The sequence below is a fragment of the Danio rerio genome, chromosome 3 (assembly GCF_049306965.1).
Source record: "Danio rerio strain Tuebingen ecotype United States chromosome 3, GRCz12tu, whole genome shotgun sequence".
Taxonomy (NCBI): domain Eukaryota; kingdom Metazoa; phylum Chordata; class Actinopteri; order Cypriniformes; family Danionidae; genus Danio; species Danio rerio.
In genome coordinates, this window is record NC_133178.1 from 60,077,920 (window position 1) to 60,138,867 (window position 60,948).

Consider the following 60,948-nt stretch of genomic DNA (forward strand, 5'->3'; position numbering starts at 1 on the left):
ATTCAATTCAGCTTTATTTGTATAGCGCTTTTACAATGTAGATCGTGTCAAAGCAGCTTCACATAAATGGTCATAGTAACTGGAACAGTGTAGTTCAGTTTTTAGTGTTTAGGTTCAGTTCAGTTCAGTTTAGCTCAGTTCAGTGTGATTTAAAATCATTACTGAGAGTTCAAACACTGAAGAGCAAATTCATCGATGCGTAGCTCTACCAATCCTGAACCATGCGAGCCAGTGGCGACAGCGGAGAGGGAAAAAAAACTTCACCTGATAGGAGAGTGAAGAAAAAAAACCTTGAGAGAACCAGACTCAGTTGGGCACGACCATTTTAATTTCTCCGCTGGCCAAAAGTCTTGTGCAGAGCTTCAGTCGCCGCGGTGGAGGCTGGAAGCTGGCCTCAGCGAAGACTCGTGTCTGTTTTGGGAAAGGTATGAGCTTTTGCAAGTGAGCTATAGTGTTGTGCTAAACTGTAACAAACTGTTTTGCCAAATGATCTTAGAATTTTGAGAATGTAATTTCTGTTTCAAGAAACCAATTAAGAGTCAAACCAATGGAGAAAAACTGTAAAAAAAAAAAAAAATCAAGAGTCAAACCAATGGAGAAAAACTGTAAAAAAAAAATCAAGAGTCAAACCAATGGAGAAAAACTGTAAAAAAAAAAAATCAAGAGTCAAACCAATGGAGAAAAACTGTAAAAAAAAAAAAAAAAAAAAAATCAAGAGTCAAACCAATGGAGAAAAACTGTAAAAAAATTTAAAAAAAATCAAGAGTCAAACCAATGGAGAAAAACTGTAAAAAAAAAAAATCAAGAGTCAAACCAATGGAGAAAAACTGTAAAAAAAAAAAAATAATAATAAAAAAATCAAGAGTCAAACCAATGGAGAAAAACTGTAAAAAAAAAAAAAAATCAAGAGTCAAACCAATGGAGAAAAACTGTAAAAAAAAAAAAAAAATCAAGAGTCAAACCAATGGAGAAAAACTGTAAAAAAAAAATCAAGAGTCAAACCAATGGAGAAAAACTGTAAAAAAAAAAAAAAAAATCAAGAGTCAAACCAATGGAGAAAAACTGTAAAAAAAAAAAAAAAAAAAAAAAATCAAGAGTCAAACCAATGGAGAAAAACTGTAAAAAAAAAAAAAAAAAAAAAAAAAAACAAGAGTCAAACCAATGGAGAAAAACTGTACAAAAAAAAAATCAAGAGTCAAACCAATGGAGAAAAACTGTAAAAAAAAAAAAAATCAAGAGTCAAACCAATGGAGAAAAACTGTAAAAAAAAAAATCAAGAGTCAAACCAATGGAGAAAAACTGTAAAAAAAAAAAATCAAGAGTCAAACCAATGGAGAAAAACTGTAAAAAAAAAAAAAAAAAAAAAAAAAACAAGAGTCAAACCAATGGAGAAAAACTGTACAAAAAAAAAATCAAGAGTCAAACCAATGGAGAAAAACTGTAAAAAAAAAAAAAAATCAAGAGTCAAACCAATGGAGAAAAACTGTAAAAAAAAAAATCAAGAGTCAAACCAATGGAGAAAAACTGTAAAAAAAAAAAAATCAAGAGTCAAACCAATGGAGAAAAACTGTAAAAAAAAAAAAAAAAAAATCAAGAGTCAAACCAATGGAGAAAAACTGTAAAAAAAAAAAAAAAAAAACCAAAAAGAGTCAAACCAATGGAGAAAAACTGTAAAAAAAAAATCAAGAGTCAAACCAATGGAGAAAAACTGTAAAAAAAAAAAAATCAAGAGTCAAACCAATGGAGAAAAACTGTAAAAAAAAAAAAAAAACAAGAGTCAAACCAATGGAGAAAAACTGTAAAAAAAAATCAAGAGTCAAACCAATGGAGAAAAACTGTAAAAAAAAAAAAAAAAAAACAAGTAATTTTGAAAAATTGTGTTCTTTCTTTCAGATTTTGTATTTTAATAAAAAGACTGAAAATTATACATGGATTGACTTTTGCATAGTACTGTAGGTTTAGGCATAGTTTGTTTGGGTTTTTCTTTATCAGTCACAGTTACATTTTTCCAAAGTTTATTTATTACCAACATAAATTGATGAATTGGTGCTTCTCAGATTTAAAGTTGAACTGCAGCACTCAGCCTGTGGTTAGAAGTAATTGTGTTTTTTTTTTTTTGTTTTTTTTGTTAATACACCCCTCTTCACACTCCCGATGTGAAACAAACGTTTGATTGCATCTCGCAGAGCTGTATTCACAGACTATATTCACAGATAATTACCACCAAGCATTGTCAGTCTGGCGATCAGATCATCGCGATTAATGACACTTTCACTCCGTCTGACAGGAAAGTATGATGAAAATTGCCGAAGGGCACAAACTGTCTAATGAAGGACTGGAGGATGAAAAGCCCACACTGATAAAGCTCGATGTACGAGCATATTGTTGAGCAGCCAATCAGATAATATCTTCACAAATTCATTTTTTAATTACTTTTTCTTGTTTGTATTCAAATATAGCCTAGAGGTTGTTAAATTATGTGTATATTAATAGACAATAATGCCTGCACATTCAAGTAAATAGTAAACATTAAGTGCAGTCTTTTGTAATCATCTATTCATTGGTGCAGGTATGCAAAAATAAGAACCCTGTTCTGCAAAATCTACCGTTTTATATAAAAAAACAGGTCATCTTTGATAATCCTTTGTGGAAATAGCTCATAACAGGTTACTATATGTTAGAATGCCAATAGTATCAGGTTGCCGACATGCACTTGCACAGACATGCAGTCTCAGACACATGCATTCAATAGACATAGTGACGACACTGCGAGGAGTAGGGTTAGGAGTGGGATTAGTATGCATTTAAAGCATGCTGGTCTGCAGCCAGACCCTTCGCCTGAATCCAATCAATATCCATAACAACAGTGAAAATAAGAAGTCCTTGTCCACATGGACTCTTTTTGATCTACTCGGTTGTGATGTTTGTCCATACAAAAACGCAGTGTCAGGGGACAGAAATCGAAACTTTCTGAAAACACTGACCAGGATGAAAATTTTCCAAAACTCTGGGTCCAGTGAGGTCGTTCATTCATTTATTCATTCATTTTCTTTTCGGCTTAGTCCCTTTATTAATCCTGGGTCGCCACAGCGGAATGAACCACCAACTAATCCAGCACGTTTTTACAGCCACAACCCATCAACACTAGAATCTGAGTTTTTGCCTCATGATGTTAACATGTGCCATTTTTTTCTCCTTTCTGACTGGACAACATTGCTGGGTTCACACCAAACACGGAACACGCAAAAATAAGAAAAAAATTTGGCACATTCGCGGCAGATATATTGGATATTTTGCATCATGATCTCTACCCAGGGGAAAAAATATATAACTAATTGCAATTAAAATACACTTAAATGAATTTTGAGAGGAGCACGTGATATGATTGACTGCAGCTGGTCATTCATCAACACTATTTAGCTATTCAATCAGATTCATCCAAACTCACTATAAGTAACCTAGCTAAGATCTACTCCCTTATCTTCGTTTTCCCGAAGAAACCCCCCATCCACCCCTTCTCCTCCTTCCCTCTTTTGCCGAGGGGAGCTCTCGAGAACACCTGACCTCGTACTCCCCTCACATGCTGTATGGACCTGGCGGGAGCCCTGGGCTCAACTATCTCCGAGCTCAGGGTTCTCTCCCGGGACAGCATGCCAAACCTGCTAACTTGCTAACAAGTTTTCAAACAGTATCTAAGTGTGAACTCTTGAAATACCCGCAAATACATTTTTAGTATATTGTTATTTTTTTGTGTTAAATAAAAGTTTGATGGTTTTACACTATAAATATACTAAGTAAAAGTATGTTTATACTTCAGTAGGACTTTAGTACACTTGACAAAAGTGTACTAAATACCAGTAATACTTAAATAATTTTTTAGTGTACTACAATAAAGTACACTACAGAAAAAACATCCAAAAGACTTTTATTAGTGTGTTTTTCAAGAGTGTGCTTTAAATGCTTTAAACATAAGTTGATTTTAGTACACTGTTTACATACTAATCCTAAGTTTAAAATAAGTTAATATATAAAAAATCTATTAATAATGTATTGTAGTAGAAGTACATTTTCCCAAAAATTGTACTTAAGTACACTTAATGTGAATGCAATATTATCACTAACACTTAAATTGTATTTGAGTGTGATAATTTTAAGTGTACATTAAATCGACTTTATTAAAAATCTATTAGTAATGTATTGTAGTAGAAGTACATTTTCCCAAAATACTTTTAATACAGTATTTAGCACACTTTTTTTAACAATTTGTATATTATTTTTATATATTATTATTATGCTTTAAGCTATTCATAAATATATTTATAAATGTTAAAAATTAGGGTTCAAGTGTATTTCTAGTTGTAACTAAATATATTTTTTTAAAATACAGATATAGTATGTTAAAAGCACATTTTAGTTCAATTTCGGGGTGTCTCAAAATAGCACTGTTGAGTACACTTAGATGGTATTAAGTTTATCTTAACATATACTTAATACTATCTTTTAGTACATTAAGTAGAAAATTAGTGTCTGAAAATAGAGCACTTTTAGTACATTACTGAAAAGTGTACTAAGTATATTTAAATAAAGTGCATTTTAGTGCACTTTTTTTTTTACCTGGGTAGGGCCATCTGGGCTAATGATGGTCATGCTGTCCTTAGCGAATGTAAAAACCGAGGTGGGGGGGGTGCTGTTTTCACTGATGAAAGTGTAGAAATGGGGTGTGTGTGGGGTACGTGGTTGTCATGGACAAAAGTAAAGAGTGGGATGGATGGATGCAGATGTCGTGGGCGAAAGCGAAGAGTTAAGGCTGATTTATACTTCTGCGTCAAACGCCGGCGTATGGCGCCGCTGACGTGCACCTCTCAAAAAATGTAACTACGCGTCGCAACGACGCATAGTGCAAGCTCTGTGATTGGTCGGCTTGGTAGCGCTGACGAGTCTGGGTGGGACCGAGAGCCGCGTGAATGGTGCGAGCCTGATGGAGTGATTGTTTACAAGTGTGGAGTCCCGTGAAGGAGCTCCGGATGGAAAGTTTTGTTTTGTGTTTACCTCATAGTTAAAGTTGTTGCTCGTCCGCCGGTTCCTGCCTCAAAATGAGCGAGTTTGAGCCACTTGTACATTCAGGAAGTGTTCAGGAAAAGCAAAACAGCTGCGAAGAAACTCGACACAGAAGAACATAAACACCTCACTGCCAACTAGCGTTTCGGAAGTGTTAATGCAGACCAACAGAGACAGCGCGCAGAAGTATAAATGCACAGCTACGCGCGTTGCATGCGCCGTGGGTTACGCCGATCACTTGACGCAGAAGTATAAACCAGGCTTTAGGTGGAGGGGTAGTGCTAGAGACAGGGAGCCGGGGGTAGGGTTGTTGCGGACAGTAGCTTCAGTAGAGACTCTAGAATAGTCCCTCAGCTCCCTCAAAGCAATTTTCTGTTTAAACAATATCTAATAGATGTCTCAGCTAAAACAAAGCTGAATTTGGTCTGTCTTTGAAAAGTCGCTTTATTTCAAGTTTCAAGAACAGTCTGGTAGTTGTGTTTCTTGGTATGGTTTGGCACAATCACAAACAGTTCTTGGCACAGAATATTGAAAAGGGTTAGACAACCATGCTGGATTGGTAGGGCACATGTGCGTGTGACATCGCCACTCAGTTGGCTGGTTACCACATTATCCATGATTAAGTGCAAGTGTTATATTAATCAGTTTATTTTATGTCATTCAACAAAGTAATTCACCAAAACGGAAATACAGTATCTGATCCTCATCTATATTGCTGCCATACAAAGCAATGACTGGCGCATTTGTATTGCATTCCAGAAAACTCCGTTATGAGCTCCACCATGGAAAATGAAACTGCTTCTGTGCTGACTGGACCAGATCAGCACAGAATGAACCAATTAAGCAATGATTGTGGAAAAGCAGCTTAATAGACCGTCTATCAATAGTTCAATAATAGACGTTGATTAGACACATCTGTAATTATTCAAATATGTCTATGGATGCAGATGTAGTGGTCGAAACTAGGGGCTTGGGAGCGGGGTTGTCGTGGAAGAAACAAAAACAAAAGAGGGAAAGAGGAAAGTTCTGTTTATAAAAAAATGCTTGTGTACATGTGGACATTGTCTAAATTTGAGTAATATATTAGATGTAATGAAATTAAAGGTTTGAATTTGGCTCAATGAGGCATGCATATGTAACACAAACTACTGAAAAGAAATCCCAACCCTCCCAGATAACCATAATTGTAAAATCAAGTTCATCTATGATGGACTCAGATCAGTAAGAGTGAACTTGTGGTCAACTTGAATTTAAAAGGGTGTCCATATTAGATTAGAATTATTTTGGGAGTCTTTTCATGCGTTTGCATCAAAACCACCCACGCCTTGTGTTGATCTTTCCTTACTATGTCTTTTTATGGATATAATCTGCTTCATCTCCACCTGCGGCCCCCCTCATGTGTGTTTGCAGAGCCTCAAAAAGACCCCACTGATACACCACAGGTGCTGTAGCTTTCGACCTTTAACACAGCCTTCCAGTTGCAATAATAAAATTCCTCCATTTACTGGACATGACAACCGTGACGGAAGTCCTACGTGAATGAATTTATTCTCTCAGGCGCAGTGGCAGCTTTTTTTTTCAACTGAATCTAAATATAACCCGCCGTCTATTTTTCTGCTCTTTCTTCACAGTGCGGCAAGGCAGCGGAGAACTTTGACAAATTCTTCACACGCACGCAGCCCATGCTGACCCCACCTGACCAACTGGTCATCGCCAACATCGACCAGAGCGAGTTTGCTGGATTCTCCTTCATAAACCCCGAGTTCATCCACCCAGCGTCTATTCACAGTGTGGTATGAGACGTCCCAGGAGGAGGAGGGGGAAAGCTATCAACCGCATCCACTATATTTATGAACTCAGCAAATCTTTGTAGACAGTTGAACACCCTTTATCTGAGCATATCTGAACTGAGGGGGGGACTGGAGGAGGAGTTTGAATGGCTGAATGGATCTATATATAGATATATAATCATAAAAGCATGTTTCCACATGAAGACTTTGAGGGCAGTATTCAATGCAGATGAGTTAGCATTTGACCAAAGTCTGGTGGGTTTTTACACTCTTAAAAATCGAGGTTCTTTACTGGTTGCACGCAAGGTTATTTGTGTAAACTAAAACTGAATTTTAAAACTATTGGTCAAAACACATCTGGACAAACACATTTTCTTCATTTGCCAAAAAATGTAAACAGGACATGTTTACGTACATACATAATTTTAACAACCCATTCTGATTACATACCTATATATACATTTCTGGAGAACACCAAATACTTCCCAGGAGCTACTTTTTTGCAGTTTGTTTTGTTTTCGCGAATCCACCAGAGGCCGCTGTGTACACTTTGTCAGATGTCAAATTCCTCTGACGACTGCGATTCTGCGATTCGCGCCTGCTCTTCTCACGTAAATCCACCAGAGGCCACTGTCGACTGATTGACTCACTGACCGACCAACCGACAAACCCTCTTCCCTTAACCCAGCCATGTCCAAACTCTGTTCTGGAGGGCCGGTGTCCTGCAAAGTTTAGTTCCAACCCCAATCAGACACACCTGGGCTAGCTAATCAAGCTTTTACTAGGCTTTCTAGAAACATCTTTGCAGATGTGTTGAGGCAAGACAGAGCTAAAGTCTGCAGGACACCGGCCCTCCAGGGCAGAGTTAGGACACTCCTGCCTTAACCCAACTGATCCGCTTGTTATGTGTGACATCACGCGAAGCGCCTTCCGGGTCCAAGCGCTTTATTCAACTGAATGGGGAGACTCACGAAATGGTAATAATAAACGTTAACAAAGCGATTTAATGCTTTCGAAAATCACGATGGCAGTATATAAGTCTAAGCCTAATATCCGATGGCCAGAAAGTGATTAATTAATTACAATTTTTTACAAATTGTAAAATTTTTGGTATTTGTTATGCAGCAAGCCCAGAGATATGTGTACACTATGACTTTATGTAAAATTAACTTTAATGTGTGATAGGAATAAAACGTGATCATAAACGAATGATTTCTCAACTGAAATGAATGGCGGCGTGGACCCGGAAACAGTATTACATACGTCACAAACACGTCACCACTTAACAAGCGGATAATGTTCTAAAAAGCACCAATTGATCAACGCCCATCTTCCCTAAACCCAACCGATAGTGTTTTCAATAGCAGTCCAGAAAAAGAAAAGCCCTCGCGGAAGCCTGATTTTTACCACTTGTTCAGATTTTACTACATTCTCGCCCTGCTATTTGCTTGTTTTGTTTATTTTTTGGCTTTTGTTTTTGTCTTACGTGCTTTCTGAAACCTTTCTTCGCCATACTTGAACTCTGTCGTCACGGTCAACTCTGCTCTGCGTCTCAAATCCTCCGACGTACATGTCGAGACACTAGACAAAATGGTAACAGCAGGAAAGCCGTCCACATGAAGGTAAGCGGTTAGCTGGTAATCGTGAAAAGGATCCCCACAGTATTCGTTTAAAGACAAAATGCAGCCATGTGTTCCTCTGGCTACATAATTCGTGACCTCCTGAAATGTATATAGGGGTATGTTTTTAGAATAGGCCTATGTTGGATTTTAGTATGACAAAGTTTTGATTCTTTAAAATTGACTTTATTCCTGAAAGTTGGATTTATATGGCTTTGACTTTTGTCACATGCACATCTTATCTGTATTAGTCTGTATTAAATACCCCTCATTTTGAAGGGCCGTGAACACCGGGACGCCTTTTGCTCACGTTTTCCGTCCACGTTTAATACCTCGTGACTAAATAAAGGGCGCCAATGTGATCGTGCACACCAATGCGCAAAACAGCAGGTGCAAAATCATCATTATTAAAGAAACGCATCGTGCTCGTTTTTTTTGTTTTGTCGCATCAAAACCTTTTCCACCAATCAGATTGGCACTATTGATCACATGCATGGAACTTACATGAAGTTACAGTAAACAGCACTTGGAGGCGCTCAAGCGCAAAACTGTCAATGCGAGCGCACATTGAAGGTGCCCAGAGGACTGTGAACAAAGATAATTTCTTCATCGCTAGAGCTGGAGCTGCTCCTTGAACCATCCATGCTTGTTCGAATCGCCAGTAACTTTAACAAGCGTGTCAACTTTCTCTCTTCTTCTTCTGTGTTACAAACGAATGTCAGAAACTGAAATTTGTGTAGCGCCATCTAATGTCAAGGAGTGATTTTGCATTCTCCTCTGCTCGACGCCAGTGAAAATCTCTTAGGTTTGAATTCGGAAAAACGTCTGACGATAAACACAAACGAAAAGCGTCCCTAATGTGTACGAGCCCTAATGTTGAATTAGAGTGAGATACAATTAAAGTAGCAAAATATTTATGACGACAACCATTCTACAATAGACAAGTTAAACGTGATAGTAATTCCCAGTGAGGCAAACTCTTTTGTTTCTTAAATTTTGCCGTATTAATTGAAAATATAGTTTCGTTTATGTGACTCTTGCATTTCTTTACTGGATTTGACGAACAGAAAAGAAATCTCTTGCGTTTCCAAAATATTAGGCATACAATTAAGACTATTGTGTTTTTTAAACTGCCTGACCTCTATTTTACTCTATTATTTAACTATTTTACGTTTTGTCAGTTTAGTGGGCAATTTATATGAATTAATACTTAAGTTTAGACGTGCGATTATTATATTTTTTTTATAGGAGGTGTAGCACCAAACCCCACCTCTAAACTCAATCGTCATTGGAGATTAACAAATTATACTAAATTGTATGAATGAGATTAGCCATTGAATCAAAAACTTACAAATTGCCATAAGATAGCATTGGTTTTAAATATTTAATAAACTATTATAAAAGTTAAATATTAAAAAGTTTAAAAACTAAGCCAGATTCACTGCACAAACGAGTCATTATAGTGGTTTTAAAAGTTATTATTAATTAGGTTGTATTATAACTGGAAAGACGAATATAGTTTGATTTTGTTTAGTTTTTTTTACCACTGCTGCAAAACCTTTTGGAACCTTCATTTTTACGAGTGTTGACTCTGCAGATGATAATTTCATGATCTTCAGTCTCGTTTAGGATGCTGCTTTTTAATTTTACACACAATTTTACCCTGTAGATGATTATTTTATAAACCTCAACCTTATTTATGACGCTGCATTTGTAGGCAATAGACAGAAATACTGCCCTCTAGGATTTAAAACAAAGTCTGTCCTCGTGGTAATGATACTATATGTAATGCCAGTGTGCAGATTAATGTCCGGTGAGGCTCAGTATGTTTTACAGATGGTGCAGATATTTTTTTTTGATGGTAAAGATGGGTGAACGATCTCTTTTTCCAGTCCTCAGATTCTGTGTGTGTGAAGCATGCTGACATAAAACAGGTTTTTGTGTCCTATTCCTTATAACCTCTACTGCCATTTCTAATGTTCCTGAATTATATATTTGTAAATCTAAAATATATATATATATATATATATATCTTGTTATAGGAGTGCCAAAATATAGCTGCATCAAAAGGTTTTATATATGCATTTGATTTCCTACTAGGTCTATTATTAGTGTCCCTTATCTTGGGCTGAAACTTGAACCCTTTTTTGCTCCTGGAGTTTTAGCATGACATCTTCCAATCCCGTCACTGCCTGCTCGCCTGGTTCCCACATATTCAACATATACACCATTTTGATGTACGAATAGTGAGCAATTTATCCTTAGCAATCCCGCAAACCCACAAAACTCTGCAGATCTACTCCTCTCTGCATGTTCATTTTCATACAGTCATATTTCACCATCTTTAAAATACTAACCTCTTTAATGTTCCCTCATAATCAGCGCCAGCCTGATCTCACGAGAAAACGTAAATATTTTTCGTTTTGCCAGTTTTGTGGCTAATTCGTACGAATTCGTACGAGTTTAGTCGTACTAAATTGTACGATTTTGAAAAGGAGGCATGGCACCTAACCCCACCCCTAAACCCAAATGTCATTGGGGGATGAGCAAGTCGTACTAAATTGTACGAATTAGATTGTACGAATTCATACAAATTAGCCACTAAATCAAAAAGTTACGAATTTCCGTGAGATTGTGTCGCAAAAACAGATGCAGAGTCCGATAATGTGTAGATAAAGTTAGAAATGGTCTTTGGTTTGAATCCTGCTTACAGTCAAAAATGTATATTTGTTGTTTGTCCAAACTACTTATTTAAAATGAGCTAAAACAACACAATTCTTGAGATTTTTTAAAATGTTTTAGTAACTAGTTTACTTAATTCCTCCATGTTGTCCTACTCCAAATCAATTGTGTGGAACCCAACATTTTTTTCACAATGTATAACAATAGAAAACTTCCACGGCTAAGCTAAGTCAAGCAAATTAGTAATGCGTCAAGCTGCTGATGCTGTTTGTGGCGTTGTTTAATGATCCTTTGCTGAGATTTTGAAAGATTTTTGAGAGATTTATTTAATCTTTAAGGCTTTACTTTCTGACAAGTGTATTAGGATAAAAAAAAATGCCACGCCTGTTATAAAAAGGGGTAAAGTCTCATAAAAAGTCTCATAAAACCTGAATAAATAAAAAATATATATCAACATATTCAGATTTAGCTTCTGGACAACACCTGAGAATCAGTATTACAAAAGCTTTACTAAAGGTCAAAATCAGAAAGTGTTTGGATATAAATTAAACATTATAAAGGGTCAAGAGCCCAACTAAAGCAAACACTGACCATCAAAACAGTAAGTTTAAACATAAACATAAATAAAACCTCATTTTCTAAGCCTTGTTCATTTTGAGAACTATTGTATGACATAAATTGTGGATTTTTTAATGATCCTCTGCTGAGATTTTGAGAGATTTTGGAGAGATTTATTTAATATTTAAGGCTTTACTTTCTGACATAAGTGTATTATGATAAAGAAAACTTCCACGCCTGTTATAAAAAGGGGTAAAGTCTCATAAAAAGTCTCATAAAACATGAATAAATAAAAAATATATATTAACATATTCAGATTTAGCTTCTAGATAATACCTGAGAATCAGTATTACAAAAGCTTTACTAAAGGTCAAAATCAAAAAGTTAAAGTGTTTGCATAAAAAATTAAACATTATAAAGAGTTATAAAGCAAACACGGACCACCAAATTGATAAGTTTAAAAATTAACATAAATGAAACATCATTTTCTAAGCCTTGTTTATTTTAAGAACTATTGTATGACAGAAATTAAGCCAAGCAGATTATCAATATGTCAGTTTGCTGAAGCTGTTTGTGGATTTTTTAATGATCCTCTGCTGAGATTTTGAGAGATTTTTGAGAGATTTTTTTTTTTTTTTATCTTTAAGGCTTTACTTTCTGACATAAGTGTCATGATAAAGAAAACTTGCACAGCTATAATAAAGAGGGGTAAAGTCTCATAAAACCTGAATAAAAAAAAAACATATATCACACACATTCAGATTTAACCTTTATATAATACCTAAGAATTGAATCATTATATTATGAAAACCAGGTAATTAATAAAAATTAGTTGATATGCCTTAATAGTGTTTTCCTGGTTTTCTGAACCATCACACATCTGCTTTTTAAACACAGTCTTTTCAAATTTATTTGTATTATTAATTATTGTTTAAAAGCAGCTTTAAGAATGTGAAAATCAGAAAGTTAAAGTGTTTGCATAAAAATTAAACATTATAAAGAGTCAAGAGCCCAACTAAAACAAACCCTGACCACCAAAATGGTACGTTTAAACAAACCTAAATTAAATAATTATTGTATGACAGAAATTAAGTCAGTCAGATTGGCAACATCAAGCTGCTGAAGCTGTTTGTGGCAATTTTAATGATCCTCTGCTGAGATTTTGAGAGATTTATTTAATCTTTAAGGCTTTACTTTCTGACATAAGTGTGTCATGATAAAGAAAACTTCCATGGCTATAATATATTGGGGTGAAATCTTACAAAAAGTCTCATAAAACCTAAATAAATAAATAAATATATATCACACATATTCAGAATAAGTCTCTGGATAATGCAGAAGAATCGGATCATTATATTATGAAAACCAGGTCATTAGTAATAATCAGTAAATATGACTTAATAGTGTTTTCCTGGTTTTCTTGAACCATGACAAATCTGCTTTTTAAACACCGTTACAGCAGCCAAACTAAAATATCCATTTCAAACTTATTTGTATTAATAGCTTTTATTTAAAAGCAGCTTTAAAAAAGGTCAAAAATCAGAAAGTTAAAGTGTTTGCAAATAAATTAAACATTAAAAAGAGTCAAGTTTGCTGAAGCTGTTGCTGTGCTGTGGATTTTTTTGATGATCCTCTGCTGAGATTTTGAGAGGTTTTGAGAGATTTATTAAACCTTTAAGGCTTTACTTTCTGACATAAGTGTAATATGATAAAGAAAACTTACACAGCTATAATAAAGAGGGGTAAAGTCTTATAAAACCTGAATAAATAAAAACACATATCACATATTTAGATTTATCCTCTGGATAAGAATCGGATCTTTATATTATGAATACCAGGTCATTAATAATAATTAGTAGATATGACTTAATAGTGTTTTCCTGGTTTTCTGAACCATCACAAATCTGGTTTAAAACACAGTTACCACCATAGCCAGAAAAAAAATCAACTCAAACTTATTTATATTAATAATTATTGTTTAAAAGCAGCTTTAAAAAGGTCAAAATCAGAAAGTTAAAGTGTTTGCATATAAATAAACATTATAAAGAGTCAAGACACCAACTAAAGCAAACACTGACCATCAAAATGGTACGTTTAAACAAACCTAAATGAAAAAATTATTGTATGACAGAAAGTAAGGCAATCAGATTGGAAATATCAAGCTGCTGATGCTGTTTGTCATATTTTTTAATGATCCTTTGCTGAGATTTTGAGAGATTTTTGAGAGATTTATTTAATCTTTAAAGCTTTACCTTCTGACAATAGTGTATTATGATAAGGAAAACTTCCACGAGTATAATAAATAGAGGTAAAGTCTCATAAGTCTGTCAAAAAACAATGTTCATTCCGGAAATTCTTCTCGTTTAAAGAAAACGAAGCCTGTTTTAGAACCAATACATACCTGAAATTTTCATAATCATTCAGCTCATTTCTGCTAAATAGAGAAAAGTGTATCTATACAAGTGCTATGTACTTCACATTGTTAGGTATTTGCTTGTTGCTATGCTTCCTTTGGCATCAGCAAATCAGAACTCAGAATTGGAGTATTAAAATTGTCACACGCTCCTAACACTTTTTACATATAAATCATAACCCCTTAATGATTTGACAACGTACGCTGGAGGCTGCTGGGAGGTCAGTCATGTATAACCTCTATTATAGCCCTGTCTCTGCTAGTGTTTATGTCCTTCGGTGATCGTGTTTAACTACATGTTCTGAAGTTCCCACCAAATGGAGCTTCCCAGTATATATATGTATATATATATATATATATATATATATATATATATATATATATATATATATATATATATATATATATATATATAGTATATCTAATCTTTTGTATCTTTTTAGGTCTTAGTTTATGATCATCTTGCATTTTTGCTCTGTGAGTACTTCTACGTAGAGCGCCATGTTTACTGATATAAAGGTATACTGTAAATACGGAGAAGGAAAACATTATCCTGCAGGTTTTATACTAAGAACTGAATGTGCTTTTACTAACTTAGAATGGTTTCTATGTTTAGGTGATGCCCAAAAAAGACTAGTTTGGCTGATCTGCAAATCTTTGTTACATGTACTTCCTGTATTGATCTGCTGTTTTCTATGCTGTAGGAGCTGGATGTGCGTGTAGACTGACTGTGTGCGTGCGTGAGTGTGTGTACTTCAGCTGCTGTGTGCATGTGGGCTGTCGACAAATCGGCGCATGCAAACGTGTCGCATGAGTCCAGGAATCCGGAGTCCTCTAGCATGGAGTGATTGTCACCAAACCTGTCCCACTTTAACTATCTTCCTTTGTGCTCTCGCTTTGGTTCATTTTTTGGGTTTTAATCCGTTTGGTTGAAGTTTTAAGACTCAAGATTCAGATCTTTGCAGATTTTATTTTGTTTTAAGTATAGCTCTTTATGAATTCTGTCTGGATTATCGATGAGATGGAAAAGATGGACAGTTCAGTTTTACCACACTTGAAACATTAAAGAGACAGTTCACCCAAAGATTTTAATGCATATTCATACCCTAAACTGGAGTTTGTGGCCATTGTGGATATCTAAATGATGATTCTAGTTAAATGTACGCATCTTCTGTAGAGCATATATTAAAAAAGTTCTTCAAATTATTTGATTATAATACTGCTTCGACCAATAGTGTAAAATAAAAAAAAATAATAATAAAATAAAAAAAAAAAAAAAAAATATATATATATATATATATATATATATATATATATATATATATTTTTTTTTTTTTTTTTTTTTTTTTTACACTATTGGCAAAAAAAAAAAAAAAAATATATATATATATATATATATATATATATATATATATATATATATATATATATATATATATATATTTATATATAAAATATATATATATATATATATATATATATATATTTATTTTATTTTATTTTTTTTACTCTATTGGTCGAAGCAGTATTATAATCCAATAATTTGAAGAACTTTTTAGCATATGCTCTATGTATATATAACACATATTCATATTTAGACTCTGGATAATACCTGAGAATCAGATCAATATATTATAAACAGTTACATCAACCAAAGAAAAAAATACATAAAAAAATCAATTTAAACTTATTGGTATTAATAATCGTTGTTCAAAATCAGGAATTGAAAGTGTTTGCATATAAATTGAGCATTATAAAGAGTTAAGAGTCCAAATAAAGCAAACATAAACATAAATGAAACATCCTTTTCTTGGCCTTTGTCATTTTAAAAACTATTTTATGACATAAATTAAGTCAAGCAGCTCAGTACTATCAAGCTGCTGATGCTGTTTGTGGTGTTGTTTAATGATCCTCTGCTGAGATTGTGAGAGATTTTTGAGAGATTTATTTGCTGAAGCAAACAGTGACTACGAAAATGGTAAGTTTAAACATAAACATAAATGAAACATCCTTTTCTAGGCCTTGTTCATTTTAAAAACTATTGTATGATAGAAATTAAGTCAAGGAGATTAGTAATAAGTCAAGCTGATTATGCTGTTTGTGACGCTGTATAATAATACTCTGCTGAGATTTTGAGAGGTGTTTGATAGATTTATTTAATCTTTAAGGCTTTACTTTCTGACATAAGTGTAATATGATAAAGAAAACTCCCACAGCTATAATAAAGAGCAGTGAAGTCTCATAAAACCTGAATAAATAAAAACACATATCACACATATTCAAATTTAGCCTTTAGATAATACCTAAGAACGGATCATTATATTATGAAAACCTGGTAATCAATAAAAATAAGTGTATATGACTTAATAGTGTTTTCCTGGTTTTCTGAACCATCACAAATCTGCTTTTTAAACACCGTCACAGCAGCCACAAAAAAAAAAATAATAATTCAAATGTATTTGTATTAATAATTTTTGTTCAATGGCAGCTTTACAAAAGGTAAAAATCAAAATCAAAAAGTTGCATATAAATTAAACATCATAAAGAGTTATAAAGCAAACACTGACCACCAAAATGTTCTAAGCCTTGTTCGTTTTAAGAACTATTGTATGACAGAAATTAAGTCAGGCAGATTAGTAGTAAGTCAAGCTGATTATGCTGTTTGTGGCAATGTTTAATGATCCTCTGCTGAGGTTTTGAGAGATTTTTTAGATTTATTAAATTTTTCATAGTCTATAACTCTATAGAGTTATAAACCAAACATTGACCACCAAAATGGTAAGTTTAAACATAAATGAAACATCCTTTTCTAAGCCTTGTTCGTTTTTAGAATGATCGTATGACAGAAATTAAGCCAAGGAGATTAGTAATAAATCAAGTTGCTGATGCTGTTAATGGAGTTTTTAATGGTCCTCTGCTGAGATTTTGAGAGATTTAAAAAAATATTTATTTAATCTTCAAAGCCACCTTTCCTCTGCACATAGCATTCGGACACAAATGGTTGAATACACCCCCTTTTTGCAGTCGCATATATATATATTACTCTTATTTTTAATATAGACTTTTTTCTCATTCAAAAAATAACAAAAAAAAAAAACTATTTCTCATTTCACACACAAGGACCTCCTTGGACAACACTAAAACAACACACCCGGTCTAGTCGCAGAAGTTTCATTTAGTTATGTTCATATAGGTTATAAAGAATATTTGAATGGATCCGCAGGTCGAATTGGATCTGAATTGTCCACATATGGGGATGATTGGAACTCCACGCAGCTATAAATGACTTCCGTTCTGACACTTTTCATTTGTCATGTGATGTGGAAAGGTGGCTTAAGGCTTTGACTGCGTCAAATGTAGTTTTGTTGTTTCTTCTCAGTGATTCTGCTTGTTAACAGCGACTGTTTTCATCATTAAAACTCAACCAACACTTCTTTAGGCACATAAGTATATTCTTAAATTGTGACACTGATTTAGTGTTACTTTAACACTATAGAATGGGACAATACATGCTCGGAGGAGTGTTAATTTAGCACTCAGCTCAATTTTGTAGAATTTGTTGTTCCTATTATGCACTGTAAAGCCCAAAAAATTAGAGTAACTCGAAATATTTGAGGAAGCGATTGCAACAAACCATTTAAGTTCAAAAACTAATCCTAATGAGTACTGTGAACCTAATCCATTTTAGTCAATGAAGCAATTTGAGCACAGTAAAACCCAATACATGAAGAGAACTCAAACGTACTAAGTACTCTAAAACCCAATGAGTTAGGGCAACTCAAACCTTTTAAGGAAACCGATTGTGACAAACCATTTGAGTTAAAAAAAAAAAACTAATGAAAAAAATGAAATGAAAAAAAATGAAATGATGAAAAAAATAATGAAAAAAAACTATATGAGTACTGTGAACTTACACCATTTAAGTTGAAGTAATGAGGTATTACCCTCAACACTGAGTTTAAATGAGTAGAATTACCTTTCTGTAAATGTTGAGTTAACTACACTTATTTCATTTGATAAAGTTGGCTGTTGGGTTTTTACAGTATGGAGTTTACTGTTTAACAGTTTTAAGCTTTTTTTAAAAGATCTTTTTACAAAATCAGACAGATAACGAGGCAATAAATAATCACAGAAGTTTCCGTTTTGGGTGAACTATCCCTTTAAATATGCTCCAGGCAAGTACCTCAGTGTTGGCTATAGTTTTGTGCCAAGCATTTGGGTGAAATACTGTTGTTTTCAGGTCCACAAATGCTAACAGATGAATCCAAATGCTTATTATTTTAGTATCAGCACATCAACACCGTTTTTCAGTTTCTTTTTCGGGGTTTTACCAGAACTGATATTTGATGTGCAAGTTTATGATTAAGGATGGAAAGTTCACTTACCAAGTGTTTAATTCTTCTATCCATGAAGTAAATGTTGTTTTTGAGTAGAAATAGAGCCGGTCCTCTGACGAAGTGATTGAGGAACTATTAAAGTGGCAGGTTAACACAAGTGTCTCACATTGAGAGTATCTGGGAATGTAAAGTCCTCGTGTTTGATTGTGGTTTTCCGGCACTCCAACATTCCCTTGACTTATTTAGTAACGGATATAAACATTCCACCCAGCCATTTCCTAATATAGATTACTTCAGGAATATATTTATCATTATTAATATTATTCAATTAAGGATTCCAGGACAGTGTTTTAGTTGAATAAGTTGATTCACTCATCTTTGTTTTTTTTTTTCTTTATGAAATTTTGTCCCTCTGTTCTTTGTGAAGGATAATATGTATAAATAAATGTATGACAAAACTGATACTGTCCATGTTTTGTTCCTTTATAAGAGAGCTGAAGACAAAATTGTTAGCAGACACATTTGTGTTATTTTTTCAAATATTTCTCATGTGATCTTTAAGAGAAAAAGGACATATTTCACAGTATTTACTTTTTTTCTGGAGGAAGTCTTGTTTCTTGTAGTTTAACAGGAATTGAAAAGACACTTAATAATAATAAAAAATAATAATAATAATATGTTTATTATTATTTATTTATTCTCAGGTTAATTAAGAAAATTACACCACAGCAATCTAAGCCTGTTAAGTCAGGACGGGAAACTTCCTTAATTTAATAAATGATTCTGATTCCTTGTGTCTTTAAAATGACCCTTTTATTTAGATAGATAGATAGATAGATAGATAGATAGATAGATAGATAGATAGATAGATAGATAGATAGATAGATAGATAGATAGATAGATAGATAGATAGATAGATAGATAGATAGATAGATAGATAGATAGATAGATGGATGGATGGATGGATGGATGGATGGATGGATGGATGGATGGATGGAATGACAGAGAGATGATAGATAAAATGACAGAGAGATGGATGGATGGATGGATAGATAGATAGATAGATAGATAGATAGATAGATAGATAGATAGATAGATAGATAGATAGATAGATAGATAGATAGATAGATAGATAGATAGATAGATAGATAGATAGATAGATAGATAGATCGATCGATCGATCGATGGATGGATGGATGGATGGATGGATGGATGGATGGATGGATGGATGGATGGATAGAATGACAGAGAGATGATAGATAAAATGACAGAGAGATGGATGGATGGATGGATGGATGGATGGATGGATGGAATGACAGAGAGATGATAGATAAAATGACAGAGAGATGGATGGATGGATGGATAGATAGATAGATAGATAGATAGATAGATAGATAGATAGATAGATAGATAGATAGATAGATAGATAGATAGATAGATAGATAGATAGATAGATAGATAGATCGATCGATCGATGGATCGATGGATGGATGGATGGATGGATGGATGGATAGAATGACAGAGAGATGATAGATAAAATGACAGAGAGATGGATGGATGGATGGATGGATGGATGGATGGATGGATGGATGGATAGATAGATAGATAGATAGATAGATAGATAGATAGATAGATAGATAGATAGATAGATAGATAGATAGATAGATAGATAGATAGATAGATAGATCGATGGACGGACGGACGGACGGACGGACGGACGGACGGACGGACGGACAGACAGACAGACAGATAGATAGATAGAGAGATAGAGAGATAGAGAGATGATAGATAAAATGATAGATAGATAGATAGATAGATAGATAGATAGATAGATAGATAGATAGATAGATAGATAGATAGATAGATAGATAGATAGATAGATAGATAGATAGACGGACGGACGGACGGACGGACGGACGGACGTACGGACGGACGGACAGACAGACATTTTATTTTAGAGTTTGTATTAAACAATACCACTGAACAAAAACTGTGGCATTCTATTTCAATCATTAAAATGTATAATATATTACTGATGCACGGCCACACACATTTTTTTTATTAATTTAAGGCTTAACAGTAAGAGTACATGGTGTGCAACTCAACATAAAGAACGTCTAGGAGTACTTTTACATAACAGTTATGTAAAAATATGGTTAATAAAAATGCTCTATTCTGTGTTATTCTTTACTGCAATCACATTTTCTGTATAGTTAACACACACCACAATACTTTTTTTAATGTAGCTTATTTGTTTTATGACCTTTATGTACAAAAATTAGCTTGTTTTATAATGAGCTTGGGTGACGCAGTGGCGCAGTTGTCACCTCACAGCAAAAAGGTCGCTGGTTCAAGCCTAAGCTGGGTCAGTTGGCAAGTTGGCAAACTGGGGAGTTTGCATGTTCTCCCTGCGTTCGCGTGGGTTTCCTTTGGGTGCTCCGGTTAACCCCACAGTCCAAAGACATGAGGTACAGGTGAATTGGTTAGACTAAATTGACCGTAGTGTATGAGTGTGTATGGATGTTTCCCAGAGATGGGTTGGGTAACGCTTTCTTTTACAACCCGCAAAGTACCGCGTAAGTACAGTGAAATTACAGTGTACTTTTCTGTACGTACTGTGTAAGTATAATGAACGTATGTGTAAGTATGAGGGAACAAACCGTAATGCTTGGGTAAAAAGGGGGTAACAACCAGATGTTCATCACGAAAATTACCGCGTAAGTACAGTGAAATAACGGTGTACTTTTCTGTACCTATAGTGTAAGTATAAATAACGTTTACGTAAGTATAAGGGAACAAACAGTAATGCTCGGGTAAGGGGGTAGCAACCAGATATTCAGCATCCGCGTAAGTACAGTGAAATAAGGTTGTACTTTTCTTTAAATTGCAAAAGAACAAACCATAATGTTTGCGTAAAAGGGGAGTAACAATAAGATATCCATCACGCAAAGAAGTATATTAAGTTTACGATGTACATTTCTTCAAGTATTGTATACATATAAAGAATTATGCAAGGATGGTGACAACCTATTGCTATCTGCAAATGTACTGTATATGCACCTGCGTGAATACATTAGTACTCTTATTCAGTGCTTGGGTTTTATATGGGGTGTTTAATGAATAAAAGGTTTACAACCTGTGAAATTATGAACCCTTATTGTATACTGTATGTATTTTAAATCTGCAATTCAATATAAAATATATTTCCATACACTACTTACCTTATGTTTATTTGTCGATCTCACCAAAGCCATCAATGTCTCCATAACTCACTATCAACAAATAACTTTGCATGACATAGGCCTACCGTCAGGGTTCAATGCAGATTAAAACAGGCTCGCATCTTTACTGCTGTTGCACAGGGGGGCTAACTGTTGCATTTCAGTAAATGTATAGCTGATGCTTTATAGAAAAATCTAGTAATTTGGTCTTCAATCAATAAAAACTGCTGCTGTAGTTTACTCTGTTCTTAGTGTTCAAGTATACACTAGTATGTTAAAGTTCAGCTTCTTCCCTCTTTGTTCCCTGTAGTTAAAGGGTAAATACAGTATTTGTTCCCCCCTTGTTCCCTGTACTTACAGGGTAAATACCACATTTGAGGGTTGTAAATTAAAGTGAAGCTTTGTTCCTCCCTTGTTACCTCCTTGTTACCTGTACTTACAGGGTAAATACCACATTTGAGGGTTGTAAATTAAAGTGAAGCTTTGTTCCTCTCTTGTTACCTCCTTGTTACCTGTACTTACAGGGTAAATACCACATTTGAGGGTTGTAAATTAAAGTGAAGCTTTGTTCCTCTCTTGTTACCTGTAGTTAAAGGGTAAATACAACATTTGTTCCCCCCTTGTTCCCTTTAGTTTACAATGTAAAATCTTGAAGGCAGTGAAATAAATATACAAACACACAATATATTTCTTCTTTACTTTGTAACCTTTATTTTAATAAATAAGCATTTTAAAAGACTTCATATTAATCAAACATTGTCTTGTCTATCATTGCCTATACTCATTCATTTTCTCTTCGGCTTTGTCCTTTTGTTAATCTGGGGTCGCCACAGTGGAATAAACCACCATCTTATCCAGCATATGTTTTACGCAGTGGATGCCCTTCCAGCTGCAACCCATCTCTGGGAAACATCCATACACACCCACTCACACGCATTCACTACGGACAATTTAGTCTACCCAATTCACCTGTACCGCATGTCTTTGGACTGTGAGGGAAACCGGAGCACCCGGAGGAAACCCACGCGAACGCAGGGAGAACTCCATGCAGAAACCTTCTTGATGTGTGGAAACAGCACTACCTACTGTGCCACCGTGTAGCCACCCAGCTGCAACCCATCACTGGGAAACATCCATACATACTCATTCACACACATACACTACGGACAATTTTACCTTACCCAATGTCACCACATATTTTTGGACTTGTGGGAGCACCCGGAGGAAACCCACGCTAACATGGGGAGAACATGCAAACTCCACACAGAAATGCCAACTGACCCAGCCGAGGCTCGAACCAGCGACCTTCTTGCTGTGAGGCGATTGTGCTACCCACTGCGCCTGCCTATACTCAAACAGCAAAATAACACATTATTTCCTTCCCCCTTTTTTTCTGGCATCTCTTGCTTGGCTTCCTCTTCTGCTCTTCTCAGCTTCCACTGAGGACTCTGATGGTGAGTGGCTGATGAAATCCCATGGGTCTTGCTGCTCTGCATTTATATAAAATATATGAACAGACAGAAAGGCTTTTAGTAAGCTATAGACATGTTTATTTTCCTGTTTAATGTGTGTGTAGTGGTTGTCCAACAATTTCACACACTAAACATTTACAGATACCATACAGACACTATACATTACTATCAAACAAAAGTACTATCATCAGATCATATGGGAGATTGTGATCATTTATAGTGATAATAATTAAAGCGCAGAGGGGAAAAGGCTTAAATAGTAGGCTACTGTGCTAAAGTCCTAGGCAAACGTTACTAGTAATTGGAGGGGGGGGGGGCTATTGATATATACATTTACATTTCCAAACATTAATTTTGTCATTAACTTTGCTGTAATTAACGTATAAAGGGAGAAAATCGTCTGCACAGTCAGTATGACAACAGCCACAGAGATCTGACCTGCTCATCATCCAGTCTTTCTGGAATGACATGAAGAAACTAAATCCATAGGAACTTTGGCAACATTTCTAAGATGTGCAAAGTAAACGACAGTAAACATTGGTAAATATTCGCTGCTGGCCGTTTAGATTCGGCCATGAACTAACGTTAATGTTACGCTAAAAACAAATGAAACAAAATAAATATAATCTGGTTAATGCACAATTTCTAATCGTAACAATAGCCTTATTTACTGACAACGATTTACTCACATGTGTTACATGGTGACAAGACGGAGCAATTCCAAACGTCCCAAAAGTCTGAGCAAAACCTCGTGGCGTGCTGCTGCAGTTTGATTCGGATCTTTAGAGGCTTCTTGATTCACAACTCGTTTGAATCAACGAATCAGTAGGCGCGTACCTGAAGTGATACAATATCGCGAGATGGATTCAAATGCACACGGAGCTGTCTGTTGTTCTCGCGATGTTTTGATGTCACACTGATCGGTTTGTTGAAGACGAATCGATTCAACTCTCCGTCCTCCATTCCCAGAATTTCCTGTTCACGGCAGTACAAGGACGGCAGCGCGAGGTAAATAAAACAAGTATTTTTATGACGTTATGTACATAGAAGTGTTTGTTTAGGTTTTTGTTTATATCTGATGTTTGTACCTATTTTTAACAATTACACCCTTTTCACAACACTGTTATGACGCGTTTAACGATCATCAGCATCTAAAATCCTTGAGTTTTTTATATGATTTTTTTAATAAAATAACGTTTATTTGTATTTACGTATGCATTATATAATATGATTACATGTGCGAGGTGTTTCAAACAGTGTCTATGGTCATGAGTAAATTAGAAGTTATTCTCTCTTCTTGCTGGCGTTATCAGTTTCACACTATATTTTTATTTTTCTAATTGTCGAGACAACACCATCGTAAAGTTTTCATTTTTTTTGAGCAAAGAAGATTGTAAAAAAAAATGTGTTGTACTTTCCCATTCACTGCGCTGAAATGTAAAAAGGGTCCATAACAGTACATCAACCATATTATGTTATCTTTCACTTTATTTAGGACTAATGATGGGTTAAGACATGTACTTTAATCGAAAACTAACCTTAGGGGTAGTTAACCCAAACGTTACATTTACTTACCATTTAATGAGTGACACAGAATTTAAATATGTACACTGAACTGCAAATAATCTTTACTTCAAAGTCTAAACTGCCTGCACATATATTTAAGCCTTTTCCCCTCTGCGCTTTAATTATTATCACTATAAATGATCACAATCTCCCATATGATCTGATGATAGTACTTTTGTTTGATAGTAATGTATAGTGTCTGTATGGTATCTGTAAATGTTTAGTGTGTGAAATTGTTGGACAACCACTACACACACATTAAACAGGAAAATAAACATGTCTATAGCTTACTAAAAGCCTTTCTGTCTGTTCATATATTTTATATAAATGCAGAGCAGCAAGACCCATGGGATTTCATCAGCCACTCACCATCAGAGTCCTCAGTGGAAGCTGAGAAGAGCAGAAGAGGAAGCCAAGCAAGAGATGCCAGAAAAAAAGGGGGAAGGAAATAATGTGTTATTTTGCTGTTTGAGTATAGGCAGGCGCAGTGGGTAGCACAATCGTCTCACAGCTAGAAGGTCGTTGGTTCGAGCCTCGGCTGGGTCAGTTGGCATTTCTGTGTGGAGTTTGCATGTTCTCCCCATGTTAGCGTGGGTTTCCTCCGGGTGCTCCCACAAGTCCAAAAATATGTGGTGACATTGGGTAAGGTAAAATTGTCCGTAGTGTATGTGTGTGAATGAGTATGTATGGATGTTTCCCAGCACAGCAAATTTTAGATAGTAGATTTAACTACCTTGGAGTTAAAATTAACACTGCCTCAGAGTTTATATGGGAACCACTATAAGTGTTAAAAATAACACTTTTGAAAGTGTTAACATTGTCAACACCAAGAGAGTGTTAATTAGCAAACTCTTGTTGTGTAAAATATCTGTTCAATTTCCGAAAAAATACCAGCAGCTGTGGTTGCCAGAATCTTTTTGTGAAAAACATGGAAGTTTTATATAACTCTATAAATTTACAAAAAATAACCATATTTCATGAACTAATACATTGTTCATTTTACAAAATCATAGCTTAGTGCAAAAAAAGTAAAGTCTTTAGATGCAATAATGTTTTCATGTGTGATGGCAAGTAGCAAACAGATTTTGACAGCATTAGTAACTACACAGTTACCTTTAAACAAAAGAAGATGCAGCATAACACAAATTTTCTCAGTTCATCTTGGACTTGAACAGAGACGCTATTATCCTCCACAATGGTGACACAAAAACCGTTTTGCTGTTTTTCTTTCTTTTTTTTCATTTTTAGATTTTACGGAAAAATACCAGCAGCTGTGGTTGCCAGTAATCTGCTGTTTTTCACATTCATAAATTCAGTTTACAGAATATTTCTGTTAAAAGCACATTCAACAGTCTGTATTTTTTATCGATCTCACACTGCAAATTTTAGATTTGGTAGATCTAACTACCTTAGAGTTAAAATTAACACTCCCTCAGTGTTTATATGGGAACCACTATAAGTGTTAAAATAACATTTTTGAAAGTGTTAAAATTTTTAACACCCAGAGTGTTAATTAGCAAACTCTTATTGTGTAAAACATCTGTTAAATGTATGTCAAAATACTGGCAGCAGTGGTTGCCAGTAATCTGCTGTTTTCAACATTTTACATTCGTAAATTCAGTTTCCAGAATATTTCTGTTAAAAACAAATCCCATAGTCTGTATTTTTCATTCGAACACACGTAAGCCTTAAATTCCAGAGCAAAATCCTCACTAGTGTCCTCACTACAGAGGGCTGAACACTTAGACAGTGATGAAGTTAACGAGACAATAAAGTGTCTAATTAAAGGAGGATTGAGAATTGTTGATGAACAACTGTTAACAAGCAAAATCACTGAAGGACAGAAAAACACAAGCCAAAACCAAAGATGAAATCAACTGAGAAAAAAAAACTCTAAATAAAATAATAATCAATAAAAATAAAACAAATTACACAATAAAAAAATCTTATTTTTCAACATCTTTAAAAAAATCTCATCAAATTAAACAACTTATCATGGAGCTTCACCTATTACTGACCAGTGACTTTATTTCTGTCATGTGAACAAAAGCTCTTAATAAAATTTCCGTTGTTCATTTGAAGTCACCATGATGGAGGACAGAGTCTGCTTTAGTCAGCCTCTTCAACTTCTTACTATAAATGTCTTCTACTTTGGCTGCTGTAGATAGTGGTAATTACACTATTTAAACATAAAGCATGGAAAGCCGAAAGAAAATTAAAGTGTCAATCTGAAGTGATTATTAATGATAACATAGCCTTCCTTTCCTGCTTGTTTTCTAATTTAATATCATATTAATTATGTGTGAGAAATAAATAATATACATAAATGAAACCACTGAAGCTCCAATAAAATAAAAAAAAATATTTACAATGAAAATGTTTGATCTATGACAAAACTTATAAACACTCAGACATCAATAATTAGTCTTTGAATCTCAATGATGGTGACAAAAAAAAAATAAAAAATCAAGTAAAAAAAAAAACACTACTGAAATATCACCTCCCAAAAACAACACAAAATAAAGGAAAATAAAGAGATTGTAAGAACATAAAGCTGCATAATTTAATTATGCTGCAATGCATGCTGGGAGCTTTGTACTATGCTGGCACCCAGCATGCATTGCAGCATGAACTATGCAGCTTTTTTTTTTTTTTTTTCAGCAACCACGGTTGAGGTTCAAGTCCTGATTCTTGATACCTGTGTGTTATAATGAGCAAGCTGGAGTTTGAATGTTTAGTGCATGACACTCTAATTATTAATTGCATCCCAATTGTTTGTTGAATTTTCTTTAAGAGCTGCAAACTGTCAGTAGTATTGTCCCATGCAGCTTTAATACACCTATATTTGCATATTATTATGAATCAACTTAATAAACACCTGAAATTAAATCTATAACAATTAAGCATAAACAATGTAGTTTCTCTTGACCTTTCTTGCTATAACTGATGAGTATTAGAAACACGGCTATAGCAGTCAGAGAAACACTATGAAGTAAGCGTAAAGCTTCAAGAGCTCAAATAAGCAGCCTCTGATCTCCATGATGGTGAGGTCAAATGAAATATTTTTAATAATAAAAATATAACCTCTGTTCATTGTCAAATATTCTTACAGAAATTAAGTCAAACTGTAATCAGTGAAGCTGCTTATGCTATTATTTAATGGAGTTGTTTAATTCTCTGTTTTAATTCAGTTGGTTTGGTGTGAGGCTGTGTCTGTAGTTTTATTTCTTCCTTCAATTTCTTATTCCTTCAGTGATTGTGCTTGTTAACAGCAGGTGTTCAACAGCAGGTGTCTGAATTCACTTATTTGTGGTCATTCACTCTGTCTAGTGGACTAAACTAATTGATCAATTTAAGGGCCAGGTGAATGAGGGTGTGGCGAGATTTCAGACACTCTGATTAGTTTTTCAAATACAAGGGTTTTCTTCTTATATGTTACTCTGTGTGACAAGGAGGCAAATCAACTTCTAACGCTGAGAGGGTTATTTTACCTTTATCTAACTCTAGAATTTTAACACTTTACTCTGAATTACCACAACACTTGAAATTTAACACCAATGAATTTGCTGTGAGTGATGGGTTGCAGCTGGGTGGCTACACGGTGGCACAGTAGGTAGTGCTGTTTCCACACATCAAGAAGGTTTCTGCATGGAGTTCTCCCTGCGTTCGCGTGGGTTTCCTCCGGGTGCTCCGGTTTCCCTCACAGTCCAAAGACATGCGGTACAGGTGAATTGGGTAGACTAAATTGTCCGTAGTGAATGCGTGTGAGTGGGTGTGTATGGATGTTTCCCAGAGATGGGTTGCAGCTGGAAGGGCATCCACTGCGTAAAACATATGCTGGATAAGATGGTGGTTTATTCCACTGTGGCGACCCCAGATTAACAAAAGGACAAAGCCGAAGAGAAAATGAATGAGTATAGGCAATGATAGACAAGACAATGTTTGATTAATATGAAGTCTTTTAAAATGCTTATTTATTAAAATAAAGGTTACAAAGTAAAGAAGAAATATATTGTGTGTTTGTATATTTATTTCACTGCCTTCAAGATTTTACATTGTAAACTAAAGGGAACAAGGGGGGAACAAATGTTGTATTTACCCTTTAACTACAGGTAACAAGAGAGGAACAAAGCTTCACTTTAATTTACAACCCTCAAATGTGGTATTTACCCTGTAAGTACAGGTAACAAGGAGGTAACAAGAGAGGAACAAAGCTTCACTTTAATTTACAACCCTCAAATGTGGTATTTACCCTGTAAGTACAGGTAACAAGGAGGTAACAAGAGAGGAACAAAGCTTCACTTTAATTTACAACCCTCAAATGTGGTATTTACCCTGTAAGTACAGGGAACAAGGAGGTAACAAGAGAGGAACAAAGCTTCACTTTAATTTACAACCCTCAAATGTGGTATTTACCCTGTAAGTACAGGTAACAAGGAGGTAACAAGAGAGGAACAATGCTTCACTTTAATTTACAACCCTCAAATGTGGTATTTACCCTGTAAGTACAGGTAACAAGAGAGGAACAATGCTTCACTTTAATTTACAACCCTCAAATGTGGTATTTACCCTGTAAGTACAGGGAACAAGGAGGTAACAAGAGAGGAACAAGGCTTCACTTTAATTTACAACCCTCAAATGTGGTATTTACCCTGTAAGTACAGGGAACAAGGGAGGAACAAAGCTTCACTTTAATTTACAACCCTCAAATGTGGTATTTACCCTGTAAGTACGGGGAACAAGGAGGTAACAAGAGAGGAACAAAGCTTCACTTTAATTTACAACCCTCAAATGTGGTATTTACCCTGTAAGTACAGGTAACAAGGGAGAAACAAAGCTTCACTTTAATTTACAACCCTCAAATGTGGTATTTACCCTGTAAGTACAGGGAACAAGGAGGGAACAAATACTGTATTTACCCTTTAACTACAGGGAACAAAGAGGGAAGAAGCTGAACTTTAACATACTAGTGTATACTTGAACACTAAGAACAGAGTAAACTACAGAAGCAGTTTTTATTGATTGAAGACCAAATTACTAGATTTTTCTATAAAGCATCAGCTATACATTTACTGAAATGCAACAGTTAGCCCCCCTGTACAACAGCAGTAAAGATGCGAGCCTGTTTTAATCTGCATTGAACCCTGACGGTAGGCCTATGTCATGCAAAGTTATTTGTTGATAGTGAGTTATGGAGACATTGATGGCTTTGGTGAGATCGACAAATAAACATAAGGTAAGTAGTGTATGGAAATATATTTTATATTGAATTGCAGATTTAAAATACATACATTATACAATAAGGGTTCATAATTTCACAGGTTGTAAACCTTTTATTCATTAAACACCCCATATAAAACCCAAGCACTGAATAAGAGTACTAATGTATTCACGCAGGTGCATATACAGTACATTTGCAGATAGCAATAGGTTGTCACCATCCTTGCATAATTCTTTATATGTATACAATACTTGAAGAAATGTACATCGTAAACTTAATATACTTCTTTGCGTGATGGATATCTTATTGTTACTCCCCTTTTACGCAAACATTATGGTTTGTTCTTTTGCAATTTAAAGAAAAGTACAACCTTATTTCACTGTACTTACGCGGATGCTGAATATCTGGTTGCTACCCCCTTACCCGAGCATTACTGTTTGTTCCCTTATACTTACGTAAACGTTATTTATACTTACACTATAGGTACAGAAAAGTACACCGTTATTTCACTGTACTTACGCGGTAATTTTCGTGATGAACATCTGGTTGTTACCCCCTTTTTACCCAAGCATTACGGTTTGTTCCCTCATACCTACACATACGTTCATTATACTTACACAGTACGTACAGAAAAGTACACTGTAATTTCACTGTACTTACGCGGTACTTTGCGGGTTGTAAAAGAAAGCGTTACCATGGGTTGCGGCTGGAATGGCATCCGTTGCGTAAAACATGTGCTGGATAAGTTGGCAGTTCCTTCTGCTGTGGCGACCCCGGATTAATAAAGGGACTAAGCTGAAAAAGAAAATGAATGAATGAATGAATAAAATGAGCTTTATTATTGAATCGACACCGGCCGGCCTCTGATTGGTCTTGGGGTAATTTACATAACTTTTGTAAACTCACCTGCCTAACATAATTCTAAGAGACAATTTCTCATTGTGAACCTTTTAAATGATTCAGATCAGAACTGTGATTTGACTACAGACTACAGTAGTGGTGGCGCAGAATATTTTTTGATGTGCTAAAAACAACCAGCAGACACTTGGGCTAAATATAGAAAGCAGACTTAAACAGACCATCACAGGCCAAACAAACAAAAGTTCTCATGCTATCAATAATGCAGTATTTACATTTACAGTATATCTTTACAGTAATAACCGAGCTCCTCACGACCAAAAATAAATAAATGTAACACACTTACACGCCTCTTGTTATTAAACCTTCAAAATTGAAGAAACTTTGCCTCCAGAGATTGAGATCGCTGAATCAATTTTGATTGACGTCTCGAGGGCGAATCCCTGAACTGTGAGTCATTTAATTTGAACCAACTGTTTGACTCAAAAGATTCATAATATCCAGCGACGCGAGTCCAGTGAGCCACAGGCACGCGCGCGCTCGTGTTCATTCTCGTGTTCAGACCGAGCTGCTTCACTCCACAGCTGGATTACACTCACATCACTCCATCAATTACAACATTCAGGTAATTCATCTGTTTGTCTGAGCTGACGAAGACATATTCGGCTGCTGCCGTTGTTCATGTATGTCAACAATGATGCATGCGTCTTCATGTACTGATGTTTCGAAGTAAAATTCCAAAATTGCATGTGTGATAAAATGTTAATACGTATTATTCTGCGCTTTAAATATGAATTAGTGGTTGAAACTGTGTATAAGTGTTGAGGTGATTTTAAACGCTTAATTGGCTGCAGGTTGTGTTATTAATAATGAGAGCGCAGCACATAATCAGTGTTTATAATCACGTCATTTTGCCTCCGAGTAAACAAACAAGCGTATATTGAGTTTAACGAGAGGGGGATATTAGATTTTAAAGCTGAAATCTTTGTCTTAACGCTTAGTAAGCTGCCTAACAAGTGCGTATTTTAGTGTGAAGCTGATTTGAATTCTCCTTCAGTCCGCTCATGATGCCCAAAGTGCTGCGCGCGCCCTTGCGGAGGTGCGCAATTAGCGTCCATTATTAAGTCTTATCAAGATAGTCATTATTGCTGCTAATTGATGTTATCCACCACCAGTCTAGGATATTGTAAAGTTTTTTTTTTCCAACATTGCTGAATATGCCTACTATATGGAATGGTTTGAAATTATCCTTGACTAATTATTTTTGTTTATCATGTGGCTTCTGACCACAAAACTAATCATAATATTCATTAAAATTGAGATATATATTATCTGAAACCTAAATAAATAAGCTTTCCATTGATTTGTGGTTTGTAAAGACTATATTTGGCTGAGACAAAACTATTTGAAAATATGAAGATTACAAAAAATATATATAGAGGGAGAAAATGTCCTTTTAAAATTATTAGCAATGCACTTCATTAATTGATATATTTATTAATCTTTATTAATCATATATATATATATATATATATATATATATATATATATATATATATATATATATATATATATATATATGTATGTATGTATGTATGTATGTATGTATATATGTATGTATGTATATATGTATGTATGTATATATGTATATATATATATATATGTATATATATATATATATATATATTTTTTTTTATATATATATATATATATAAATATATATATATATATATATATATATATATATATATATATATATATTTATATATTTATATATATATATATATATATATATATATATATATATATATATATATATATATATATATATATATATATTTATATATATATATATATATATATATATATATATATATATATATATATATATATATATATTTATATATATATATATATATATATATTTATATATATATATATATATATATATATATATATATATATATATATATATATATATATATATATATWTWTATATATATATATATATATATATATATATATATATATATATATATATATATATATATATATATATATATATATATATATATATATATATGCTTTCATAATGTATAACTTTTTATATTTTTTGAGCACAGTAAACCCCGAAGTGTCTTCTTTTCAATGATACATAATTTGTTTTTGTAGCTTACTGGAGTCAAGACATGTTACTACTTAAAGTTAGGTGGGTGTGAATCCACTAAAGTGAGTGCTGGCTAACAGGTTAAAACCCCTCACACAGTCACAGGCCTCAAAAAACATTGGCAAAACTTATATATTGTGAAATGATTATACATATAACCATTGTGAATGATCACATTGAGATATTGATGCTGAAACTGTATATTGGGCTGCCCCAATTTGTATGGTTTTTGGTTATTATTAACCTGTGTTGTCATAGAACAAGTTGGCTAAATTAACTTAAAATGCACACAGTCTATATTACTTATTATATAAGTGACACTTTAGTTTAGGTACCAATTCTCACTATTAACTAACGCCTTATTACTTGGCTATAGAGATATTGGGTGTTTATTACTTAAAGTACATATTCCACATGATCTTATTCTGCATCCCTAATCCCCAATGCATAAACACAACTAGCTTAATAGCTCAATAAGCAGCTAATTGTGAGTTCACTGTGCTAAAAGGTATAGTTAAAGGGCACCTATGGTAAAAAATCTACTTTTCAAGCTGTTTGGACAGATCTGTGTGTTGGTATAGTGTATAGACCGTCATGCTGGGGTGATATGAACACACCCAGTCCTTTTTTTTCAATTTAACTACAAAAAAAAGGGTCGGCCAATTGGAGCTGTTTTCAAATCGATCGCACCATTACGTAGGTGTGCGATCCCCCCGCCCACCGAATTGATTGACAGCTGCGCACATTATCATGTTCCGGTAGTCACGTGTATATGTCAACAAGACCAGACAGACATACGCAAAGCAACCGGGAATAAAAGGTCTGTTCTGTTCGCTAGGATCAGCAATCATCATCAAATGTGATTAAGAGTAAGTTTCACATGTTTAAAGTGTTTTAAAACAGAGTATGTGTGTAATTAATTACAGCGTTTTACTTCAGCTTTACTCCATCAGCACAGCCGCGTGTCCGAACAATTATAAAAGAAGACGCTTCAATCCCGGTTTGTGGAAGTTAAATCAGGTTTATTTTGTACATTAGCATAACAGATATCCACACAGTTCTTGAGGTTAGCCTTATCTAAGCTAAGCGCGCTCTGTCTGTCTGCCTGCCTGCCTGCGTGTGTATCTGTGTGTTTTTGTGTGTGTGTGTGTGTGTGTGTGTGTGTGTGTGTGTGCGTGCGCGCGCGTTAACTTCGTAACGATATTGTGTGTGACTCATCAATGCAACTTCACAATACTGATTAGTAAAGGTTAGTTATTACTGTAGTATCTCACAAACGCTACGTGAGACCTTCTTCCTTTAAGTCTGTCTGTTGTCTGACGCAGCTGAGGGAGGAGGCATGTAGAAAACATGCAGAACTTGGCTTAAAGGCGCAGTACGACAAAACCACCCCCTGCTGGAAATCAGTATAAAACAGCATCTTGTAAAAGGTATAATGAAAAATCTGTTGGGTATTTTGATCTGAAACTTTATATACACATTCTAGAGACGCAAAAGACTTATATAAAATCTGAAAAAAGGGGTAACCTAGGTGCCCTTTAATGTTTTGTTGTTTGTGGGGATTCTACCTTAGGCCCCGTTTACACTAATGCGTTTTAGTTTGAAAACGCATAAGTTTTGCTACGGTTACGCCATCCGTCCACACTACGCCGGAGTTCTCGAGCGCCGAAAACGGAGCGTTTCGAAAACGCTGGAGAGGCCGTTTTCATTCTGAAACGCTGCTGCTCCGTCTCAGTGTGGATGATGGAAAACGGAGACATCTGAAAACGGAGGCGGGGCTGCAGACATTCGCCTCTCTGATTGGGGCTTTTCCTCAATATTAAGTAGCCTAACACACACAGTTCAGTCCTGAATCTTCTCCGTGTAAGTTCAGACTTCGCAAGTTTGATCACGGCTGCATCTCTTCTTCTCAGTTTGATATGGAAAACATACCGAGGACACGCGTCAATCTTCAAAGGGAACTTTTATAAGTGTACTTTATAACTTCATTCACATCACCTTGGCTACGTTGTTTCACTTTCTCAACAATAAAATGTAAACTTGATATAAGGAACTGCCTATTTTTATTTTAATATTAACAACTAAACAGACAGCAGAAATGTTGAGGCGTCGTGCTGCATGAGCGTCATCTTCACTGTGTGGATATTTATAACAAAACGGAGCCGATAACAACTGCCTCCTTTCAATTTCAGTGAAAATACGAAACACACCCTCTCTTTCAGTTTTAATAATCGATAATGGCCATTATAAAAGTATAACATACAATAAGTTTATACATTATAGGAAATAAAGGCAAGCGATCAGTCAATATACAGAATAGGCTACGTGGTTACATTAATCATTAACTTATCTTTGCACTAAGCCAAAACACGTTACCTGAGTACAAGTAATAGATTCCAATGACCAAAGTCAGGGAATATGTCGTTAGATAAAGACAACAAGATGAATGAAATATCCCATTTAATAAATATAGTGAGATTAGATCCAGCGGGAGATGCTTGATGAGAAGTCCGACTAGCAGAGCTCTCATCTGGGTAGATGGGCTCCAGCGATTGCCAAAGTGTGTGTGTGTGGTCACGTGATGTGCGTTTTCAGCGTTTTGGTGTGGACGGAGAGCAGTTCAGAAACGCTGGGTAAAACGCGAGTGTGGACGCAGATCGTTTTCATTCTAAAACGCCGTTTTAAAACTAAAACGCACTAGTGTAAACGGGGCCTTAAGATAAAATGTGATCATGGGGCTATTGTAGGATTTTAATTTTAGGGAGCTCATCTCTTCATGATTGTATTACATTTGAAATTTGAAAGTAATAATATTCCCTCACTGGCCACTTTATTAAGTACACCTTACTAATACTAGGTTGGACCCCTTTTGCCTTCAGAACTGCCTGAATCCTTCGCGGCATAGATTCAACAAGCTACTGGAAATATCCCTTAGAGATTTTGGTCCATATTGACATGATAGCATCATGCAGTTGCTGCAGATTTGTCGGCTGCACATCATTACGTGAATCTCCCGTTCCACCACATCTCAAAGGTGCTCTATTGGATTGAGATATGGTGACTGTGGAGGCCATCTGCTTTACAGTGGATTGTCATGTTTCAGAAACCAGTCTGAGATGATTGAAAACATAATCTGCGTTAATGAGCAGTTGGACTGGTGTACCTAATAAAGTGGCCGGTGAGGGTACGTTTAGTACAAAAAAATCTGTATGGTATATAGTGAACGTGTCATGCACTGTAATATGTTTTATATTCATAGTTAATGTTCATCAAGAGCTTAACTTTTGCTGGTGGAAACAGCCGTGATGAGGAGGTGATCACCACAAAAATAAATGGAAAACAAAGAACTACAAATGTGCAGACATTATAATAATCATTTGATAAACACTGACCTGCGTTCTTTCACTACTGCTGTGGTTTGGGGATGAAAAGAAACACAAGTTGAGTACCAGGGGAGCTGAAATCTGCCTGCTGTTTTCATATCAAATTCAAAAGGGGACCGATGCGATTTTAATTAGTGTACAGTTCATGAGCTAATTCCAAAAACTTTAGGTGGGCTGAGTAGAGATTTAGGGAGGCTAAATCCCCCATAAAATAGGCCTAGTGATGCTGATGAGTGTGACCATTACACTATATCTCTAGTAAATGCAATCCATCTGTTACTAAATGTAGTCATTTTGTTCTTGTGTGTTTAGAAGAGAAGCTTTAGAGATGATGAATGTGCCTGTGCTTCTTTAAACAGGCTTATCTCACTGCAGTAATGGATGCTCTGACCTTCTGATTGAAAGATACTGCATTCCTTATGAGACCTTTATACTTTCACAGATGCTGTTTTACTGGATGAAAAAAAAAATGTTATTTTTAATGACAGCATTTTTAGAACACGTTCTGCCAATGTTCTCTCAGAGTTATAATTAATCTATAGATCTTTCTTAATCTGTCATTGAACAGTTGGCTTAATGGTTTAAAATGCACACAATAAATAATACATATTATTAAATTGTTAACACTTTAGTTTAGGTACCAACTCTCACTATTAACTAATGGCTTATTACTTATTATGGCTGTTATTAAGATATTGGAGAGAACACAATCTCTTTTGAATTTAAAATGACAGTCACCGAAATGCACAACTATGATTAAAGATATAAAAAAATATTTGTGGGGTTTAAATTATTAAATTATAAAAAAGAGAGATAAAAAGTAAAAAGGGAGATAATAGGTCTCTTTTTGTAAAAAAAAAAAGTAGATAATAGGTCCCCCTTAAGGCTTAAATGCGTTAGGCTTCTGTCCCTCCCCTGAAAGTCTATTCACCCCAAACTCTGCCATTTGGTTCATGAAGTGATCAGAAAAAGGATTTAATGGGAATGAAAGGGTTTTGAAAGTCTACTGTTAATTGTAAATAATATAAAGATTAATTTTGACTTATTTTTACATGCGGAAAGTATTCATAGCGCTTCACTTTTTCCACATTTTTTTAAGTTCAGCCTTATTCCAAAATTAATTAAATTGATTTATTTCCTCAACATTCTACACACAATACCTCATAATGACAATGCGAAAAAAGAGTTTTTGAAATTGTTGCACATGTTTTAAAAATAAAAAACCTGAAAACTCACATGTACATCAGTATTCACAGTCTTTGCCGTGAAGCTCTAAACTGAGCTCAGGTACATTCTGTTTCCCCTGATCATTCTTGGGATGTTTCTGCAGCTTAATTGGAGTTCACCTGTGGTATATTAAATTGATTGGACATGATTTGAAAAGGCATACACCTGTTTATATAAGGTCCCAGGGTTGACAGTGCATGTCAAAGCACAAACCAAGCATGATGATAAAGGAATTGTCTGTAGACCTTCGAGACTGAATTGTCTCAATGCACAAGGCTGGTGAAGGTTACAGAAAAAAAATTCTGCTGCTCTGAAAGTTCCAGTGGCCTCCATCATCCATAAGTGTAGGATCATTGGAACTAAAAAGACTCTTCCTAGAGCTGGCCGGCCATCTAAGCTGAGTGATCGGGGGAGATGGGCCTTAGTCAGAGAGGTGATCAATAACCTGATGGTCACTCTGTCTAAGCTACAGCATTCTTCTGTCGAGAGAGGAGAACCTTACAGAAGGACAACCATCTGTGCAGCAATCCACCAATCAGGCCTGTCTGATAGGAAGCCACTCCTTGCCTGGAATTTGCCAAAAGTCATATGAAGGACTCTCAGACCATAACAAAATAACACAGAAACAAAGTTCTCTGGTCTGATAAGACTAAAATTGAACTATTTGGAGTGAATGCCAAGTGTTACGTTTGGAGAAAACCAGGCATCACTCATCACCAGGCTAATACCATCGCTACAGTGAAGCATGGTGATGGCAGCATCATGCTGTGGGGATGTTTTTCAGCAGCAGGAACTGGAAAACTAGTCAGGATAGAGGGAAAGATGAATGCAGCAATGTACAGAGACATCCTGAATGAAAACCTGCTTCAGAATGTTCTTGACCTCAGAGTGGGGCGACGGTTCATCTTCTAGCAGCACGATGACCCAAATCACACTGCCAAAATATCAATGGAGTGGCTTCCCAACAACTCGATGAATGTCATTGAGTGGCTAGAGCCCAGAGCTAAATCCTATTGAATATCTCTGGAGAGATCTGAAAAAGGCTGTACACCGTCACTTCTCATCCAAACTGATAGAGCTTGAGAGGTACTGACAAAGAGGAAAGGGACAAAATTCTCAAAGACAGGTGTGCCAAGCTTGTGGCATAATATTTAAAAAGACTTGAGGCTGTAATTTCTGCCAAAGGTGCATCAACAAAGTACTGAAAAACGGCTGTGAAATACTGATAAATATGTGGGGTTTTTTTCAGGATTTTTTCAAAAAATATTTTTTCACATTGTCATTATATGGTATTGTGTGTAAAATTTTGAGGAAATAAACTAATTGAATCCATTTTGGAATAAGGCTGTAACATAAAAATATGTGGAGCGCTATAAATACTTTCCAGATGCACTGTACAAACACTGATCATTAGAAAATTATTTATAGCAGTCAGATGTTTGCTTGATGCATGAGGACCAATGAGTTACTAGAGTGTCATATAACTTGAGCCTCAGCGCAACAGTATTTTTTTATGTTTTATGCCATGTTGTATAAATAGCAAATGCATTTGCACCACTTTGTGGACTCCTGGGTGTGTTGGTCTACAAAGGAAGTGTGTTAAGGCGCATTGTTGACACGTTGCTATTTTGAGGAACTGAAATAGACTGCGCCATTGACCAACTAAAAGCTGAATCAAAGTCCAGCACAGAGTGCATTAGTAGGTCCAAACGCTCTCAGTATACTTAACCTCTATTTTTTTTTTGTTTTTTTTTTCATTTCAACATAATACAACTGATTTTAAAGAGGCAGTCATCTCTTTCACTAAAACTGTCTTTTATTTTAAAGGGGACCTACAGTTAAGTCCATAAATATTTGAACATCGACATTTGCTTTAACTGCAGACTGTCAATCTTATGCCGCAGTCACACCAGAGTTTGAGCTTGCAAAATTCTGCTATGATGCTGCGAAAAGCGGCGGGATCAAACAAGATGATTAGACATTAAAAAAGCGAGCGATCGGTCCATGTTTTAAATTTCTATCCAGAGAAGTCATGTTTTGATCCTCGATTGATCTCGCGCAATCATATGATGCGATTTCGCAGGTCGGAGATCATCATGCTTGAACTTTCCAATGCAGCAAACTGCGAAACTTGCCCCACAAACTTTTAGTACCGGTCTGACGTATTCGCGTTCATATGAATGGAAGTCTATGGGAAGAGATGTGCAGTGTGACTGCAGCCTTAATTTGAGGGTACTTGCATCCAAATCAGGTGAACGCTGTAGGAATTACAACAGTTTGCAAATGTGCCTCCCACTTGTTAAGGTTCCAAAAGTAATTGGACATTTGGCTTCAAAGGTGTTCCATGGCCAGGTGTGTGTTATTCCCTCATTATTTCAATTACAATGATCAGATAAAAGGTCCAGAGTTCATTTTAAGTGTGCTATTTGCATTTGAAATCTGTTACTGTCAACTTTCAAGATGAGATTTAAAGAGCTGTCACTATTAGTTTAAGCAAGCCATCGTTAGGTCGAATAAGCAAAACAAACCCATCAGAGAGATAGCAGAAACATTAGACCAGGCCAAAACAACTGTTTGGAGCATTCTTAAACAGAAAGAACACACAAGTGAGCTCAGCAACACCAAAAGACGTTGGGGCGTTTGTAGCCCCACCTTCTTTTGAAAAGAGGGCTAGGAGCACAATCTCATTTGAATTTAAAGTGACAGTCACAATAATGGCACAACTTGGATCAAACTCTAAAAGGTTAGAGATACAGTATAACATTATTTGTGTGGTATTGAGCTAAAACTTCACATATGCACTCCAGGCACATCAGAGATTTATTTTACATCTTGTAAAAAGGGGCAAAATAGGTCCCCTTTGAGTTGTAATTAAGTACAATATGTGTAATGGGAGCACATAACTGTAATTAAAATATGCAAAAATGAACAGAAATTCCTCAATTGACTTTCTCCGCATAAAAAGTCATCTAATTACAGTAATGCTTGACTTAGAACTGCATTACACTCAACACTGATCATGTGTTAGTCAGCAATCAGCTGTGCTCGATGACACGTACAGATGTGAAGATGCCCTGTCTGAACGCTTGAGTGTGTGCGTTGCACAGCTTTCTGTTTTGGATGAATGCGCTTCTCGTCAGTCTGTATTGATGATAATCAGGCTGCCTTTGTGTGCCTCCGGAAGCTGTTTCTGTGAGGATGCTGCTGCTTGTGTCTTTTTCAGTGTCCTTCATGACTCATTGTGTGTCAGATTTTCAAGAGATGGAAATTGACGCCCTTCTGCTTAACATTCATCTGACTGGCATGTGTTTCTCAGATTGCTGGTGTGTTTGAGCGCCCCCTGCTGAAGGCTGTGTGTGTTGCTTATGATTTTCGGGTTTCTCAGTAGCCGAAGTCGTCATAGTTGGGTAAACTTAGAGTGCAGTCAATGGAAGAGAACAAGAAATCTATTTTTTTACGATCCTATTTGTTGAAATAATAAAAGAAAAACTATAACTGTGTTATCAAAACATTCAGAAAATGGAAGAAAAACAATTGTGCGAGACTGATAACGGCAACCAGAAGAGAAACCAACGTTAAATTTACTGTTCTGCCCCATACACTCTGCATTGCAAACGCCTCACACAAGCAGTAATTTGCAGAGGTGGGTCGAGTGTCTAAAATTTATTCTCAAGTAAAAGTACAAGTACTTGCAGAAATTTTTACTCAAGTAAAAATAAAAGTAACAATCTTAAAATGGCTTATTTCCACTGAATGGTACAGTACGGTACGGTTCTGGTTGGTATGGGTCACCTTTATCAGGCTTGCATTACCACAACAAAGGGTACCCTTTTGGTGGGCGTGTTGTACGACATAAAGTTTAAGTCGACGTCATGCTCACTCGAATAAATGTCTACAGGTAAAGATAAACATGGCAGTTTGTTCATGATTCAGGTTGCTAAAACAATTTTGCTCCTGTGTTTTTGTCTCCTTTTTTTTCCCGCACTTCACTCTCACGCTTGTCCTTTTCTTTCTGAATAGATCAGATGACGGAGGCATTTCAATAATCACACACACGTTATTATCATCAGCTCAAGAAATTCGTTATATTAAATATAACGTTAGGTGCGATCGTGAGCTCCCGGAAAAAAAACGAAAACCGCTCACAATTTTAGACGGGCTCGTAAAACAAAAACAGGACACGGCAGATTTTTCTTCTTGGCTTTATGTCTGTTCATCAAGAAGACAACAAGGTTTGTTTGAGCCCGGATCATCCATGGCTCGTTATTATATGCATATAGTATTTCCATGTAATGTCTCGGCTTTGTATTTAAAACATGGCCGTTCCTTTGTTTTTATTCTATCTAGCTCCACAATCTCGTGACGTATTTCTAACCAATCAGCGTTCGGCTGCACGTGTAGCTCCACCTTTTGGTACCCTTTCTCCTGTTTGTTACCCTTTCGAAAGGGTGCCGAAAAAGTGGTACGGTTTGGTTCGGTACACTTTTTGACAGTCTAAACAGCCATAAAAGCGTACCAAACCAAATCGTACCACTCAGTGGAAACGGGCCAAAAGTTACTTGAGTAAGAGTAAAAAAAAGTTCCTGATGAAAAATTTACTGAATTAGTAATTAGTAAATGGTTACTAGTTACTTTACTTTTTTTATATATATATATACACATACATATACATATATACTGATGAAGTCAAAATTATCATTCGAAAAATCAAAAAAATTATTTGCGCTGCTGTTTTTTTTTTTTTTTTTAATTACCAAAACGATAGCAGATTCAGAAATTTTTCACAGTATTTCCTAAAATATTTTAGGTTCTAGTGAAAGTCCTACTTGTTTAATATTGGCTAAAATAAAAGCAGTTTTTAATGTTTTTTTTTTAAACCATTTTGAGGTGCCTTATTACTTTACTTACAATAACGAAGTTGAATTAACCTGGTAAGCCTTTAAATGTCAGGTTAAGCTGAATACTAGTATCTTGATGAATATGTAGTCAGTATTATGTACTGTCATCATGGCAAAGAGAAAAGAAATCAGTTATTAGATATATGTTATTAAAACTATATAGATGTGTTGATAAAATCTGTCTGTTAAACAGAAAATGGGGAAAATATACAGGGGGGCTAAGAATTCAGATTAATCAGTTATATTAAACAGCAGTTTCTTTCGTTATCTCATAGTTATTATTAATAAGGTCCAAATTGGGATCATTTTAACACTTACCATGTTTTTTCAGGTTGGAGCTGGAATTCATGTATATGTTGCGATTTCAGTTTGATGTAGGCTACAGCGTGCATCTCAATATCAAACTCTTCTTGTTGACATCTCAGAGTGAATACACAAACTGAACTTAAGGAAGCGGGTGACCTGGTCCGATAAGCTAACTTCACAGACAGCATGACTGCCCTTCTCGGAATAGCAGATGGCCATGGCGTGACTGCAGTAAAATGAGTAAAAGTGCGCACGTCTTCCTCGACTTCAGCCATACTTCCAAGATAGGCGCGCGCTTCGAAAGTGAGAGATGTGACTTTATAGCAACATCTCGCGACACAACCTCTCCAATGCGGCGCCTTGTGATATTTGCAAACAAGTATGTATGAATCATATGTATTATCATTTGGCAGAAACAGAGGAACGGCGCCAAATGTAGCGAAGTAAGAGTAATGATTTTCCTTTAATTTTTTACTCGAGTAAATGTAACAAAGTTCATTACTACCCACCTCTGGTTATATGTTTTTTGGAATTTGTTGCAAAGATGACATTATACTGTATATACATAAACACATATAATGTTGATAGGCCTTTAAAAAACTATCTACATATTAAAAACTTTAAAGATTTAAGATGCTGGTGACCGTTAAATTTGTCATAACTGTTTTGTGAAAAGATTCCATTGCTGGTGTGTTTGAGCGCCCCCTGCTGAAGGCTTTGTGTGTGTTTCTCAGTTTGCTGGTTTGTTTGAGCGCCCCCTGCTGAAGGTTGCGTGGCATGAGCGCATGCGGGAGGAAAGCCCTGACACTGCTCAGCAGTGTGTTTGCGGTGTGCAGTCTCGGGCTGCTGGGTATCGCCGTCAGCACTGACTACTGGCTCTACTTGGAAGAGGGCGTCATCCTGCCGCTCAACCAGAGCACCGACATGCGCATGTCCATCCACTCGGGCCTCTGGAGAGTCTGCTTTCTGGCAGGTGAGTTCATGACTGATTACACTTATTCCACAATAGCTTGGGTTTACCAGCTACATTAACAGTTATTCATTTAAGGCAGGGGTTCCCAAACTTTTCAGCTCCTGACACCCAAAATAACAATTCCAGTGACCCCTACTATCCTCAGATGTGGTTATAACATACCTGTCAACAGGGCTTGACATTAACTTTTTTGATCTCCAGCTACAGTGACTAGTAGTTTTCCAATGTTACTAGCCACTCTGCATTTTCACTAGCCACAATTTTGTTGTTGTTTTTATATGCATAAATATGACTTTGACATGCTAAAATTACTTGATTTACATTACTTCTCATTCATTTCATGTTTTGTGTGTCATGCATGAGCAAACAGGCCGTGGTTTTATAGTGTTGTATTATAATTAGTTTTTATTTCACATCACTTTCCACAACTTAAAATTAGGGATTTACCAAATTTATCTCTGACCACACCAAACATTAATTATTTTGTTGCCACAAATTTTAAATGTGTCAAAACAAGCTAAATATAGCTGTATACTATACTTTTTATTTAACAAAACATTTCTTAAAAAAACAAAACAAAACAAAGAAAAACAATTGACTTTAAATAATAATTATTGTCATGTATCAAAAATATGCGCAGTAATCTGTCCTCGCTAAAGGTCTCTCAGTTCACCAGTTAACTAATGGAGGGGTAATCTCATATTAAAGCAATGCTGTTAATGATAATTAAACCATAAACAAAAGTCGTAAGCAAAAGAAAGCAGGTGAAAAACCTACTGTGTTATAATGAAAGGATGATCACATGGTTAAGGCCAATTAATAATCTGTTCAAAGCGAAAGCAACCGGTGCTGCTTACAAGACACATTTGGAGCTTTTGAAAGCAGCAAGACTGTGGGTGCATGAGCATAACTTTTCGTATGTTCTTTATGAAAGAGAACCGGTCACAGTTGTGTTCCAGGCATAGTTGCTTCAAGCAAGGAAACAGGAGCGCGCAGGCGCTTAAAACAGTCATGCACATCACATAAGCTGTTTGCGAGGCTGATCATCCTCTCATTCGGTATTCACCTGCTTTCTATTGCTCGAGCGAAAGTAATTATTTTTGTCAGTCTGCTTTTTCTCGATTCTAAGATCACATTTGCACGCATATTGAGTCATCCTTTTAGTCGAACCCTGCTTTCAAGAATACCACAATTTAAAAATTATTTTCAACCAGCAAAAGTGGCTAGTGGGAGTGTCTGTATAACCTGCCAAAGCTGAAACCTACCTGCATTTGGCGGGTCGGCGGGTGTTAATGTTAGGCCCTGCCTGTCAACATTGGGATGTAAAAATAAGGGATACACCAGGCATAAGTGATACCCCCACCACCCCACCCCACCTTCCAAAAAAAATCCTCAAATGACTAAATATGTTCTTCTGGAGCAGTTTCATTGTAAATAAACAGTTAAAGGGTCACGAAACACCAAAACACATTTTTTTGAGCTGTTGACAGTCGTATATGTGTCCCACACTGCTGAAAACACTATAAGGACACACATATTTCACTAAAAAGTGAATATTGTTTTTTTTTTGTTATTTCGATCAAATTTGTACTTACGGTTTAAAACTAATTTTTGAAGCTGCGTCACGGCCATGAGATCTTAGCATGTATTCTAGCATGTAGACTAGACATCTGTACCTGGGAGTACCGTATTACGTCTCCGAGTGTGCTGCATTAATGCATGAGTTAGGCTTGGTTCAAACCAATCAGCGCTTTCTACTGTGCAACTTCATTAATATTCATTAATGTTACAGTGTTTAGACAGCAGAGAGACGCCACGTTGTGTTGGCAAAACAAGCATGCAGTGTTGCTTTTATAATATGCCCCAGTGAAGGTTTTGTTTTCATTTTCTCTCTATGAGAGTGCAGCTGGACTCACAGTGTGGATTACAGTACACACGACACGCAACAACAACATTGTTTACCCGAGAGCTTTTCTCATCTGCAAATAGTAAAATCCGGATTTGCTGCTCGTCTCCTCTTAATAAAGACGCGGCTCTAGTTGCAGGTGATTGTCCTGTCTCTACAGATTTTGTAAGTGAGCGACCAGTGCTCTGTCTATTCAGATGTCAAAGTTAGTTTGTATCGTATCATGTGTAAACATGTTAGCACCACAACCAAACTTACCCTTGTGTAGAATTTTTTCACCGCATTTTGTGGACATTGAAAAAATAAAACACTGCTTGTTCATTTATGGGGTTTAAATCCAACTAGTGCTTCAATTTAAGATGAATTACATTTTGTTTAACCATTTTACTTACACTGAGTAAAAAGTCACGTTTATTCAGTGTATTCCATCTGGTTCAGTTACCCGCTGTCAGTATATTGTGGATGTGTCTTCAGTAAGCAGCCACTGATTGAGCTCATTCTGATAGACTTCACACATTTAAACAGGCCGTATAGATTTTAAGTCTTTATTTTTGGCCGTTCTGGACTGATTACAGAGGTTGCTCCCCCTCGACGTCTCCATGGCGACTGTTGCCAGGAAGCGTGGTTTTGTGGAAGCCTTTAATGATGGGATGTCTTCTCTGTTATTGTTTTGTTGTCGTTTTAGATGACATGTTGAGCTGAAACTCGCTGCAAACAGTGCCTGCTGGGGCACAAACACACGCATTAGGCTCAGCGGAGGCATGTGTGTGAAGATGTGGGCGAGTGATTGGACTGAGTTTGATCCAAACCCACGCTGTTTATAGCTGGTGAAATTGAGCATGACCGTGAACAGATGTGAGCAGTTATTCGAGCTTGACGGGAATGTGCGGAAACTTTCATGAGTCCAGAAGTCTCACTTTATTTCGGTGCTTTAATGTGAGAGATAGACGAGACTGTGAGATCATGATCCTGCGGGTCTCATGATGAAAGTGTCAGTGATTTAATAATGCATTCACTCTACATCCTCCTATCAGAAAGACAAATCACAGATGAAGGGAATTAAAGAGACAGTTTACACCTAAATCTGTTCCTCCCTGGAACATATGAGCTAGACAATTTGAGTATCTTCTTTTATGTTCCACAGAGGAAAGGACGTCTAAAGACAGAAACCTTACTTTGATTTTTTTATCAGGTTTCTGGTACATTGAAAAATACTTTATTAACTGAGTTTGAACCGTACCAAAGAGCTTAGAATCACCAAGAGGCGACACTCAATTGAACGTTCCATTGCAAAAGCAGCGCCAAGCAATTCCGCCATTCTGGATTGAAGGCAGTTGGCTGTCCATTGGATCTTATAGCTGTCGTGATGGCAAGCAGCTGCTTTGTTTTGTTTTTATTGTTTTTTTTAAAAGCACATGAAAAAATAAAGCTGAAATAGAACCTGAAAGATGATAATACAACACTTAAAATCATAGACTGGTGATTATCAGCACTTTAATAGCTTATTTTACAGACTTAGAGCCAGGGGCGGACTGGCCATCTGGCAATTCTGGCAAATGCCAGAAGGGCCGGAGCATTTTTTTAAATGTGGGCCGGTCAGTTTGTTATTTGTTTATTTCTTTTATATGGATTGTTTTTACATGCAAGCAGCTTTTATCTCTTGCAAGATGTGAATATTATGATGATGATGATAATAATAATAATAATAATAATAATAATAATAATAATAATAAATAATAATAATAATAATAATAATAATAATAATAATAATAATAATAATAATTAATAATAATAATAATAATAATAATAATAATAATAAATAATAATAATAAATAATAACAATAATAAATAATAAATAATAATAATAATAAATAATAATAATAATAATAATAATAATAAATGTCAAGCATTGGCCCAATCGGCGAAGACCGGATGGTTTTGAGATGTGCAGACCCAATTAGAGGTAAACCGGACGTAATCAAAATCTGGCAGGAATGTCAAACAAAGCTACAAACAAGCTAATTGTCAGAGATGGACCATAAAAAAGGAAAGGCAGTGCTAAAAAGCTCAGAGAAAGCAAAAAAAGTCTCTTAAATCAGACGCTGCCAAATGCATAGCATTAAATGGAATAGTCTCGAAAGGGGGCAGCGCAGTGGCGCAAGAAGGTCGCTATTTCGAGCCCCGGCTGGGTCAGTTGGTGTTTCTGTGTGGAGTTTGCATGTTCTCGTAGGTTTCCTCCTGGTTTTCCTCACAAGTCTAAAAAACGTGCTATAGGTGAATTGGGTAGGCTTAATTGTCCGTAGTGCATGTTTGTGAATGTGTGTGCATAGAGGTTTCCAAGTGATGGGTTGCAGCTTGGAGGGCATCCGCTGCGTAAAACATATGTTGGATAAGTTGGCGGTTCATTCTACTGTGATGACCCCAGATTAATAAAGGGACTAAGCCGAAAAGAAAATGAATGAATGAAATGATTGCATATATAAATTTGTTATAAATGGGTTGTTTTTGTTCCAGTCACATACATTAAATGTTTAAATATCTATTACATATGGTACTGCTTATATTATTTCACCATCTGTCCACCAATCGAAGATGTGAATGGGGGTGTGTCGGTGTGGTAACGTGGGCTGCTGTGGCTACAGTGCCAGGGCTGATTTTTAGTCCCAGTCCGCCCCTGCTTAGAGCCCTATCATACACCCACCGCAATGTGGCGCAAGGCATGACGCAATAGTTGTTTCAGCTTGGCACGTTAGTCGTTTTGCGCCACGCTGTTTAAATAGCCAATGCATTTGCGCTCATATGTGCGCCCATAAGCCTTCTGGTCTAAAAAGAAGGCGTATCAAAGCGCATTGCTGGCGCATTGCTATTTTAAAGAACTAAAATAGAAGCTTCAAATAGATCAGATCAAAGCCGGTCTATTGTCCAGCGTAGATCGCGTCAGTTGTGCACCTTGCTTACACATTGCTTAATACAGACAGGGTGTACAGCAATACGCAAATATCTTTACAAATGAAAAATTATTTAAATATTAAGGATATATATATAGGATATAATAAGGATATATAGCCTATAGGATATAAATATAAAGGATTAAAATATTACAAAACATATTATTTTCTAGCCTACATAAATATAAAAGCCATACCATCATGCCTTCTTCATCTCGGGGGCTTTTTAAATTTATTCATAACAATTTGCTTTTGTATAATGTTATTATTATTAGCAGTATTATTTATTATTTGCATATTTATATTTGTTTTAATAAAAACAAGCTTAGATTTGTCCACCTGTCAGGTTTTAGACCATAAGGGGCACAGCATGTGTTTTAGGATAAAACTCAGTTGTTTGACCACACTTCGTTATTATTATTCATTTATTCGTTTGCTGGAAGCTAGAACTGAATTTAGAAATAGTTTTGAAACAAATGTTTGCGCTTAACAAATTAAATTTATCATTTATAGGCTAATTAATGTCTGTGCGTACAAGGTTTCCCTATCCACGAGAGCGAAAATGAAAGTAGATAATGAGAAGGCCTTATCTCTCATTCTCGCGCTGCAGATGCTCCGTTTAACTAGTTTCTTGGTAGTGAAACAATGCATCAATAGTTTTAAACACTGTGCACTTTCAGATTTAAGTCTTAGCTGGATGTTTTCATTCACTTAGAGCTGTGTTTTGCATGGAGGTCATTCTCATTAACCCCATAATAGGGGCTCTTTAATATCGTGTATGACTCCCATGAGCTTAGAGGACTGCATTCATACATCTCTGCAATGACTCAAATGACTCACCAATAAAGTCATCTGGAATGACAAAGAAAGTGTTCCAGCAGGACTCCCAGAGTTCATCAAGATTATTTGGATTCATCTTTAAAGTCTCTTTTTTGTGTTGAGTGAAATAAATAAACTCAAGGATTTGGATCACATATTTTTTTTTTCATTTTTGTTATTATCATTGGATGAACTATACCTTTAAGCACCAAACGTATAAATTCTGAGCAGACACAGACCCACTTTAGGGCCGGCTGTACAAAGATAACTTATGACAGCACTTTAACACATTGTGTGTGGTGTTTTGTTCCCAGGTGAGGAGAGGGGCCGCTGCTTTACCATCGAGTATGTGATGCCCATGAGTGTTCAGCTGACCAGTGAATCGACTGTCAGTGTCCTCAGTAAGTCATCACTTCTTTGAACTATTGTGCACTCATGAATGTAAAACAGTGAGTTTTACTACAGGATTTTAATGGTTAAATTTAATGATAAATTTACATTTAAAACACCCTTCTTCTGGAGTTAGGAGGGTAATATATTCACCTTATTCTTGGCTGACGAGCGGGTGCAGCCATTTGAATGTTTTTGGCTCGGTCTCATTCACTTCCATTCATTTTTAGACATTAAAAACTGCTTGGTTCGCTGTTTGATGTTGCAAACTGATCATTTCTTATTATATTATTCTACTTGGTCTGTATAGTCATGCTAACATTTGTTTGTAGAGCAATTAGTTCGACCGTTTTCTGCTGTTTTTTATTCCTAGTCATTTCTCCCATAGGCGACTGAATAGGAAGTTCTAAAACAATCATGAAAACAGGCGCACTTCCACATTTTAGAATAAGGTCAATAGACAGGTGTATGCCTTTTCAAATCATATCCAATCAACTGAATTTACCACAGGTGAACTCCAATTAAGCTGCTGAAACATCTCAAGAATGATCAGTGGAAACAGAATGTACCTGAGCTTAATATAGAGCTTCACGGCAAAGGATGTCAATACTGATGTACATGTACATTTCAAAAACTCTCTTTTTTTTTGACATTGTCATTATTTGGTATTGTGTGTAGCATTTTGAGGAAATAAACAAATGTAATACATTTTGGAATAAAACTGTAACATAAAAAATGTGGAAAAAGCGCCATGAAGACTTTCTGGATGCACTGTATGCACACAACTCCAGTGAATACAAAGACTTTTTTTTTTTGGTGAAGAATTGCATCACTGACAAAAAAACAAACAAACAAACAAACAAAAAACAAGATATATCATAATAAATATGCATAATAAATAAATGCATAAAAATATCATGCATATCTAAAGCACCGATGTTTAAATGGAGGATGTCAGTTGAAGGACATTGCAAGTCTCTGCATTCAGCTATATACTTACTATATGTTTACTATATAACAAACTTTAATATATTTCCATCTCTAGTAAATATCAAGTATATATATTCTCCTGTTTCTCTCTGTGCTTTCTGGAAAGATTATTTCGTCTTTTTGTCCATCTCAGAAAAAAAAAAAAAAAATTTAGTTTTATTTTATTTTAATTTATTTTTAATTTTATTTAATTTTTTTATACGTGTTTATTTTAATTACATTTTAATTACATTTTTTGTTTTATAATTTTTATTATTATTTATTTAATTTATTATTATTATTATTTTTTAATACATTTTTATTTTTTTTATTTATTTATCTATCCCACCCACACAAAATAATTAAAATAAAAATAAAATTGAAATAAAAATATTGTTATCCAGTCAGCATTGTTTTGTCTTTTTGTCCATCTTAAAAAAACCAAAAAGAGTCTGGAGTAAGTTAGTTACTGTAAACAGACATTGCAACTCTGTTGTGTTTGTTTGTAATTTAATTTAATTTAATTTAATTTAATAATTTAATTTAATTTAATTTAAATTTGTTTGAAATTTTCATTTAATTTAGTTTTTTATTTTATTTTATTTTATTTTTTATTAAAAAATGTTTTATTTTAATTTAACTACATTTTTAAATAAAAATTTAATTTAATTTTATTTTATTATTTATTTATTTATTTGTTTGTTTTATTTTGGACGATGGGATGTCAAATTGCCAGTTCATGCTGTCATTCAACCATCCCAGCCCCACACAGCATTTCTTCATCTTTTTGTCCATCTCAGAAAAACAAAAAAGTATCTAGAGTAAGTTAGTTACTGTAAACAGACATTACAACCCTGTTGTGTTTGTTTTTAATTTAATTTTACTTTATTTGTAATCTTAATTAAATTTAGTTTTTTTATTTATTCAAATGTATTTATTTTTATTTTATTTTAATAAATGTTTTATTTTAATTAAATTAAATATTTAATTTTAATTTAATTTTAATTGTTACATTTTTATTTATTTGTTTATTTTTATTTTGGACAATGGAATGTCAAACTGCCAGTCCATGCTGTCATTCAACCATCCCAGCCACACACAATTATTAAGTAAATATTGTTTTCTATAGTCAGCATGGCCTTTTTTCACTGCTGTCAGAACAGAACAATCCACCAACTCAATATAGTCCAATCCATATAGTTTTCAAATCTAATTACGCAAACTGCTTATACAGTACAAACTGTCTCCCACTGGATGGCTGGTTATTAGCTGTCAGTCTGCGAGGCGGTGAGTTTATTCCGGTGTGGAGGTGATTATCATGTGACGGACAGTAAACCTTCATCGAGGAGCATCGTGTCTGTCATGAAGCCTCATTAACAGTTGCTCAGAAATAGAAAAAGCTCTTCTCATGACTCAGTTCAACACACACACACACACACACATTGCACATACACAAGTATATATACAGACGTGGACAAAATTGTTAGTACTTTTTTAGTAATTTCGTCCAAGCCAGATTCATTAGTTTGCTGTTTTTTTATGCTTCTGTTAAGATAACTGATTTCTTTTATCTTTGCTGTGATGACAGAGCATAATATTATACTAGATATTTTTCAAGATACTATTATTCAGCTTAAAGTACAGTTTAAAGGCTTAATTAGGTTAACTAGGCAAGTTAGGGTAATAAGGCAAGTCATTGTATAATGATGGTTTGGGTAACACTTTGTTTTGATGGTCCATTTGAGTATAGTAGACTGCTTAATATCTGTTGATACACCTGCTAAACAGACATTTAACTGACTATAGGAAACTTTGTACATGTCAACTTACACTAGCCCTAACCCCAACCTAACAGCATACCAATAGTATCTAATGAGAATCAGTTACATGTAGATGCAATGTCACTTAAATTCAACAAATAGACCATCAAAATAAAGTGTGATCATGGTTTGTTCTGTAGACAGTCGGAAAAAAAAATATTGCTTAAGGAAGCTAATAATATTGACCTTAATTTTTTACATTTTTTTAAATTAAAAACTGTTTTATTCTTGCCAAAATGACAGATGGCGGCAGTTTAGGGTAGTTTTTAACAGCAGATGGCGCTCTAGGCTAGTTTTTACAGCAGATGGTGCTCTAGGCTAGTTTTGGCAGCGAATATCGCTGTAGGCTAGTTTTAACAGCAGATGGCGCTCTAAGCTAGCTTTTAACATCTGACTAGTCTAGTTTTTAACAGGATACAACACTAAGCTAGTTTTTAACAGCGGATAGCACTCTAGGATAGTCTTTAACAGCAGATGCCACTCTAGGCTAGCTTTTAACATCAGATGGCACTTTAGGCTAGTTTTTAACAGCAGATGGCACTCTAGGCTAGCTTTTAAGAGCAGATGGCTTTTTAGGCTAGTTTTTAACAGCAGATGGTGCTCTAGGCTAGTTTTGACAGCGAATATCGCTGTAGGCTAGTTTTAACAGCAGATGGCGCTCTAAGCTAGCTTTTAACATCTGACTAGTCTAGTTTTTAACAGGATACAACACTAAGCTAGTTTTTAACAGCGGATAGCACTCTAGGCTAGTCTTTAACAGCAGATGCCACTCTAGGCTAGCTTTTAACAGCAGCTGGCACTTTAGGCTAGTTTTTAACATCAGATGGCACTTTAGGCTAGTTTTTAACAGCAGATGGCACTCTAGGCTAGCTTTTAAGAGCAGATGGCTTTTTAGGCTAGTTTTTAACAGCAGATGGCACTCTAGGCTAGCTTTTAAGAGCAGATGGCTTTTTAGGCTAGTTTTTAACAGCAGATGACACTCTAGGCTAGTCTTTAACAGCAGATGGCGCTCTAGGCTAGCTTTAACAGCAGATGATGATCTATGCTAGTCTTTAACAGCAGATGGCACACTAGTCTAGTTTTTAACAGCAGACGGTGCTCTAGGCTTGCTTTGACAGCAGATAGCTCTCTAGGCTAGCTTTTAACAGCAGATGGCACTTTAGGCTAGTCTTTAACAGAAGATGGCACTCTAGGCTAGCTTTTAACAGCTGACTAGTCTAGTTTTTAACAGGATACGACACTAAGCTAGTTTTTAACAGCAGATAGCACTCTAGGCTAGTCTTTGACAGCAGATGGCACTCTAGGCTAGTTTTTAACAGCAGACGGCGCTCTAGGTTATCTTTAACAGCAAATGGCACTCTAAGCTAGCTTTTAACAGCAGACAGCACTTTAGGCTAGTCTTTAACAGAAGATGGCACTAGGCTAGTTTTTAACAGCAGATGGCACTCTAGGCTAGCTTTTAACATCTGACTAGTCTAGTTTTTAACAGAATACGACACTAAGCTAGTTTTTAACAGCAGATAGCACTCTAGGCTAGTCTTTAACAGCAGATGGCACTTTAGGCTAGTTTTTAACAGAAGTTGGCACTCAAGGCTAGGCTAGGCTGCTCTAGGCTAGATTTAACAATAGGGTGCTCTAGCATAGTTTTATCAACAAATCGCACTCTATGCTAGCTTTTAACAGCTGACTGCTATAGTTTAACAGCTGACGTCACGTCACACTGGGCTAGTTTTTAACAGCTGATGACACCCTAGGTTATCTTTTTCAGATAACAGCGCTCTGACAGACTAGTTTTTAACAAGAGACAGCACTTAAGGATAGTTTTATCAGCAAATCGCATTCAAGACTAGCTGTTAATAAGAGACGGCACTTTAGGCTGGCTTTTAACAGCAGATAGTGCTCTAAACTAGTTTTAACACATGGCATTCAAGGCTAGTTTTTAAAACCAGACAATTTAGGTCAATGTTTCTCAACCTTGTTTCTGGAGGACCACCGGCACTGCATGCTTTGGATGTCTCCTTTGTCCGTCACACCCATTTCAGGTCTTTCAGTTTCTCCTAATAAGCTGATGATCTGCATCAGGAGTGTTAAGGAGACATGGAAAATGTGCAGAGCTGGTGGTACTCCAAGAATGTGGTTGAGAAACACTGATTTAGACTAGCTTTTAACGGCTGATAGCATTATAGGCTAGTTTTTACCATTCACTTAAATGCTTAAGAGGAAAATCCCTCATGTGTTCAGCTGAGTTTTTATATCAGCTGGCTTTTATGTCACAGGATTATTGCAAACACTACGAACACTCTTGTAATTCGCTTAAACATGACATTATTAATGATTAATTTAGGTTCAAGTGGTAATTGTAAGGGGCATCACGGTGACACAGTGGGTTGCACGATTGCCTCACTGCAATAGGTCACTGGTTCGCGCCTCAGCTGGGTCAGTTGGCATTTCTGTGTAGAGTTTGAAAGTTCTCCCCATGATCTCGTGGGTTTCCTCCGGGTGCTCCGGTTTCCCCCACAGACATGTAGTATAGGTGAGTTGAGTAAACTCTATTATCCGTAGTGTGTGTGATTGAGTGTGTATGGCGGTTCATTCTGCTGTGGTGACCCCAGATTAATAAAGGGACTAACCTGAAAAGAAAATGGATGAATGAATAGTAATTGGAAGAAATGAGATGCAAGCAGAGCACAGCTGTTTGTAAAGCCTTGTAAAGCATACAGCGCCATCTGCTGTTTAAAACAAGGCTCAGAACAGTGATGCATTTACACAAATATCGGTACAGAAATGACAATTTTGTCATTGGAATGAACTGTGATATATGTGTGATTATTGTTTGTTTTTTTTCAGAGATGATTCGTTCAGCCACACCTTTCCCTCTGGTCAGTTTATTCTTCATGTTCATCGGTTTTGTGCTCAACAACATCGGACACATTCGTCCTCACCGCACCATCCTGGCGTTTGTGTCGGGGATCTTCTTCATCCTCTCAGGTACGGTAAACTCCGGCTGTCCTTCATTCAGATGTACACTCAGACTTATGTGAGTGTGTCACTCAGGTCTGTCTCTGGTGGTGGGGCTGGTTCTCTACATCTCCAGCATCAACGACGAGATGTTCAACCGGACCAAGAGCAACGAGGCCTACTTCAGCTATAAATACGGCTGGTCGTTTGCATTTGCTGCCATCTCCTTCCTGCTCACTGAGGTAAAATGCGTCCATTTACTGTCATCATTCTCTCATTGTCTCCGTTATAATGGACTTCACAATGATCTGAACTCCCTCACACTGTTCATTCAGCCTGAATGGTTTGTAATTTCAGTTTAACTTTAACATAAAATAAGGTTAAAGGAATGTGAACGGGTTCAGTCCAATTTAAGCTAATTCCTCCATCTTACAAGGATTAACACACATTGTGATTAAATCTTCTTAATGGAAAAAATATGTCATGTATAATGACTGCTCAGTGCTCTTTCTGTGGTTCAGTACTGCTCTACATAAAGGCAACCCTCACTTTCTATGATGCTTTATAGATATCACCCCAATTTGATCGTATCACCCCAATTTTATCCTCCTTACACTGGCTGACTGTTAGATTTTGTATTGAATTTAAAATATTAGGTCGCCAAAGCAAAATGAACTGCCAACTATTCCAGCATATGTTTTACGCAGCAGATGCCCTTCCTACTGCAACCCAGTACTAGGAAACATGCACACTAGTAGTCACACAAACATACACTACACCCAATTTTGTTTACCCAATTCACTGTCTTTGGATTGTGGGGAAAACTGGAGCAACACGGGGAGAACAGGCAAACTCCACACAGAAATGCTAACTGGCCCAGCAAGGACTTGAATCAGTACCTTTTTGCTGTGAGGCGACAGTGCTAACCACTTAGCCACCATCCCGCCCTATTACTCTGACATTCATTTTCTTTTCAACTTAGCCCCTTTATTAATTTGGGGTTGCCAACTTATCCAGCATATGTTTTATGCAGCGGATGCCCTTCCAGCTGCAGCCCATCACGGGGAAACATCCATACACACTCATTTACGCACACACTATGGACGATTTAGCTAACCCATTTCATCTGTACCACATGTTTTTGGGCTTGTGGAGAAACCCGGAAGAAGCCCATGCGAACACGGGGAGAACAAGCAAACTCCACACAGAAATGTCAACTGACCCAGCCGGGACTCGAACCAGAGACCTTCTTGCTGTGGGGTGATTGTGCCACTCACTGCGCCACCGTGCTGCCACTTTACTCTGACATGTTTAATGTAAACATTAACTGTAAGTGAGGACCTTCATGGCACTACATATGCAGGGGCATGGATTACAAAAGTGCTTCATTTAAAATGAATGGTGGTTTAAAACAGGGGTTCCCAAACTTTTCAGCCCGCGACCCCCAAAATGACAATGCCAGTGACTCGCGACCCTCAATGTCCTCTGAGGTGGTTATAAATACAGAAACCTTGCATGCAATGGCGCACAGACACCAATACACCCAGGTATATTCTTTATTAATTTTTTGATTTGTGTCAGTGCTGTAAATGGGCCAGAAAGTTTAACCTGGTATAAAAGAAATCTGCTGCATCTGACGTTATTGCTGTGTCTTTAATATAATATAATTACCCCAGGGGTCGCAATCCAATAGAACTAGTAACTATAAGCTATTATAGTAACTAACTAAAAATGACTATTTTTTTTCTCTTCAGTAGGTTAAAATATGGTTATATTTTATAACCATATAAAATATAACCATATTTTGAGAACCCCCACTTTGAGAACCACTGCTTTAAAATGTCCTTGAGCCTGCTGTTCATGTAAGTGTGGGAAAACCCTGGTAAATGCAGTAAATGGGATTTAAATAGAAAACATTTTTTGTACCCCTCACGTTTTAAACCAAAGTTACACCCTTGATGCAGACACTGCTTTTTAAAATGTAGTTGCTTGGATTTTGTTGTGACATCAGCTATCTTGTTTCTTGGAAATTCATTCCTTCATTCATTTTCTTGTTGGCTTAGTCCCTTTATTAATCCGGGGTCCCCACAGTGGAATGAACCACCAACTTATCCAGCACGTTTTTATGCAGCGGATGCCCTTCCAGCTGCAACCCATCTCTGTGAAATATCCACACACACACTCACACACTATGGACAATTTAGCCTACCCAATTCACCTGTACTGCATGTCTTTGGACTGTGGGGGAAACCAGAGCACCCAGAGGAAACCCACGCGAACGCAGGGAGAACGTGCAAACTCCACACAGAAACGCCAACTGAGCCGAGGTTCGAACCAGCGACCTTCTTGCTGTGAGGCGACAGCACTTCCTACTGCGTCGCCATGTTTCTTTGAACTTAAACAAAACTGAACAAGCAGACTTTGTCACAAGACAGAGCAGATGTCACAAAGGCTGAAGAGAGCACTCTGATTGGATTTTCAGCAACAAATCAGAGCGCAAGATCAAAAACTGAAGTGATGTAACCAAGTTAACGATTCAAGTGAAGAAGAAACACACAATTTTTATAATAACAAGATGGAAAGTAGGGGTGGCGCAGTGGGTAGCACAAACGCCTCACAGCAAGAAGGTTGCTGGTTCGAACCCCAGCTGGGTCAGTTGGAATTTCTGTGTGGAGTCTGCATGTTTTACCCGTGTTGGCGTGGGTTTCTTCCGGGTGCTCCGGTTTCAGTCCAAAATCGTGGGACAGATCAAAGGGGAGTGGTCATTTTAAAGTGTGTGTGTGTGTGGTGGTGGTGGGGGGGTAGCTGTATAAAATCCAAAAGTTTACATTCTTAATCACTTGTTTCTAAATGGTCTGTCTCTAAAAGTGAGGGGGACACATCCCCCGTCCCCCCCGGTTGCTACGCCCCTGGTATTAGGAATGAATTAGGTAAGCTAAATTGTCCGTAGTGTATGTGTGTGAATGAGTGTCTACGGATGTTTCCCAGTGATGGGTTGCAGCTGGAAGGGCATTCGCTGCATAAAACATATGCTGGATAAGTTGGCGGTTCATTCCGCTGTGGTGACCCCAGATTAATAAAGGGACTAAGCTGAAAAGAAAATAAATGAATGAAAGAAGGAATGCATAAAATGCCATTTAGCATGCTCATGTTCTTCTTTATACATCGAATATATTTAAATAAACTGTATATCTTTGCTCTTTATAAATACATTTCTTAAAGCGTTTAGTTATATTAAGCACATCGTACCATCTAATTTTTGCCTCATTGAAGAGCATTTTCCCAGTTCCTGTGTGTGTTGTGTTGTGTTCAGAGTGCAGGTGTGATGTCCGTGTACCTGTTCATGAAGCGCTACACAGCAGAAGAGATTTACCAGCCTCACCCGAGCTTCTACCGGCCACGGCTGAGCAACTGTTCCGACTATTCAGGCCAGTTCCTGCACCCCGAGGCCTGGACACGAGGACGCAGCCCATCAGACCTGTCCAGTGACACCTCGCTCCAGATGAACGCCAGTTACCCTGCCCTGCTTAAGTGTCCCGACTACGACCAGGTGTCATCCTCACCCTGCTGAAACACACACATACACACACACACACACATGCACACGCCAGCAGACGGACTGACTGAATGAGTGAATAAATGGTAAAGCTCTTGTCCTGCAGTGAGAGTGCAGGTCCAGCAGGCGGCGCTGCAGGATTTCAGTTTGTAGCAATTCACACTGCTAACATGTGGAGTTAAAGTGACAGTGCACCCAAAAATTAACATTCTGTCATTCTTAATTCATTGTTTACTTGTCACAAACCTGTTTGACTTTCTTCTGTTGAACACAGAAGAAGATATTTTGAAGAATTTTGGAAACCTGTAACCATTGACTTCCATAGTATTTGTTTTTCCTACTATGTATGTCAAAGGGATTATGCGTTCAATTTAAATGAATTAAATGAAATTAAACGATGTTTATTCGCCCTAAAATAGTTTTTAAAAATGTTTGTTACATTTAAAGATATTTAGAAAAATGTTGGAAACCTGTAACCATTGACTTTCATAGTATTTGTTTTTTCTACTATGTATGTCAAAGGGATTATGCGTTCAATTTAAATGAGTTAAATGAAATTTAACTTGATGTTTATTCGCTCTAAAATAGTTTTAAAAAATGTTTTGTTACATTTAAAGATATTTTGAAAAATGTTGGAAACCTGTAACCATTGACTTTCATAGTATTTGTTTTTCCTACTATGTATGTCAAAGGGATTATTCATTAAATTTTAATGAATTAAATGAAATTTAACTTGACATTTACTCGCAATCAAATGGTTCAAAAATGTTTTGATCAATTTGAAGATATTTTGAAGAATGTTGGAAACCTGTAACCATTGACTTTCATAGTATTTGTTTTTCCTACTATGTATGTCAAAGGGATCATTAATTCAATGTAAATGAATTAAATGAAATTTAACTTGACATTTACTTGCCATCAAATGATTTAAAAGCATTTTGATCCAGTTGAAGATATTTTGAAGAATGTTGGGGACGGGTATAAGATAATGACTTCCATACTAAGAAATGAAAGATATAACATTACTCATTATGTTGAAGAATTATTAGCCCTCCTGAATTATTAGCCTTCCTGTACATTTGTTTTCCAATAACTGAAATACATTTCTAAAGATAATATATTCAATAATTAATTTCTAATACCTGATTTCTTCTGTCTAAACCATGATGACAGTAAATAATATTTTACATGATATTTTTCAAGATACTAGTATTTAACTTAGTGACATTTAAAAGCTTCACTCGGTTAATTATGTAAGTAAAAGTAATTAATCAAGTCATTGTATGGCGATGGTTTGTTCTGTAGACAATTGAAAAAAAAATCCTTAAGGGGGCTAATAATTTTGACCTTAATGTTTTTTTTTTTTTTTTTTAATAAATGAAAAACCTCTTTTATTCTAGCCGAAATAAAACAAATAAGACTTTCGCCAGAAGAAAAAATATTATAGGAAATGTTGTGAAAAATTTGGAATTCTTCCTCTGTCAAACATCATTTGGGAAATATTTGAAATAGAAAATGTAATTCATAGGAGGGCTAAGAATTTTTACTTCAACTGTATGCGTGTCAATGGTTACAGGTTTAACATTTTTCAAAATAACACATTTTGTGTTCAACAGAAAAGAAAAGAACCTCATAAAGGTTTGAAACCATATGAGGGGTTGTACATTTTCATTTTGGGTGATCAAATCTCTTATCTTTTTTCGTAACAATATGAAAGTTGTTTTCTTAACAGTGTCTTAAACACACTTACTAAAGTCATTATGATGTTTTTTTAATCTTATTAACATTCAGTGTTGCTTTTAACACTGACAGAATGTAACAGAATATATTATA

At 35.9% G+C, this 60,948-nt stretch overlaps 2 protein-coding genes and 1 long non-coding RNA gene across 9 annotated transcripts in view; 2 read left to right on the plus strand and 1 right to left on the minus strand.

Annotated features, from left to right (window-relative positions):
- prkcab (protein kinase C, alpha, b) overlaps window positions 1-11,733 on the plus strand; it is a 317,535-nt gene extending 305,802 nt beyond the window's left edge. For 4 of the 7 annotated variants that reach the window (XR_012401258.1, XM_009299809.5, XM_073945074.1 and 1 more), the window contains one exon: window positions 6,690-7,793. Coding sequence is in view for 4 of the 7 variants with exons in the window: in XM_009299809.5 (XP_009298084.1) it covers window positions 6,690-6,857 (168 nt within the window). In the remaining 3 variants the exon portion in view is untranslated. Of the gene's footprint in view, window positions 1-6,689 lie in introns of all 7 variants that reach the window. The other 3 variants (XR_012401256.1, XR_012401257.1, XM_009299810.4) reach the window with 2 other exon arrangements.
- An 11,109-nt stretch (window positions 11,734-22,842) lies between these two features.
- LOC141381305 (uncharacterized) lies at window positions 22,843-24,316 on the minus strand. The gene is made up of 2 exons (XR_012401261.1): window positions 23,840-24,316; window positions 22,843-23,168 (listed from the first exon to the last, which is right to left on the minus strand). It is a non-coding gene; the product is annotated as an uncharacterized lncRNA (long non-coding RNA).
- A 6,972-nt stretch (window positions 24,317-31,288) lies between these two features.
- cacng5b (calcium channel, voltage-dependent, gamma subunit 5b) lies at window positions 31,289-60,487 on the plus strand. Its single transcript, XM_002661274.7, has 6 exons — window positions 31,289-31,420; window positions 43,511-43,749; window positions 49,737-49,823; window positions 55,449-55,589; window positions 55,656-55,801; window positions 58,873-60,487. The coding sequence occupies exons 2-6, from the start codon at window positions 43,554-43,556 to the stop codon at window positions 59,128-59,130; spliced, it is 828 nt and encodes a 275-aa protein (XP_002661320.2). The 5' UTR covers window positions 31,289-31,420; window positions 43,511-43,553; the 3' UTR covers window positions 59,131-60,487.
- The last annotated feature ends 461 nt before the right edge of the window (window positions 60,488-60,948 follow it).

Excerpts from the sequence above, each read along its gene's own strand:
- cacng5b (XM_002661274.7), top strand. The coding sequence starts at position 43,554 with ATGAGCGCATGCGGGAGGAAAGCCCTGACACTGCTCAGCAGTGTGTTT. Across the intron at positions 55,590-55,655 it reads GATCTTCTTCATCCTCTCAG|GTCTGTCTCTGGTGGTGGGG; the intron begins GTACGGTAAACT and ends TGTGTCACTCAG. Across the intron at positions 55,802-58,872 it reads TCTCCTTCCTGCTCACTGAG|AGTGCAGGTGTGATGTCCGT; the intron begins GTAAAATGCGTC and ends TGTTGTGTTCAG.